This window comes from Ranitomeya variabilis, chromosome 4 (genome assembly GCF_051348905.1).
Source record: "Ranitomeya variabilis isolate aRanVar5 chromosome 4, aRanVar5.hap1, whole genome shotgun sequence".
Taxonomy (NCBI): domain Eukaryota; kingdom Metazoa; phylum Chordata; class Amphibia; order Anura; family Dendrobatidae; genus Ranitomeya; species Ranitomeya variabilis.
The window spans coordinates 292,934,372-293,006,460 of record NC_135235.1 but is presented as its reverse complement, the minus strand read 5'-3'; the positions used below and the strand labels follow the sequence as shown (position 1 = coordinate 293,006,460).

The following is a 72,089-nucleotide window of genomic DNA, read 5'->3' as shown; positions in this document are numbered from 1 at the left end:
TACACTACTTGGAAAAAAAAAAAAGAACAGTATGAGGCAATGAACCACCCTCCCTGAACTGAATACAACCAGCTATGGATGGCCTATGTGGCTGCACTCAGACTAGAGAGTGGGCTGCACTCACACACACACACACAGACCTTGCAGATCGCTGTGAAAACAGCGCTACAAGGCAAAAGCAAGGTGAATAGTAGGTGAACACAGCGGTTGCTAAATTAGCCTTTGGAAAGCACAAAGAAGCAAATCGCTATCTCTAAACTGGCCCTCAGTCAGCAAACAGCGTCCTGTCACTAACTGAATTCACAGCAGAGTGATCGCAAAATGGCGCCAGCGACTTTTAAACTGCATCATGACATCATTTCAGCAGCCAATCACAGCCTTGCCAGTAGTTTCATGCCCTCCATGCTGAACAGGATGTGCCCACACCTGGAATCATTCTCATTGGATGAAATTGGGCATTTTGAATCTGGGAACTTCCGATTCCGGTATCCGATACGCGGCAAGTATCGGAATACCGGTATCGGAATTCCGATACCGCAAGTATCGGCCGATACCCGATACTTGCGGTATCGGAATGCTCAACACTAGTACTGGGTCTTCCCGAGGTTCTCCCCCCGGAAAACACCTGGACAGAGCATCCGCCTTAGTGTTTTTAGACCCCGGTCTGTAAGTGACAACAAAGTTGAACGGCGTGAAAAACAATGCCCAGCGAGCCTGCCTGGGAGACAGACGCTTGGCAGACTCCAAATACAGCAGATTCTTATGGTCGGTAATAACAGTGACCTGATGTACCGACCCCTCCAAGAAGTGTCGCCATTCTTCAAAGGCCAACTTAATAGCCAACAACTCCCTGTTGCCGATATCGTAGTTACATTCAGCGGACGACAGTTTTTTGGAGAAATAGGAGCACGGAGGCAAACCACTCAAGGAGGAGCCTTGAGATAGTACCGCCCCCACACCAACCTCAGACGCATCGACTTCCACGACAAAGGGTTTAGATACGTCTGGCTGCACAAGAATGGGGGCTGAAACAAAACTGTTCTTGAGAAATTCAAATGCGCGAACAGCAGCCTCAGGCCAAACGGAGAAATTGGTACCCCTTTTTAGTCATGTCAGTTAGCGGTTTAGCAATGATAGAAAAATTCTAGATAAATTTCCTATAGTAGTTAGAAAACCCAAGGAACCGCTGAAGTGCTTTCAGGTTATCAGGACGTTCCCAATGCAGCACCGCTTGCACCTTAGCGGCGTCCATTTTAAAACCAGAAGCAGACACAATATAACCCAAGAACGGCAACTCTTGAGCAAAAAATACACATTTCTCAAGTTTAGCATACAGCTTCTTCTCTCTGAGAAGCTGTAACACCTGCCTGACATGCCTGACATGATCTAAATGAGCATCACGGTCGCAAGAATATATGAGGATGTCATCTAGGTACACGATAACGAATTTCCCCAAAACATGCGAGAACACATCATTGATGAAATGTTGAAACATTGCAGGTGCGTTAGTTAACCCAAAAGGCATCACCAAATTTTCAAAATGACCCTCAGGGGTATTAAAAGCCGTCTTCCACTCATCACCTTGACGGACTCTTATGAGGTTGTACGCCCCTCTGAGGTCAAGCTTGGTAAACCACTTAGCACCTGCCACCTGGTTGAACAAGTCAGGTATCAGTGGCATAGGGTATGGATCACGAACCGTAATCTGGTTCAACTCCCTGAAATCCAAACACGGGCGTAATCCGCCATCTTTCTTCTTCACGAAGAAGAACCCTGCTGCCACCGGCGAGGATGACGACCTGATGTGCCCTTTGCTCAAACGTTCAGAAATGTAGTCCTTGAGCGCTTGTCTCTCCGGACCGGAGATGTTGAACATCCTTGCTTTAGGCAACTTGGCCCCTGGTTTAAACCTGATAGAACAGTCATAGGAGCGGTGTGGCGGCAACTCTGAACAACCCTTCTCAGAGAACACATCCGCATAATCCTGAAGTGACTCAGGAACTTTTGAAGTCACAGCGGACACACATGTGGCCAGGCAATTCTCCTGACAGAAATCACTCCACTGGATTATGTCCTGAGTTTTCCAGTCAATCACCGGGTTGTGTGTAGACAACCATGGAAAACCCAGAACCAATTGTGCCGGAAGACTCTTGAGCACCTTACATGTGACCTGCTCGAAATGAAGAACCCCAATGTGGAGTTTAACCTCAGCCACGAACTCAGTAATCTCCCCCTGTGGAAGAGGAGCAGTATTGATGGTGACCACACGGATAGGATGAGGCAGTTTTTCAATCTTAAAACCAGCAGTGCGCGCAAACTCCTCATCAATGAGATTTGTGGCGGAACCACTATCCACAAAAATAGTGACTGGTATCTCTCTGCCAGCGACAACAACTTTGGCAGGGAGCATGCACTGAGAAATCATCATGGAGGATATACATAAGCTCAGATTGGACTCCTCCACACCCTCTGAGCTCAGAAGTTTTCCGCCGTTGTGTTTTTCTTTAACAGTAGAGGACAGATATTAATAAAATGACCAGTTTTACCGCAGAAAAAACAGGCTCCCTGCTTCCTGAGTACAGGGGTACGATTCTTAACATGTGACACCCCTGCGATTTGCATAGATTCCGTGGGCTCACCTGCAGCAACCTCACGTGAACCTAAACCTCCACCCACAGGCGTCGTCTCATGATTCCCCTGACGCAAACGGCGATCAATGCGGACAACAAGACTCATAGCGGAATCGAGTGAAGTAGGAGTCTCGTTCATCAGGAGGGCTTTTTTAACCCTATTAGAAACTCCATGAATAAAGTGACTCCGCAATGCTGGCTCATTCCACTGAGTGTCAACCGCCCAGCGCGCATACAGAAATACAGTTTGCAAGCTTCACAAAAAGAAACAAATTTACTGCGTTCCCCAGCAAATTTTTCAGGCAAAGGAAACTTGGGCTCATTAACTCCTCCTGTTGCTCCAGCTTGTATATTGGATACTGCTAGTCCCTGTTGCTGCACTGCTCCCCTCAACTCAGTGACCTGTGACCTCCCCTCAACACCTGCAACCAGGCACAGCATATCACCGATGTGGTCACACACGGTTTTTTTCCCATGTGCCTCCTGAGGAACCATATCATGGGGGGGAAACGCGTAGAGGCGAGATCTGGGCACAGATAAGGGCAACAGATTTTTAACTGTTATTATTTTGACTTTTTCACCATGTATATATTCTAAAATAACAATAATATTACTATATATATGTGTCTTTAGTACATAGATAAGACTGCATCTCTCTTGGCCTTGTTTGATAAATTCAATAACAGAGCTGACATATAGTATGTTCTGATTCACTGTGCATCTCCTGCTGACATGATGATTTAATGCTTATACTGTAGCCCACCAGCACAGCCCCATAGGCACTTTCCCTCAGCGGGTCTAATTATCTGTAGGGACCTGTTTAGGGCATCCTAGGGACAGCCGCCGAGGAGCGGGGGCGCCATTTTGCGATCAAGAGGGTGCCAACCTCCGCTGTGAGGCAGGGCAGTGTTGGTAGGGACGCATAAGGGTGCGATAGCCAGTGAAGGAGGTTTAGAACAGACGGCTAAGTGTGCCATTTTTATTTGATTGAGCCTTGAGAGGCAGTGAGTCTATCTGTCATTGTGTTATTTGGTGGAAATATCATATCTCGTAACTGTCTGTAATATTTGGGCCCTAGGAGTGGGCAGGTGTTAGGTGTCCACGACGCATTGTGCACTAGGGACCCATAGGGCATTGAGGGTCAGCCGTCGAGGAGCGGGGGCGCCATATTGCGTTCAAGAGGGTGCCAACCTCCGCAGTTAGGTAGGGGGCACCACAGGGACGTGTAGGTTTAGATCTCAGATAGGTACCCCATCCCTCTGCCCATATATATGCAGACCAGATAGTTAACCCTGTCTTATATAGACGGGTCTTTTAAGGGGTTGTGTTGGTATGTTTATCCTAAATACGTTGAAATAAAGATATTGTTTAAAATTAGTTCTTGTTTAGTTCTCCAAGCTTCACGAAAAGAAACAAATTTACTGCGTTCCCCAGCAAATTTTTCAGGCAAAGGAAACTTGGGCTCATTAACTCCTCCTGTTGCTCCAGCTTGTATATTGGATACTGCGAGTCCCTGTTGCTGCACTGCTCCCCTCAACTCAGTGACCTGTGACCTCCCCTCAACACAGTGACCTGTGACCTCCAACTGGCGGGTTATGGAAGTCACGGGATCCATGACAAAACACAGAGAAGAAAAAAAAAAAAAGGAACCCCTTTTTTTTTTTTTTTTTGTTAGGCCGATTATAATGTCACGGGGAGACAATGAGGGCGAGAGCTAATAACCCGGGCCCCTGCAATTTCCCTCAGACTAGGGAAATCCTGCCTGACCCTCTACCTGAAGTTTACACTGAAGGTGTGCATGTTCAGGCCTCCACCCTCACCCTGACTCCTGATTCAGCCCTAGACTGAACACCACCGCCCACCACCCAGTGAATGCAATAGACCAATACCCACAGTAATAACAAACAAGGATAAAGGAAAATATACACCACACCGCAGTCAATCAGGAATACACTATAAATGTGCAGGGCAAAATAAATACAAATATAGGAAGGAGTAAATAAGACAAAGGATAATACACCACCAGCAACGATTCTCCAACATCCAGCTCTCCACTCCGGACCGAGATAACTACGGATAAGACAGAAGCTATAATCGGCGACGCCCAAAGATCAAGAGAACCATTTAAAGGAAATGGGCATGGCCCAGCTTCCAATCCGAGGATCAGATAAATTAACCCCGGAGCAGCCAGACGAAAACTAGCCGACGCCAATGAGCAAACAGTGGTCAAACGCAGAATTACCGCTGTCTGTCAGACGACCTGGTCTGAACAGTGTCCGACATGACACTATGTAAGCAACCACTAAGTTACCACTTACAGTGAAAGCTTTTCTGTAAGAGGAGAAATATAGATTTAGGCCCCAATTTCTTAAAGTCTTTTGTTAAATCAAGGCATTTATCTATGCTAATTATAAGAAATATTCAGAAAATTATTTTTTACTTCTATGCAAGAGGGTAATGAGCATGATCTGATATTAATGAGCAATTTTTCAGCTATTGTCAATGGTGGTTCCCAAAAGCTGGATGACCAATTAGACATAGTAGACATAAATAAAATTGATTTGATATTGAAAGAAATGTACAATCAGTGTGCCCGGCTGACTGAAATTGGAGGCCAAGTGAAGCAATGGAGCTCCAGTGTGAACATTACAAGTGGCAGTGAAATGATCTTTCGGCTATTGTTGGGTATATTCGAGAATTCATGGGTAGTAGAGGAGTGGTATCTATGCAATTGGGTGTGCCAACTGTGTGATTGTCCAGAACGGAGAGTGGCAGTGGAGGAGAGGTAAGTGGCCGCCAGTTCTTGAGAATTCTAAATCACAATAGACGGGTACATAAAAGCCTACAGTCAAGGTCCACGTTAGTTAACTACCTTTACTGGGTTATAATGAAGTTTGATTAACTTAATTTTTGACCTATTTATTAAAATTCAATAGGTGTATTAAAATTGTTGCTAGTAAATTTAAAAATATATATAAAAAATAATTTGCAGGAGGGCTCCAAAATTTCAATTGCAAAGGGAAGCCTACATTGTTTGATCCTGCACTGGTGGCTTCCTCAGGTTTATAAGATAGGTATTACCCTTCATTATAATCCTGATTATAAGTTGAATTCTGATAATCCTTGTATAACCAGCACAAGCTTGAAAGTGATGGGAGGTGTCAGCTGGGTGTGGAACACACTTTGTTGGTGCCAAAGACATAAAGCTTGGCCCCAATAAAATAAAAAAGCCTATAGTCACTTTCCGTGGCAGCGCCATTCCTGCGATGTTGGCACTCATGCTCTTGGGGCTCTTGTGCGGTTGCATGACACGTTGTGCCCGGCGCCCAATCAGAGCTGGCATCACTGTTTCCGACTTCTGTCTTATTGAACATGAAGAGGAAGTCAGAGATCAGCTACAGCCCAGACTTCCTCTTCATGTTCAATTTGTCCGAAGGCAGGAACAACGACACCAGCGCTGATTGGGCGATGTGCACCACATGTCATACAACCACATGAAAGCCGCAGGACCGCAAATGCGACACCACAGGAATGGCGCCAGCATGAGAGGTGAGAATAAGCTTTTTAATTTTATCGGGGCCAAGTGTGGAGAATGAGAAGGGGTTGTCCTAGCTGTGGACAACCCCTTTAAGTTTAAAAACACCCACACTCTTGGTCCATGAACTGGTGATATGTGCACATGACATCTTTTTTAGGTGGGTCCTCTTTGGAACCCATCTGAAAAAGTACCAGCTAAACACTCAAAGGAATAAACATAAGCGTTTCTATGTGAAAATGACTTACTGTTCATATGTTCAGTCTTTCAACAACTTCAAGTTCCCAAAGATGTCAAGCAGTTAAAAAAGTGACCTGACCATTCTTCAGGTTGCTTCCACTCTGAAGACACTCTATAATTCACAATACAAGTCAACGTGAAGGTGAAGGAAAAATGCTGGAAGTCAAAAACATAAAAAAGCATTTAGTAAATTACAAAAAATTGTATAAAAAACAAGCTTTATAAAACAAAATGCTGTTGGTTCCTAAAGCGCCTTCTTCTTGACAGCTCAGTGGGTTTGCCCACCTAAAATAAAAATGTGAGCACATAAAGGAAAAACATGAAACATTTTAAGCTTTTTGGACACATCAGTAAAGTGGTAATGCAAAGACATTTAAAGAAATCAGTTTTGAATTAAAAAAATTGTTGTCCTCACCCCCCAGCCAAAACAAAGTGCTCCTAAGGCCGGGATCACACATACGCGAGATACGCCGAGTCTCGCAGGTGAAATCCCTCCTCTGGTGCCGGCACTCGGGAGCGGAGCGTGCAGCCGCACAGCAACACATGGAGCTGCACGTTCTGCTCCGAAGTGTGGGTGCCAGAGGAGGGATTTCACCTGCGAGACTCGGCCGTATCTCGCGTATGTATGATCTCGGCCTTAGACAGATGAAAGCTGCAATATTCTTCAAAGACTTCATTAAAGAAGGGGTGGAAAATGTTCTTACAACTGTTTCCATTAGAAACTATGGTCCATTTTTATTTTTTAATTTTAAATGGGAAAAGTATCTCCCATGTCGCTCTGAATTCCCAACTTAATATTGAAATCTATCATATTATAAATTATAACCACTATTAGATTGTTTGTGTACTGCTCTGAGCACCAATAATCATTCTAATAAGCAGGAGATTTACCTTCCCCTCATGTGTATAAGGTTAGGCTAATTCCCAATAGATGTTTGCATATTTGCAGGCTATATAAAAACTCATTCTGGCACATTGTGGTTTAGACATTCAGGTCTATCATACACAGCAGCTTTTTAATACTGTTGCCAGCATTTATATATATATATATAAAAAAATAATATTTGTTTGCTTTCATAAAACCTAAAGGTAAGTAAATACCTCCAAAACCAAATCTGATTTCCTATAGTATGAATTTTGAGATTTAAATTTTTTTAAAAAAATACAACGCATGCACATACACACACTTTTACGTTATGAAACTAATATGAAAATATCTAAATTGCATAACTAAAAATTAAATATAAAAAAGGATAATTATTAGTCGAAAAAAGGTCTGCCATGTTAACTTACACATTTTTTAAATTATCCAGCATACATTTTCTATTTTTTTCTAATAATTCTAAAATTAAATAGTAATATGTTGATTGTATTAATAATTATACAGTCATGGCAAAAGAGTTGGCACCCTTGAAATTGTTTCAGAAAATTATTACAATTACACGTTTTGTTATACATGTGTTTATTTCCTTTTTGTCTGTTGGAACAGCACAAAATACAAAGAAAAAAAGGCAAGTTGATCATAATTTCACACAACCCCCAAAGTAGGCAGGACAAAATTATTGACACACTGAACTTAATATTTGGTTGCACGCCCTTTGGAATCAATAACTGCAATTAATCACTGTCTTTAACCATCAACCAGCTTCTTGCTCCTCTCAACTGGAATTTTGGATCACTCTTTTGCAAATTGCTCCAGGTCTCTCCTGTTTGAAGGCGCCTTCTCCCACAGCAATTTTAAGATCTCTCCACAGTTGTTCAATGGGATTTAGATCCAGACTGCTTTGTTTCCCTCCTTTTCTGGGTGCTTCTTGAAGTATGTTTGAGGTTATTGTCCTGCTGGAAGACCCAGCAAATTCAGCCTTATAACACTGGGCACTACATTGCAACTCAAAATCCTTTGGTAATTTTCAGATTTCATGATGCTTTGCACTCAGTCAAGGCACCCAGTGCTAGAGAAAGCAAGACAGCGCCAAAACATCTTTGAACCTCCAGCATATTTGACTGTAGGTATTGTGTTCTTTTCTTCATAGGCTTCATTCCATTTTCAGTAAACAGTAGAATAATGTGCTTCACCAAAATGTTCAATCTTGATCTAATCTGTCCACAAGATGCTTTCCCAGAAGCATTTTGGCATACTCATGTACATTTTGGCAAACTGCAGTCTAGCTTTTTTATGTCTCTGTGTCAGCATTGGGGTCATCCTAGGTCTCCTGCCTTAGTGTTTAATTGAAATTCAAATGTTGACGGATAGTTCATGTTGACACTGATGCACCCTGAGCTTGTAGGACAGCTTGAAGTTCTCTGGATCTTGATTGGGGCTGCTTATCCACCATCCGGACTATCCCACGTTGTAACCGTTCATCAATTTTTCTCTGCCCCCATGTCCAGGGAGATTAGCTACAGTGCCACGGGTTGCAAACTTCTTGCCTATGTTGTGTACCATGGACAAAAGAACATCAAGATCTCTGTAGATGGACTTGCAAACTTGAGTTTGCTGATATTTTTCAACAATTTTGTCTGGCCCATTTTTAGGGTTTTGGGTGAAATTATGACCAATTTACCTTTTTCTCTCAGTTTTTTGTATTGTTCCAATACACACAAAGGAAATAAACATGTGTATAACAAAACTTGTATAATTGCAATAATTTTCTAGGAGAAATACTTCATTTTCTGGAATAATTTTAAGGGTGCCAACACTTTCGTCTATGACTGTATTTATTGTGAATGTAAATTATTATTACTAATAATATTGCTGCATGGAGTTTGTATGTTATCCCCATGTTTGCGTGGGTTTCCTCCGAGTTCTCCAATTTCCTCTCAAACTACAAAGACATACTTATAGGGCTCATACCCATATGTGAGAAAAAAAAGGTCCTATTTCCAGACCGAAAAGGCAGATGAGTGCTATGCGAGTGTCATGTGAGTACAATGCCATTTTTAAATGCAACATCCATATGACATCCAATATGCAATCCGTGTGCAATGTGATTTAAACATGAGCTTTTACATACAGTGCTTCTCTGTCATTTACGCATCGTTTTAAAACGAAATATTCTTCAAAACACACACATATATTATATATACATATATATATATATAAAATAGATAGATAGATAGATAGATAGATAGATAGATAGATAGATAGATAGACAGACAGAGAAGCAGGCAATTCCTGTGCGCATAGAGTAAAATGACACCGACAGGTTAGAATAGAATAGCTAGAATAGAAAAATACACATAGCATATGTAAATATATATATATGTATATATATATATATATATATATATATATATATATATATATATATATATACACTCACCGGCCACTTTATTAGGTACACCATGCTAGTAACGGGTTGGACCTCCTTTTGCCTTCAGAACTGCCTCAATTCTTCGTGGCATAGATTCAACAAGGTGCTGGAAGCATTCCTCAGAGATTTTGGTCCATATTGACATGATGGCATCACACAGTTGCCGCAGATTTGTCGGCTGCACATCCCAAAGATGCTCCATACAAGGCAGGATGGATCCATGCTTTCATGTTGTTTACGCCAAATTCTGACCCTACCATCCGAATGTCGCAGCAGAAATCGAGACTCATCAGACCAAGCAACGTTTTTCCAGTCTTCTACTGTCCAATTTCGATGAGCTTGTACAAATTGTAGCCTCAGTTTCCTGTTCTTAGCTGAAAGGAGTGGTACCCGGTGTGGTCTTCTGCTGCTGTAGCCCATCTGCCTCAAAGTTCGACGCACTGTGCGTTCAGAGATGCTCTTAGGCCTACCTTGGTTGTAACGGGTGGCAATTTGAGTCACTGTTGCCTTTCTATCAGCTCGAACCAGTCTGCCCATTCTCCTCTGACCTCTGGCATCAACAAGGCATTTCCGCCCACAGAACTGCCGCTCACTGGATTTTTTTTCTTTTTCGGACCATTCTCTGTAAACCCTAGAGATGGTTGTGCGTGAAAATCCCAGTAGATCAGCAGTTTCTGAAATACTCAGACCAGCCCTTCTGGCACCAACAACCATGCCACGTTCAAAGGCACTCAAATCACCTTTCTTCCCCATACTGATGCTCGGTTTGAACTGCAGGAGATTGTCTTGACCATGTCTACATGCCTAAATGCACTGAGTTGCCGCCATGTGATTGGCTGATTAGATTAGATTAGTGAGTGTATATACCGTATTTTCTGGTGTATAAGACGACTGGGCGTATAGGACGACCCTCAACTTTTCCACATAAAATATGGAGTTTGGGATATACTCGCCGTATAAGACAGGGTCATCTTATACACCTAGTCATCTTATACGGCGTGTGCGGTGCGGATGGTTCCCAGGGTCTGGAGGAGAGGAGACTCTCCTTCAGGCCCTGGGATCCATATTCATGTAAAAAAAATAATAAAATAAAAAATATGGGATATACTTACCCTCCGACGGCCCGCGGCTCTTAGTGGTGCAAGCGGTGGCCTCCGTTCCTAAGAATGCATTGAGCAAAGGACCTTCGATGACGTCGCGGTCGCTTGACCGGTCGCCTGACCGGGACGTCATCGTAGGTCCTTCGCTCAATGCATCATCAGGAACGGAGGCCACCCTTGCACCGCTGAGAGCCGCGGGCCGTCGGAGGGTAAGTATATCCCATATTTTTTATTTTTATTCTTTTTTTTACATGAATATGGATCCCAGTGCCTCAAGGAGAGTCTTCTCTCCTCCAGATCCTGGGAACCATACAGGACCGCTCCCTGCACACGCCGTACACGGCGTATAAGACGACCCCCGACTTTTGAGATGATTTTCAGGGGTTAAAAAGTCGTCTTATACACCGGAAAATACGGTATATATATAAAAATAAAGAGAACGCTTACACAACAGAATATAACTCCAAGTAAATCAAACTTCTGTGAAATCAAACTGTCCACTTAGGAAGCAACACTGTTTGACAATCAATTTCACATGCTGTTGTGCAAATGGAATAGACAACAGATGGAAATTATTGGCAATTATCAAGACACAGTCAATAAAGGAGTGGTTCTGCAGGTGGCGACCACAGACCACATGTCAGTAACAATGTTTTCTGGCTGATGTTTTGGTCACTTTTGAATGTTGGTTGTATTTTTCACACTTGTGGTAGCATGAGACGGACTCTACAACCCACACAAGTGGCTCAGGTAGTGCAGCTCATCCAGGATGGCACATCAATATGAGCTGTGGCAAGAAGGTTTGCTGTGTCTGTCAGCGTAGTGTCCAGAGGCTGGAGGCGTTATCAGGAGACAGGCCAGTGCACCAGGAGACGTGGAGGGTGCCATAGGAGGGCAACAATCCAGCAGCAGGACCGTTACCTCAGCCTTTGTGCAAGGAGGAACAGAAGGAGCACTGCCAGAGCCCTGCAAAATGACCTCCAGCAGGCCACAAATGTGCATGTGTCTGCACAAACGGTTAGAAACCGACTCGATGAGGATGGTCTGAGTGCCCGATGTCCACAGATGGGGGTTGTGCTCACAGTCCAACACCGTGCAGGATGCTTGGCATTTGCCACAGAACACCAGGATTGACAAATTTGCCACTGGTGCCTTGTGCTCTTCACAGGTGAAAGCAGGTTCGTACAGAGCACATGTGACAGATGTGACAGAGTCTGGAGACGCCGTGGAGAGTGATCTGCTGCCTGCAACATCCTTCAGCATGACCGGTTTGGCACTGGGTCAGTAATGGTGTGGGGTGGCATTTCTTTGGAGGGCCGCGCAGCCCTCCATGTGCTCGCCAGAGGTAGCCTGACTGTCATTAGGTACCGAGATGAGATCCTCAGACCCCTTGTGAGACCATAAGCTGGTGCAGTTGGCCCTGGGTTCCTCCTAATGCAGGACAATACAAGACCTCATATGCCTGGAGTGTGTCAGCAGTTCCTGCAAGACGAAGGCTTTGAAGCTATGGACTGGCCCGCCCATTCCCCAGACCTGAATCGGATTGAACACATCTGGGACATCATGTCTCGCACCATCCACAAACATCACGTTGCACCACAGACTGTCCAGGAGTTGGCGGATGCTTTAGTCCAGGTCTGGGAGGAGATCCCTCAGGAGACCATCCGCCGCCTCATCAGGCGCATGTCCAGGCATTGTAGGGAGGTCATACAGGCACGTGGAGGCCACACACTACTGAGCATCATTTCCTTGTCTTGAGGCCACTGAAGTTGGATCAGCCTTTAACTTCATTTTCCACTTTGATTTGGAGCATCATTCCAATTTCAGACCTCCGTGGGATATTAGTTATGACTTACGTTGATCAATTTTAGGTTTTATTGTTCTCAACACATTCCACTATGTAATGACTAATGATTTACAACTGGAATATATCATTCAGTGATATCTAGGATGTGGGATTTTATTGTTCCCTTTATTTTTTTTGAGCAGTGTATATATATATATCAATCAGTGACACATATATATATATACAGTTAGGTCCATATATATTTGGACAGAGACAACATTTTTCTAATTTTGATTATAGACATTACCACAATGAACTTTAAACAAAACAATTCAGATGCAGTTGAAGCTCAGACTTTCAGCTTTCATTTGAGGGTATCCACATTTAAATTGGATGAAGATTTTAGGAGTTTCAGCTCCTTAACATGTGCCACCCTGTTATTAAAGGGACCAAAAGTAATTGGACAGATTCAATAATTAAAAATAAAATGTTCATTTTTAGTACTTGGTTGAAAACCCTTTGTTGGCAATGACTGCCTGAAGTCTTGAACTCATGGACATCACCAGACGCTGTGTTTCCTCCTTTTTGATGCTCTGCCAGGCCTTCACTGTGGTGATTTTCAGTTGCTGTTTGTTTGTGGGCCTTTCTGTCTGAAGTTTAGTCTTTAACAAGTGAAATGCATGCTCAATTGGGTTGAAATCAGGTGACTGACTTGGCCATTCAAGAATATTCCACTTCTTTGCTTTAATAAACTCCTGGGTTGCTTTGGCTTTATGTTTTGGGTCATTGTCCATCTGTAGTATGAAACGACGACCAATCAGTTTGGCTGCATTTGGCTGGATCTGAGCACACAGTATGTCTTTGAATACCTCAGAATTCATTCGGCTGCTTCTGTCCTGTGTCACATCATCAATAAACACTAGTGACCCAGTGCCACTGGCAGCCATGCATGCCCAAGCCATCACACTGCCTCCGCCGTGTTTTACAGATGATGTGGTATGCTTTGGATCATGAGCTGTACCACGCCTTCGCCATACTTTTCTCTTTCCATCATTCTGGTAGAGGTTGATCTTGGTTTCATCTGTCTAAAGAATGTTCTTCCAGAACTGTGCTGGCTTTTTTAGATGTTTTTTAGCAAAGTCCAGTCTAGCCTTTTTATTCTTGATGCTTATGAGTGGCTTGCACTGTGCAGTGAACCCTCTGTATTTACTTTCATGCAGTCTTCTCTTTATGGTAGATTTGGATATTGATACGCCGACCTCCTGGAGAGTGTTGTTCACTTGGTTGGCTGTTGTGAAGGGGTTTCTCTTCACCATGGAGATTATTCTGCGATCATCCACCAGTGTTGTCTTCCATGGGCACCCAGGACTTTTTGCATTGATGAGTTCACCAGTGCTTTCTTTCTTTCTCAGGATGTACCAAACTGTAGATTTTGGCACTCCTAATATTGTAGCAATTTCTCGGATGGGTTTTTTCTGTTTTCGCAGCTTAAGGATGGCTTGTTTCACCTGCACGGAGAGCTCCTTTGACCGCATGTTTACTTCACAGCAAAACCTTCCAAATGCAAGCACCACACCTCAAATCAACTCCAGGCCTTTTATCTGCTTAATTGAGAATTACATAACAAAGGGATTGCCCACAGCTGTCCATGAAATAGCCTTGGAGTCAATTGTCCAATTACTTTTGGTCCCTTTAAAAACAGGGTGGCACATGTTAAAGAGCTGAAACTCCTAAACCCTTCATCCAATTTTAATGTGGATACCCTCAAATGAAAGCTGAAAGTCTGAACTTCAAATGCATCTGAATTGTTTTGCTTAAATTCACTGTGGTAATGTCTATAACCAAAATTAGAAAAATGTTGTCTCTGTCCAAATATATATGGACCTAACTGTATATATATATATATATATATATATATATATATATATATGTCTTTATATTTCATAGAGAGATAGATAGAATAAAAAGTGGTAATTCATCTGCGGCCTTCTGTAAAATCTATGCCGACAGGATAGAAGACATGGATTACATACAGTAAATAAATATAGAATAGGTAGATATATAGATGTCAGTGACAAATACAATTAGTACAGTGTGTGCAAATTAGGGGACATGTATGTAATTAATAAAAGATTATTTTACGAAAAAAAATGGCGTGGGTTCCAGCGCAATTTTCAAAACCAGCAGAGGGAAAGCCAGTGACTGATGTTTATAGTCCGGGAAGGGGGTAATACCCATAGAGCTTCCTAAGCTATTAATATCAGCTCACAGCTGTATACCTAGCCTTTACTGGCTATTAAAATGGGGACCCCCCAAAACAATGACGTGGGCTTCCCCCATAATTAACAACCAGCAAAGACTATGCAGACAGCTGCGGGCTGATATTAATAGCCTAGGACGGGACCATGGATATTGCCCCCCTGGTTAAAACATCAGCACTCAGCCACCCCTGAAAAGGCGCATCTGTAAGATGCGCCAATTCTGGCACTTAGCCTCGCTCTTCCCACTTGCCCTTTAGTGGTGGCACGTGGGGTAATAGTTGGGGTGTTAATGTCATCTTTGTGACATCAAGCCCCGAGGTTAGTAATGAAGATGCGTCAATTAGACGCCCCCATTACTAACCCCATATAGTGAAATAGTAAATAAAACACAGACACCCATTAAAAAGTCCATTATTTGAAATAAACACACAGACTCCTTTATTGTTCTTAATTAAACCGTACTTACAATGTCTGCTAATTCCCCGAAGCCCTCGATCTCCTGTAATAAATAAAAAATAATAAACCAACAATATACCCATACCTGTCCATCGTTGTATCCCATGCCGTAATCTGTAACACAACTCTTACTCCACTTGCCACAATTACAGGGCAAGTGGAAAGAGCGAGGCATTTCTGGAACGGCTGAGCGCTGATGTTTTTAGCTGGGCGGGTTTTTAGCTGGGCGGGCAATATCCATGGTCCCTTCCTAGGCTATTAAAATCAGCCTGCAGCTGTCTGCATAGCCTTTGCTGGTTATTAATTATGGGGGGAACCCCACGTCATTTTTGTTTGGAGTCCCCCGTTTTAATAGCCAGTAAATGCTAAGTATAAAGCTGTGAGCTGATTTTAATAGCCTGGGAAGCTCCATGGGTATTATCCCCTTCCCAGGCTATAAACATCTGCCCCAGTTGCTGGCTTTCCTTCTGCTGGTTTTGAAAATTGCACAGGAGCCCACGCCATTTTTTTTTCGCAAAATAATCTTTCATTAATTACATACATGTCCCCTAATTTGCACACACACTGTACTAATTGTATTTGTCTCTGATATCTATATATCTACCTATTCTACAGTATATGTATTTACTATATGTAATCCATCTCTTCTATCCTGTTGGCTCCTGCAGTGAATTTACAAAACCCGGCAAATGAACTACCGGCTATTCTTCTATCTATCTCTCCATCTATGTAATATCAATACATATATATATGTGTGTGTTACTGACATGTATATATATGTATTCTATGTGTATATATCTATTCTATCTTTTCTATTATAACCTGTCAGTGTGATTTTTACAGTAGCCGTTGTAGGGATTTGACTCACTCAGGTGCGACGGCTGACACTCAGGAGGCACGTTCCTTTAAAGTTCACAGGGTTTATTACGTCATAAACCACATGGAAGAATAATAGCAAACAAATAGCCTTTAGTTCAGGAAAAGAAAAACAAAGTGTCCAGTCCACCAGGCTCAGTCCTATAGCCTTAACACACTCAGGAGGGTTTCACCTCCACACATATCCCCTGTGTTAGGCATTAGCCTGTCTTATATAGAGCTAACCACACCCAGTAACCCATCACATGATTAGCCATGTGGTCTGACATCACCACAGGTCCTGAACACACATATATACTTGGTTATATACAACAAAGAAATACTCCGGGCTACATTACAGCAACAAGGCACTTATGTGGCACATACCTCCCGTCGACTACACACCCTTTAGCCATGCTACATACCTCCCCCCTCTGCCTAAAGCCGTGGGGCTTGGCACTTTTCCCCACTAAACAAGGGATTCTTGATAGGGCATCCGCATTACCGTGCAGCTTTCCGGCCCTATGTTCCACATGGAAACTGAAGTCCTGCAGGGCTAAGAACCAACGGGTGACCCTAGCATTTCTACCCTTTGTTTCCCTCATCCATCTTAGTGGGGCGTGGTCAGATATCAGTCTGAATTTACGACCCAGCAGATAGTACCGTAACGTGTCCACCGCCCACTTTATGGCCAAACACTCTTTTTCCACGACTGAGTAGTTCTTCTCAGATGAGGACAGCTTTCTACTCAGATAGAGAACAGGATGCTCCTCCCCATGTAGCTCTTGGGAAAGAACTGCTCCTACCCCAACATCTGAGGCATCTGTCTGAAGAATAAATTCTTTATTAAAGTCTGGGGCCATCAGAACGGGCTGCTTACATAGAGCCCCTTTCAACTCTTGGAAGGCTGACTCTGTCTGTTCGGACCATTTAACCATCACCGATTTTGTCCCCTTTAGCAGATCAGTCAGAGGCGCAGCCACTGTGGCGAAGTTCGGGATGAACCTCCTGTAATATCCCACAATTCCCAGAAAGGCTTTAACTTGCTTTTTGGAGAGTGGTTTCGGCCATGTTTGGATTGCCTCCACTTTCCTGATTTGGGGCTTTATTTCTCCACGACTCACTATATAGCCTAGGTATTTAGCTTCTTCCTTACCCAAGGCACACTTCTTCAGGTTTATTGTATACCCCGCCTCTCTTAGAGCATCAAACACCGCTTGGACTTTCTCCAGATGACGAAGTGTCAGGTGTCGAAAAGGCCGTCTTCTCCTTGGTTTCCTGTGCCATGGGGATCTGCCAATACCCCTTTGTCAAATCCAAGGTGGATATATATCTGGCATGCCCAAGCCTTTCGATGAGCTCATCAACGCGGGGCATGAGATAAGCGTCAAACTTGGAGACCTCATTCAACTTCCGATAGTCGTTGCAAAACCTCCACTCTCCATCAGGTTTTGGGACCAGGACAATTGGGCTCGACCAACCGCTCTTGGATTCCTCAATGACTCCAAGCTTCAACATACGCTCCACTTCCTTGGAGATAACTTCTCGACGAGCCTCAGGAATACGATAGGGCTTCACGTTCACCCGCACATGTGGCTCTGTTAGGACCTCGTGCTCTATGACCTTCGTGTGTCCTGGCAACTCTGAAAACAGGTCCCTGTTTTTCTGGAGTAACTCCTGGCACTGCTGTTTCTGGGTCTTCGATAGCGTCTCCGCTATAGTAACCGCTCCAACCTCACCTTCTGGGTTGCTTAACAACGATGGAGTTACTGTCGGCTCTCTATCTTGCCACGGCTTGATGAGGTTGACAAGGTATACTTGGAATGGTTTCCGTCTTCCTGGTTGGTGAATTTTATAATTTACTTCACCAAGTTTCTCGACAACCTCATATGGTCCTTGCCATTTGGCCAAGAACTTGCTCTCCATCGTCGGAACTAACACAAGAACTCGGTCTCCCGGATTGAACTGCCTCACTCTTGCAGACCGGTTGTAGACTCTGGCCTTTGCTTCTTGTGCCTGGAGGAGGTGTTCTCTCACAAAAGGCATCACCTTTGCAATCCTCTGCTGCATCAGGGCCACATGCTCAGTGACGCTTCTGTGGGGCGTGACTTCGGCTTCCCAGGTTTCCTTGGCTATATCCAGGAGTCCTCGCGGATGTCGGCCATATAGAAGCTCAAATGGTGAGAACCCTGTGGAGGCCTGTGGAACTTCACAAATGGAAAACATCAGGTAGGGTAAGAGACAATCCCAGTCTCTACCATCTTTCTCTATAACTTTTCTCAGCATGCTCTTCAGTGTCTTGTTAAATCTCTCAACAAGGCCATCTGACTGGGGATGGTACACCGAGGTCCTCAACTGGGAGATTTTCAGGGCTTTGCATAACTCCCTCATCACCTTGCTCATGAAAGGTGTCCCCTGGTCAGTCAGGATCTCCTTTGGCAGACCTGTCCGGGAAAAGACATGGACCAACTCGCGGGCTATACTCTTCGAGGAAGAGTTTCTCAGAGGAATTGCCTCAGGATAGCGTGTGGCATAGTCCAGGATGACTAATATATACTGATGGCCCCGGGCTGATTTAACTAAGGGACCGACCAAGTCCATGGCAATTCTCTCGAATGGCAGCTCAATAATGGGCAGGGGCACAAGAGGGTTCCAGAAATGAGGAGTGGGAGCAGTTAGCTGACATGTAGGGCAGGACCTGCAATAGTTCACTATTTCCCGGTGACACCCAGGCCAATAGAACCTCTGCACAACCCGTTCCTGCGTTTTTTCCAACCCTAGGTGTCCACCCAAGATGTGTGAATGGGCCATGTCCAACACCTTCCGTCTATATGGACCCGGCACTAACAACTGCTCTACCAACTCCTCCCTTATTTTCGTGATCCGGTACAACAATTCCCACCTCATCAGAAAATGGGGAAATCTTGTGTCTGCCCCTGGCTCCTGTACCACCCCGTCAATAACTGTGACATTATTAAAGGCTTCCCTCAGAGTGGGGTCCCTATGTTGGGCAGTCCCAAAATTTTCACCGGTTACCTCTAACTCCAGAATGTCAGATGCAGGGGACACTTCCTCTTCATCCCCAACCAGAACACAAAAAGGAAACCTGTCTGTCTCTGGGTGTGGCAATACCTTTTTAGGGTTCATTGGTTCCCTACTCTTGCTAGCGACCTCAGAACCTTTTCCCCACAAATCCCAAAACAAACAGAAATCCCGGCCAATAATTATAGGGTGCAACAAGTCCTGCACGACGCCGACTATGTGGGACTCAGTGCCACATGCAGTTTCAATGTCCACCCGGGCCAAAGGGTAGTCCTTTGCATCACCATGTATGCACCGCACTCCGACCTTCCTTCCCGGGAGCAGGTGGAGTGGAAAAGTGGCCCTCACCAGGGTCACTAGGCTCCCTGAGTCTAACAGTGCTGTTACTGCTTGACCGTTCACCTTTACGGGACACGCTTGAGGTCCCTCGTTGGGCGGAGAGTTCACACTGCAGGCTGGATACGCATAGTATGAACAACGGCGTCCCATGCTGCAGTCCATCTGCTCAGTGGTCTGGGAACAACGGGAAGCTATATGTCCTGGCCCGTGGCACCTCCAGCAAATAATATCACCCGTAGGGACCTTGGGCACCACCTCCCCCGCCCTTTGTGACCTTGGACGCGCCACCCCTTTTTGGGACTCAGCAGCTTTCTGGGACCCCCAGTACGGCATGGGCTGCCTCCCAAAGGAGCCTTCCATCCCTTGGTATCTCTCGACCAGTCCGATCAGTTCGTCGGCATTCTGGGGATCACCCTGAGCAACTCAAGTCTGTATGGACCTCGGGAGGGAATGCACAAACCGATCCATCATCACTCGTTCCACCATCTGTGCAGGTGTACATGACTCTGGCTGCAGCCATTTCTGGACCAGGTGCAACAGATCAAACATTTGAGAGCGAGGCGGTTTGTCACGGTGATAGGCCCAGCTGTGAACTTGCTGTGCCCTGACAGTCAATGTCACCCCCAAACATGCGAGAATCTCGACTATCAATTTGTGATACTCTTTGGCATCCTGCAAGGTCTAATCATAGTATGCCTTCTGGGGTTCTCCCGTCAGGTATGGCGCCAGTACCTCTGCCCACTGCTCTGGCGGGAGTTTTTCCCTCTCAGCGACCCTCTCAAACACCGTCAGGAAGGCCTCAACATCATCCCCGGGGGTCATTTTCTGCAATACGCGTCTTACCGTCTTCCGGACGTGGGTGTCATCAGCCAAACCTGGGGTTGGGGCGCTCATCTTGCCCTGGATGGCGATTGCCAGAAGCTGCATCTGCTGCCGTAGCTCCTGCTGGCTCTGTTGCATCTGCTGCTGTTGCTCCTGCTGGCTCTGCCGTTGCTCCTGCTGACTCTGTTGTATTTGCTGCATCAACAGCTTGTTGGTCTCTTGCTGCTGTGACTGCGACTGGACCAAGTGTTTCAACAGTTCCTCCATTTTCCCCGGCTGGCTTACAACAGACTTGACCCAGGACATTCAATAACAGACTTTTCGTCTCCGCTGGGAACGCTGCCCGCACGTCTACCACCAATTGTAGGGATTTGACTCACTCAGGTGCGATGGCTGACACTCAGGAGGCACGTTCCTTTAAAGTTCACAGGGTTTATTACGTCATAAACCACATGGAAGAATAATAGCAAACAAATAGCCTTTAGTTCAGGAAAAGAAAAACAAAGTGTCCAGTCCACCAGGCTCAGTCCTATAGCCTTAACACACTCAGGAGGGTTTCACCTCCACACATATCCCCTGTGTTAGGCATTAGCCTGTCTTATATAGAGCTAACCACACCCAGTAACCCATCACATGATTAGCCATGTAGTCTGACATCACCACAGGTCCTGAACACACATATATACATGGTTATATACAACAAAGAAATACTCCGGGCTACATTACAGCAACAAGGCACTTATGTGGCACATACCTCCCGTCGACTACACACCCTTTAGCCATGCTACATACCTCCCCCCTCTGCCTAAAGCCGTGGGGCTTGGCACTTTTCCCCACTAAACAAGGGATTCTTGATAGGGCATCCGCATTACCGTGCAGCTTTCCGGCCCTATGTTCCACATGGAAACTGAAGTCCTGCAGGGCTAAGAACCAACGGGTGACCCTAGCATTTCTACCCTTTGTTTCCCTCATCCATCTTAGTGGGGCGTGGTCAGATATCAGTCTGAATTTACGACCCAGCAGATAGTACCGTAACGTGTCCACCGCCCACTTTATGGCCAAACACTCTTTTTCCACGACTGAGTAGTTCTTCTCAGATGAGGACAGCTTTCTACTCAGATAGAGAACAGGATGCTCCTCCCCATGTAGCTCTTGGGAAAGAACTGCTCCTACCCCAACATCTGAGGCATCTGTCTGAAGAATAAATTCTTTATTAAAGTCTGGGGCCATCAGAACGGGCTGCTTACATAGAGCCCCTTTCAACTCTTGGAAGGCTGACTCTGTCTGTTCGGACCATTTAACCATCACCGATTTTGTCCCCTTTAGCAGATCAGTCAGAGGCGCAGCCACTGTGGCGAAGTTCGGGATGAACCTCCTGTAATATCCCACAATTCCCAGAAAGGCTTTAACTTGCTTTTTGGAGAGTGGTTTCGGCCATGTTTGGATTGCCTCCACTTTCCTGATTTGGGGCTTTATTTCTCCACGACTCACTATATAGCCTAGGTATTTAGCTTCTTCCTTACCCAAGGCACACTTCTTCAGGTTTATTGTATACCCCGCCTCTCTTAGAGCATCAAACACCGCTTGGACTTTCTCCAGATGACGAAGGAAGTGTCAGGTGTCGAAAAGGCCGTCTTCTCCTTGGTTTCCTGTGCCATGGGGATCTGCCAATACCCCTTTGTCAAATCCAAGGTGGATATATATCTGGCATGCCCAAGCCTTTCGATGAGCTCATCAACGCGGGGCATGAGATAAGCGTCAAACTTGGAGACCTCATTCAACTTCCGATAGTCGTTGCAAAACCTCCACTCTCCATCAGGTTTTAGGACCAGGACAATTGGGCTCGACCAACCGCTCTTGGATTCCTCAATGACTCCAAGCTTCAACATACGCTCCACTTCCTTGGAGATAACTTCTCGACGAGCCTCAGGAATACGATAGGGCTTCACGTTCACCCGCACATGTGGCTCTGTTAGGACCTCGTGCTCTATGACCTTCGTGTGTCCTGGCAACTCTGAAAACAGGTCCCTGTTTTTCTGGAGTAACTCCTGGCACTGCTGTTTCTGGGTCTTCGATAGCGTCTCCGCTATAGTAACCGCTCCAACCTCACCTTCTGGGTTGCTTAACAACGATGGAGTTACTGTCGGCTCTCTATCTTGCCACGGCTTGATGAGGTTGACAAGGTATACTTGGAATGGTTTCCGTCTTCCTGGTTGGTGAATTTTATAATTTACTTCACCAAGTTTCTCGACAACCTCATATGGTCCTTGCCATTTGGCCAAGAACTTGCTCTCCATCGTCGGAACTAACACAAGAACTCGGTCTCCCGGATTGAACTGCCTCACTCTTGCAGACCGGTTGTAGACTCTGGCCTTTGCTTCTTGTGCCTGGAGGAGGTGTTCTCTCACAAAAGGCATCACCTTTGCAATCCTCTGCTGCATCAGGGCCACATGCTCAATGACGCTTCTGTGGGGCGTGACTTCGGCTTCCCAGGTTTCCTTGGCTATATCCAGGAGTCCTCGTGGATGTCGGCCATATAGAAGCTCAAATGGTGAGAACCCTGTGGAGGCCTGTGGAACTTCACAAATGGAAAACATCAGGTAGGGTAAGAGACAATCCCAGTCTCTACCATCTTTCTCTATAACTTTTCTCAGCATGCTCTTCAGTGTCTTGTTAAATCTCTCAACAAGGCCATCTGACTGGGGATGGTACACCGAGGTCCTCAACTGGGAGATTTTCAGGGCTTTGCATAACTCCCTCATCACCTTGCTCATGAAAGGTGTCCCCTGGTCAGTCAGGATCTCCTTTGGCAGACCTGTCCGGGAAAAGACATGGACCAACTCGCGGGCTATACTCTTCGAGGAAGAGTTTCTCAGAGGAATTGCCTCAGGATAGCGTGTGGCATAGTCCAGGATGACTAATATATACTGATGGCCCCGGGCTGATTTAACTAAGGGACCGACCAAGTCCATGGCAATTCTCTCGAATGGCAGCTCAATAATGGGCAGGGGCACAAGAGGGTTCCGGAAATGAGGAGTGGGAGCAGTTAGCTGACATGTAGGGCAGGACCTGCAATAGTTCACTATTTCCCGGTGACACCCAGGCCAATAGAACCTCTGCACAACCCGTTCCTGCGTTTTTTCCAACCCTAGGTGTCCACCCAAGATGTGTGAATGGGCCATGTCCAACACCTTCCGTCTATATGGACCCGGCACTAACAACTGCTCTATCAACTCCTCCCTTATTTTCGTAACCCGGTACAACAATTCCCACCTCATCAGAAAATGGGGAAATCTTGTGTCTGCCCCTGGCTCCTGTACCACCCCGTCAATAACTGTGACATTATTAAAGGCTTCCCTCAGAGTGGGGTCCCTATGTTGGGCAGTCCCAAAATTTTCACCGGTTACCTCTAACTCCAAAATGTCAGATGCAGGGGACACTTCCTCTTCATCCCCAACCAGAACACAAAAAGGAAACCTGTCTGTCTCTGGGTGTGGCAATACCTTTTTAGGGTTCATTGGTTCCCTACTCTTGCTAGCAACCTCAGAACCTTTTCCCCACAAATCCCAAAACAAACAGAAATCCCGGCCAATAATTATAGGGTGCAACAAGTCCTGCACGACGCCGACTATGTGGGACTCAGTGCCACATGCAGTTTCAATGTCCACCCGGGCCAAAGGGTAGTCCTTTGCATCACCATGTATGCACCGCACTCCGACCTTCCTTCCCGGGAGCAGGTGGAGTGGAAAAGTGGCCCTCACCAGGGTCACTAGGCTCCCTGAGTCTAACAGTGCTGTTACTGCTTGACCGTTCACCTTTACGGGACACGCTTGAGGTCCCTCGTTGGGCGGAGAGTTCACACTGCAGGCTGGATACGCATAGTATGAACAACGGCGTCCCATGCTGCAGTCCATCTGCTCAGTGGTCTGGGAACAACGGGAAGCTATATGTCCTGGCCCGTGGCACCTCCAGCAAATAATATCACCCGTAGGGACCTTGGGCACCACCTCCCCCGCCCTTTGTGACCTTGGACGCGCCACCCCTTTTTGGGACTCAGCAGCTTTCTGGGACCCCCAGTACGGCATGGGCTGCCTCCCAAAGGAGCCTTCCATCCCTTGGTATCTCTCGACCAGTCCGATCAGTTCGTCGGCATTCTGGGGATCACCCTGAGCAACTCAAGTCTGTATGGACCTCGGGAGAGAATGCACAAACCGATCCATCATCACTCGTTCCACCATCTGTGCAGGTGTACATGACTCTGGCTGCAGCCATTTCTGGACCAGGTGCAACAGATCAAACATTTGAGAGCGAGGCGGTTTGTCACGGTGATAGGCCCAGCTGTGAACTTGCTGTGCCCTGACAGTCAATGTCACCCCCAAACGTGCGAGAATCTCGACTTTCAATTTGTGATACTCTTTGGCATCCTGCAAGGTCTAATCATAGTATGCCTTCTGGGGTTCTCCCGTCAGGTATGGCGCCAGTACCTCTGCCCACTGCTCTGGCGGGAGTTTTTCCCTCTCAGCGACCCTCTCAAACACCGTCAGGAAGGCCTCAACATCATCCCCGGGGGTCATTTTCTGCAATACGCGTCTTACCGTCTTCCGGACGTGGGTGTCATCAGCCAAACCTGGGGTTGGGGCGCTCATCTTGCCCTGGATGGCGATTGCCAGAAGCTGCATCTGCTGCCGTAGCTCCTGCTGGCTCTGTTGCATCTGCTGCTGTTGCTCCTGCTGGCTCTGCCGTTGCTCCTGCTGACTCTGTTGTATTTGCTGCATCAACAGCTTGTTGGTCTCTTGCTGCTGTGACTGCGACTGGACCAAGTGTTTCAACAGTTCCTCCATTTTCCCCGGCTGGCTTACAACAGACTTGACCCAGGACATTCAATAACAGACTTTTCGTCTCCGCTGGGAACGCTGCCCGCACGTCTACCACCAATTGTAGGGATTTGACTCACTCAGGTGCGACGGCTGACACTCAGGAGGCACGTTCCTTTAAAGTTCACAGGGTTTATTACGTCATAAACCACATGGAAGAATAATAGCAAACAAATAGCCTTTAGTTCAGGAAAAGAAAAACAAAGTGTCCAGTCCACCAGGCTCAGTCCTATAGCCTTAACACACTCAGGAGGGTTTCACCTCCACACATATCCCCTGTGTTAGGCATTAGCCTGTCTTATATAGAGCTAACCACACCCAGTAACCCATCACATGATTAGCCATGTAGTCTGACATCACCACAGGTCCTGAACACACATATATACATGGTTATATACAACAAAGAAATACTCCGGGCTACATTACAGCAACAAGGCACTTATGTGGCACATACCTCCCGTCGACTACAACCCTTTAGCCATGCTACACCATATATGAATTGCTGGCTTTTCAAAGGGCACCAGTGCATAAAAATGGACAGCACTTGCATGGTAAGAGTGCTGTGCATTTTTTCTCGCATCCATTGACTTGCATTGGCGAGTCTCATCCGAGATACCATGCTGCGGTTTTTTCTCAGTCCGATTTCCCCTGAGAAAAAAAATCGCAGATGAGATATCACCCACTGAATAACATTGGTCTGAGTGCAATCTGATTTTTTATCGGATTGCACTCGTCCGTTTTTCTCGCAAATGAGTATAAGCCATAGGGAAATTAGATTGTGAGCCCCAATGGAGTCAGTGATAACAATGTCTCTAAAGTGCTTTGGAATGGTGCTATATGCAGTATGTGAGTAAAGTACAATAAACACAAATATTATATTATTAATTTTGGAGGACAAAGAGTCAAAAACTGGCCCAAAAAGTAACATCAAAACATGTTTATTGATAATTCAACTTTGCATAAAAGCACATACATAGCACATATGGAAAAAACTTCATATAGTGAAATAGTAAATTGTGACTGTGTCCATTGGTGCAACCAGTACACCAGGTTCACAGATCAGGGCACGATTGTAATCATAGTATAAACTATATGTTGCAGCAATAAATAACTAACAATAAACTCCATATAGGTGAGGAGAATTAGATCTGATGCATGGCAGCCAAAACAAATAGTAGCAGCTAGTAATGGTGCTGACCGTATTACCATACATACATATATGCCTTGCAACATATAGGGCATAAGAGTGTAAAAGCTAGTTACCCATCAGTATTCAGGTGAGCCCGTCTGGATCCTGGATGTGTACCCCAACGCGCGTTTCGCGTCTATGTGTAACCGCTTCCTCAGGGGCCCCCTGAGGAAGCGGTTACACATAGACGCGAAACGCGCGTTGGGGTACACATCCAGGATCCAGACGGGCTCACCTGAATACTGATGGGTAACTAGCTTTTACACTCTTATGCCCTATATGTTGCAAGGCATATATGTATGTATGGTAATACGGTCAGCACCATTACTAGCTGCTACTATTTGTTTTGGCTGCCATGCATCAGATCTAATTCTCCTCACCTATATGGAGTTTATTGTTAGTTATTTATTGCTGCAACATATAGTTTATACTATGATTACAATCGTGCCCTGATCTGTGAACCTGGTGTACTGGTTGCACCAATGGACACAGTCACAATTTACTATTTCACTATATGAAGTTTTTTCCATATGTGCTATGTATGTGCTTTTATGCAAAGTTGAATTATCAATAAACATGTTTTGATGTTACTTTTTGGGCCAGTTTTTGACTCTTTGTCCTCCAAAATTAATAATATGATTTTGAGTCGCCTTATGTTTATATATTTACTGACGATTGTGTTAACAAATATTATATTATAGTATTAAAATAGTTAAAGAATTAGATATAGAATTTTTTTTTTTTTACAATTTTAGGTCTTTGTTTTAAAGGGCTTATGGCTTCCAATTTACAACTGTTTTATTCTGTTAGAATACGATTCCCTTCAGATAAATCGCCAATTATTGTAATAACCAATTGTGATGGTGTGATATGCTATGTGGGTATCATTTTTGTGTATATTTTTATTTTACTTATTTTCATGGTGTTCTCTTGTAGAAGGAGTTATTTGCTAATTGATGAATGGCTCTGGTTGCCATTTGATATCAGTACTGTATTGTTGTCTTCTCAGAGGGTCAGTGAATAAACCTGTTTGCTAATATGCTAATGACATATTGCACTAGCTTGTTGAAACAATTACCCCCTGTAGTGCCTTATTCCCCGGGGCACTTTTGTCAGGTCTGGGAGGCCTGAAAACCACTCCAACCTGTCTGACTACGCCTGGACATAAGGAGGGGGCAAGGGAAGACATAAGCTGAGAAATCAGTCCTGTGTGGAGTGATGATGCGGACATAGCATATCAGAGAGAAGGAAGAGTATATGGACTATGCCATCCTCTGCTGGATTGTTGGACTTTTATCCTGTTACTGAACTGCATTCATGTTCTGGACTATTTTATCCTTTGTGTGGTGGATCGTATATGGACCTTTCGTATTTTTGCCTAAATAAAGGTCTTGGAATTGTTTACTATACTCTAGCTCTGTTGATTGTGTGATATCGGAGAAGGACCCCGTGATACCAATTATTTTATCCTCCAATTGGTACTATAGTAACTTGTAATTTCACCAATGCCTTTTTATAAAATTAAGATGTTATGTAAGTTATTAATGCTAGAGCTTTAAATCAGCATTTTTAAAATCTCAATTGGTCCATAATTCTATACTGATCAATACCAAACTATATCTTTGTAGTGGTTGGGACTTTTTTTTTAAGTCTTTAGCTCCAATTTCTGTGTATAGGCATAGAGATAGATAATACAATTTTTGTCTGCCTTCATCTGTGTTATGTTTCTTATGAGACAATAGGAGCACACACTATTAAACTCTTCTCTGTTTACTACAGATTAAAAGGATCTTGTCAGGTGATCCAGGCTGCCCAAACATTGGGTAACATCAATCAGTGCCAGACTACATGATTACAGACACTTATAGATTTAATTGCAATGCTCACATATTTCAGAAGAGATATAGTTTAAAGATTCAGCTGGATTTTCCAACTCCATTTTATCTAACACACCAAAGAAACTTCAGAAAAGTGGATTCCTGGTTGCAATCCTGCAGCCTGGCACTGATTGATATTGCCCGTGGTTTGGGCAGCCTGGATCACCTGACAAGTTCCCTTTACTAACTGGCAGATCCAACACAAATAATAATTACAGCAGTATACACAGTCTCTGAACAGGTTAACACTGAAAATTTCTTCTTGAATTACTCAGGGTCAGTGCCTTACTGATAGCTACAGTGATCCAACTCTCTGTGAGTCTTGACTCTCGGAATTAAATGTGCACAATTTTAAGAAATCACAGTTGCACGACATGGTAGCCTTAACGAACAATCGTTCAGTGACTGATCTGGAAATTGATTTTTTTGACTCTGTCTTGAGTGAAATTGGCTTTGGCCAAGTAATTTTATACCAGACTCTGGAGATCCTTACACAAAATACTGTGCTCAATCAGAACACTGTCTCTAATGTCTAAGGGAATCGTAAAATCAGTGTTAACCACTGTCTCCTGTGCAGATTTGTGTCTCCTGCATTTCACGCTGTAGCTGACCTGCCATCTCTAGTTATCTGTGCTGCTTTAGGGGCTGAACTATGGTGGTTGTAGTCAAACCTGGATCCTGGAGCCTAAGGAGTCCCAAAAAATACTTTGACCCCATATGAGAAGGCCAATACTATTAAATACCATTGGTTGTTGGAGGCCCTTAGAGATTTTGAATTAGGCCATTGAGCTTCCAGTAGACTGTGACTCCTTGCCCTGCTGCAAGGGCAGATATATAATTGCTGCAACAGGGGCCCAAGAGCTAAGGTTCCCATTTCCACCTCCAAAACAGGTGATATTATGAATTATGATGAGCTATTGGACTGCAAAGGGTCCATTTACTTTTCTTGCACAGGGGCCCTCTTTTGTCTATGTACAGTGCCCTACAGTACATGGCACAATTATTGCAAGGCTTAGTTTAAAAAAAAAAAAATCTCAGCATTTCTTGGGAAGTCAGTCATGCGCATGGAGTCAAGCCAACACATGCGTTGTGATAACCTCTAGCTGAAACGTGCCAAAAAGAAGAATGGTTTTTAAATGGTGCAAACTGTGTCAGCCCTGGTGATCACATGCTTTATGATTATGATGCATCATCACTAACGGAGATGAGCAAATTAGTCAATGTGTCATAAGTAGAAGAAACCTTTCTGGCTTCAAGTAATTGGGTTTTCGATCTGTGATTCAGGGCTGAATTGAAAATGATGGTGTGTTATTGGGTGAGCAATTTTCATATATTATTATTATTATTAATAATAATAGTTACAAATTGTGGACTCCTGATACACCCATTAACTCTATCCATGGAGTTTGATGCACTGTAAGAGAAACATAAAAAGATCTAAAGACAATTATAGAACTAGAAATTATTCTAAATTAATTTTGTGCTAAAAAGTAAGTCTCATGTCAAACATGTTAAAACTACAGTCTAAATGTAACAGTTATAGTGAAAACATCATAGGTAAATTAATGTAAATCACTAATAAAACCCCACCAAGGACAACATCTTCAAGACGTTTGTATATTCTTCCCATGTTTGTGTGGGTTTCCTCCGGGTTCCCCATTTTCCCTCTACACTCCAAAGACATACTGATAGGGAATTTAGATTGGGAGACACAATGGGGACAGTAATATCCATAAAGCAGTGCGGAATATGATGGTGCTATATAAGTGAGTAAAATAAATGAATAAATGAGAAAACAGAACAGAATCCTGCTGTTCGAGATTTGGACAGAGAAGGATATTAGGTAACAGAAATGAAAAAAAGAACGCTGAAAATATTCGAGGTACTTACAGAACTGCTAGTGGGTAAGACTTATGAGAAGCAATCTAATGTTAGTTCATAATTAATTTTTCCATTCAAGGTCCCATGATGGAAGGATGGAACACAAGCACCACTGTGACAGAATTCATTCTTATAGGATTCCCGACGCTCTACAGATATGGGACTTTCCTTTTTATCTGTCTTCTTCTCGTTTACGTTCTTACCATTGCCGGTAATGTGATTGTATTCATTCTTATAAGGATGGACAAACGTCTCCATACACCCATGTACTTTTTTATAAGTATTTTGTCCTTCTTAGAAATTTGGTATACAGCGGTCACCATTCCAAAGATGTTAACAAACCTTCTGGCTGAAAGAAAGAGTATACATTTTAATGGCTGCCTTGTGCAGACGTATTTCTTTCATTCTCTTGGAGCCAGTGAGTGTTATCTTCTCACCACCATGGCCTACGACCGTTATTTGGCAATTTGTCACCCACTGCGTTACCCTTCTATTATGACCTCCAAAATGACTATAAAGCTAGTAGCTGCCTGCTTTACTTTGGGTTTTCTGTGTCCCATAACAGAAGTCATCCTCATATCCAGACTGCCCTTCTGCGGGAGTAATGAAATTCAGCATATCTTTTGTGACTTCCCACCCTTGCTCAGTTTGGCTTGCACCGACACATCCGTTAATGTTCTCGCTGATTTTGTCATCAATAGCTTTATTATCCTAGTGACATTCACCTTTATCATAATTTCCTATGTTAAAATAATTCTAGCTATTCTTAAAATAAGGACCTCTGTTGGGCGAATTAAGGCATTTTCCACCTGTGTTGCCCACCTGACTGTGGTACTCTTGTTTTTTACCTGTATTGTCTTTATGTATGTGCGTCTTACTAAGAGCTACTCTTTGTATTACGACCGTGTTCTAGCTGTTATTTATTCGGTCCTTACCCCTATATTGAATCCTTTTATTTACAGCCTGAGGAACAAGGAGATCCGGTTGGCTTTTAAGCGTTCTATGAGTATCAAACGTTTTTACAACAAAGCAGAAATATAAGGTTTTGGCCTGATAATAAAATTTCTATGGCGACTTTTCACGTATGGATGTTCCAGACATTAGGCGAAGGGCAAGAAAAAGTTGGATTACTCTATACATGACAAAAAAAAAGGTGTATAGTGGTTGGAGAATGAGCCAAAAACCTTCCTGTCTGATTTAGGCTAGTTTCACACTAGCGTTTACCTGATCTGCGGCAGGCTGCGGACTTCCTCCGTGAAGCCCCGCCGTCGGCCGCACCGCCGCCTCTAGCTCCGCCTACTTCTGCATGCGGCCGGCTTGCAGCCTGTGTACCTATCTTTAACATTTGGTACGCAGGTCGTGCCGCAGTATGCGGATGCTTCCGCATGCGTCGTTTTGACGATGCGGCGACCAGCGTAAACGCAGCTTGTAGCAATTTCATTTTTTTGCCGCATCGTCAAAATGACGCATGCGGCAGCATCCACATACAGCCGCACGACCTGCGTACCTAATGTTAAAGATGAGTAAGGCGGCATGACCGTTGAAACGCGTATGATTTTAATGCACTTTAAGCCTGTGACTGTCACTGGTATGAATCACCCGTTTTGTGTCTATGAATATGAAGATGGACTTTGGATTTATGTGCTTTTAACAAAAATGGAATAAAAGGTATTTTTTATGGACATCACCCACGCTGGACTTCTGCTTTTCCTAATGTTAAAGATAGGTACAGAGGTCGCATGCGGGCTGCATGCAGAAGTAGGCGGAGCTAGCGGCGGAGGTGCGGCCGAGGGCGGGGCTTCACGGAGGAAGTCCGCAGCCTGCCGCAGATCAGGTAAACGCTAGTGTGAGACAAGAGTCAGACGGCACTAGAAGCGTGCAAAATTTCTCAGTCTTGAGTAGATTAACCACTGTTGTGCAGGGAACACGGGCTGATTGGGTATATGGTGCTCAGCATGGAATAATAGACTAGATATTCATATGAAGTAAAAGAAAAATGCGGCACTCACCCTTTAGTTGCTATGCTTGCGTGTTCTGTTGTGAAATTGGATTTTGGGCTCCCCCGGTGGCCACTGGTGGAATTGAACTGGTGTGCATCATCCTCTCTGTTCACCTGTTTCCATCAGGATGTGGGAGTCGCTATTTAGCCTTGCTCCTCTGTCACTTCCATGCCGGTCAACATTGTAATCAGAAGCCTTTCTGTGCATGTTCCTGCTGCTAGACAACTCCCAGCTAAGTTGGACTTTAGTCCTTGTTTGTTGTTGCATTTTGTTCCAGTTCACAGCTGTAGTTTCGTTTCTGTGTCTGGAAAGCTCTTGTGATCTGAAATTGCCACTCTGATGTTATGAGTTAATGCTAGAGTCTTAAAGTAATTTCAGGATGGTGTTTTGATAGGGTTTTCAGCTGACCATGAAAGTGCCCTTTCTATCTTCCTGCTATCTAGTAAGCGGACCTCAATTTTGCTAAACCTATTTTTATACTACGTTTGTCATTTCATCTAAAATCACCGCCAATATTTGTGGGGGCCTCTGTCTGCCTTTCGGGGAAATTTCTCTAGAGGTGAGCCAGGACTATATTTTCCTCTGCCAGGATTAGTTAGTCCTCCGGCCGGCGCTGGGCGTCTAGGGATAAAACGCAGGCTACGCTACCCGGCTACTGTTAGTTGTGCGGCAGGTTTAGTTCATGGTCAGTTTAGTTTCCATCCTTCCAAGAGCTAGTTCTTATGTTTGCTGGGCTATGTTCTCTTGCCATTGAGAACCATAACAGTGTTCTTTATTGGATAAGAAAAAGTTAATCACAAACGTCCATTAGGACTACAGATGAGCGAGAGGGTGCGGGAGTCTCCCGCACCCTCTCGCTCATCTGTAGTCCTAATGGACGTTTGTGATTAACTTTTTCTTATCCAATAAAGAACACGCAAGCATAGCAACTAAAGGGTGAGTGCCGCATTTTTCTTTTACTTCATATGAAACGCTAGTGTGAAACTAGCCTAATGGTGAATGAATCATAGACATCAAAAATCTATGCTGGCCATACACTTGCTGACTAGCTGTCAGCTGAACTCCCTCATACACACAATCATTCGCTTGGCCAAGAGCTTATGTGCGTTCATTGGGAAGAGAGGAGAAAGTCTTCCTTCTTGTATTCTCTGATACTACAACCACAGTTATGTTTAGGCCGTCTATCTGGTACTGCCCAAAGAAAACTGTTGCAGCAAGAATTAATGTGCCCATATCTCTTCAATAACCATTGACCAAACACTTGTTTGTCCACCAGATATCTTTCTCAATTGCCCCCTACACATACATATAAGCCTTTTATGGCATAACCTTGGAGAATAAAAGGATGAGGTGTTGAAATTCAAGGGGCCCAATAATTCTTTTCCCCCACATTGTTTGTCAGAGAGAGTCAGAAGGCCACATTCATGTCAGATGGTTGTCTGGTCCAGCTGAATACAACAGAACCGGCTAACTCTGATGTGTACTAGGACCCTTAGAAATGCACACTGTGGATCAATTGCAGAATAAATTCAACTTTACTAATAAAACAGGTTTTTTAGCTTTCTGATTACAAAGGTCAATCATAATCATGGCAGTAATATTTGATATTTTGTGTACCACAAAGTGGTTGCACAAACCAAATTCCTGATGGATATTCTACTGAGGTGGTCACAATGCTGCAACTAACAATTAGGGCTCATACCCATATGATTAAAAAAAGTTCCGATATCAGGACCGAAAAAAAGGACGAGTGACATGTGAGTGTCATGCGAGTACAATCCTAGCATCCAATTTACATCCGAAAGCAGTGCGACTGCTATCCCACTGCAATGCAATTTTAACATGAGCTTTTACATAGAGAAATTCTCTATGTCATTTACACATTGTTTTCAAAGGAAATATTCTTCGAAACACACATATATGTTAGATAGATAGATAGATAGATAGATAGATAGATAGATAGATAGATAGATAGATAGATAGATAGAATAAAAGCCGGCAATTCACCTTCCGTGTGCAGTAAAATCACAGCAAGAGCCGACAGAATAGAAGAGATGGATTACATACAGTAAATACACATAGCATAGATAAATATATAGATGCCAGTGATATATACAATTAGTACAGAGTGTGTGCAGCTTACTGTACATTTAATTATTAAAAGATCATTTTTCTGAAAAAACTGGTGTGGGCTCCCGCCTATTTTTCTTAACCAGCAGAGGAAAAGCCGATGGCTGGGAGCAGATGTTAATAGCCTAAGAAGGGGCCATGGATACTGGCACCCCCAGGCTAAAAACATCAGCTCTCAGCCACCCCAGAAAAGGCGCATCTCTAAGATGTGCCAATTCTGACACTTAGCCTTCCACTTCCCACTTGCCCTGTAGCAGTGGCAAGTGGGGTGATATTTGGTGGGAGTTGATGTCAACTTTTTATTGTCAGGTGACATCAAGCCCCGAGGATAGTAATGGAGAGGCAACAATAAGATGCCCCCATTACTAACCCCATAGTCACATTGTATGAAAACACAGACACCCAGAATAAAGTTCTTTAATTGAAAGAATAACACAAATGCCGTTAATAAATATTAATTAAACCATACTTACAACATCACCCATTCCACCCATGCCCTTGTCTTCTGCAAAAGAGTTGAAATAAAAAAGAACAACATTCCTCACCTTTCCACAGAGAATATGATAATCCATTTGTACCACAATAGGTCCAGCTCTGCTACATCTAGATGGCAGGCTGCATGATTGGGTTAGTAATGGGGGCATCTTATTGATGCCTCTCCATTACAAACCTATGTTATTAGTATTATGCGTGTCAGAGGGCATGCTCGCTCTGCCGTCACCATTACAGTCTATGGTGCTGTCATCACATACATCCCAATCCCATTTTGCGGAGGTACAGATGTATGGCCCAAAGAGGCCATCAAGCGTGTCCCTCCTTCAAGGTATCAAATGTCTCCCTGGCTGGACTGGACCAATCGGGAAAGGCTGTTCCTTTCCTGGTCATATCCGTCAGAGGTTTGGCCACTACCCAAAAGTTTTTGATGAACTTACCGTAGTAGCTGGAGAAACCCAAAAACCTTTGCAACACCTTCAAAGCCTCAGGATGATCCCAGTCTAGTACCACCCAGACTTTCACTGCATCCATGTGAAAACTGGTTGACGATAAAACATATCCTATAAAAGGGATCTCCTCAACCGAGAACATACATTTCTCTGATTTGACATTTATTGCCACTGAGTAAGACCTGCCTTACATGTACCTGATGTGATTCAAGGTCAGGTGAATAAATTAATGTCATCAAGATAGATTACAACATATCTACCAAGTGACTAAAAATATAATTTACAAAGTACTGAAAGACGGTGCGAGCATTAGTCAACCCAAATGGCATCACACGGTTTTCATAGTGTCCCTCAGGTGTATTGAAAGCTATTTTCCACTCATCCCCCTCTTTAATTCAAATGAGATTATATGCCCCTGAGTTCCAGTTTTGAAAACCATTTTGCTCCTACAATCTGATTAAAGATGTCTGGGATGAGAGGGCGCTGATATAGATCCCGGATCGTAATCTGATTAAGTTTGCTGAAATTTAGGCAGGGGCATAACCTCCGTCATTCTTCTTTACAAGGCAATGGGAAATGAGGATGGTCTGACATAACCCTTTGCCAAACTTTCCACGATATAGTCCTTCATGGCCTGTCTCTCTGAACCAGAGATATTATAAAGCACCATATATTGCTCCATACAGTAGCAGCTGCTTCCACTGATCGTCTCTCCTGGCTCTGCTATTTAGCCTGGCTCTGGTCTTCAGCCAGTGCCAGCTGTCAATGTTTCTTGGTTGGATTCAGATCTCTCCTTGGATTTCTCTGATAGCCTGCCATTTCAGCAAAAGATAAGTCCTTGCTTGTTCTTTTGGTTGTCCACTTGCTGTGGACTTAATCGCTCAGCTCATGTTATGTTTTTTCTTGTCCAGCTTGTCAGTATGATATATTCAGCTTAGCTGGAAGCTCTGGGGAAGCAGATTTGCCCTCCACACCGTGAGTCGGTGTGAAGATTATTTTTGTAAACTCTGTGTGGATTTTTAGCTTTTAATACTGACAGTATCCTTTCCTGTTCTGTCTATCTAGTTAGAATTGGCCTCCTTTGCTAAATTCTGTTTTCATTCTGTGTATGTCATTTCCCTCACCACTCACAGTCAATATTTGTGGGGGGCTATCTTTCCTTTGGGGATTTTCTCTGAGGCAAGATAGCTTTCTGTTTCCATGTTTAGGGGTAGTTAGTTCTCAGACTGTGACGAGGTGTCTAGGGAGTGACAGGAACATCCCACGGCTACTTCTAGTGTTGGTGTTAGGATCAGGAACAGCGGTCAGTACAGATACCACCTCCTCAGAGCTCGTCTCATGTTGCTCCTTAACCACCAGGTCATAACAGTACAGCTGGCCAGCAATGTGTTGAATGCATCTCAAAAGAGGGAAAAGAAAAGTTCTGAGCCATTTTTTTTTTTTCTGCAGCCTGTTTTGTCTTTTTTTTCCCCTTAATCTCTGGGTGGTTCAGGATTTTGGCGCTGACATGGATGTTCAGGGTTTGTTTTCTCGTGTGGATCAACTCGCTGCAAGGGTACAGAGTATCCAAGATTATGTTGTTCAGACTCCGGCTTTAGAGCCTAGAATTCCTACTCCTGATTTGTTTTTTGGGGATAGATCCAAATTTTTGAACTTTAAAAATAACTGCAGATTGTTTTTTGCTTTGAGACCCCGTTCCTCTGGTGACACCCATTCAGCAGGTGAAGATTGTCATTTCTCTGCTGCGTGGAGACCCTCAGGACTGGGCATTCTCCCTTGCATCAGGGGATCCGGCATTGCTTAATGTAGACGCATTTTTTCAAGCGCTCGGATTGCTGTATGACGAACCTAATTCTGTGGATCAGGCAGAAAAAACCTTGCTGGCTCTGTGTCATGGTCAGGAAGCGGCAGAAGTATACTGCCAGAAATTTAGAAAGTGGTCTGTGCTCACTAAATGGAGCAATTTTCAGAAAGGGTCTTTCTGAAGCCCTTAAAGATGTTATGGTGGGGTTCCCCACGCCTGCTGGTTTGAACGAATCAATGTCTCTGGCCATTCAGATTGATCGGCGCCTGCGTGAGCGCAAGGTTGTGCACCATATGGCAGTGTCCTCTGAGCAGAGTCCTGAGCCTATGCAGTGTGATAGGATTTTGGCTAGAGCAGAACGGCAGGAATTCAGATGTCAGAATAGGCTGTGTTTTTACTGTGGTGATTCTGCTCATGTTATTTCTGATTGCCCTAGGTGTACTAAGAGGGTCGCTAGGTCTGTCATCATTAGTACTGTACAGCCTAAATTTCTTTTGTCTGTTACCCTGATTTGCTCATTATTGTCCTTTTCTGTTATGGCATTTGTGGATTCAGGCGCTGCCCTGAACTTAATGGACTTAGAGTTCGCCAGACGCTGTGGTTTTTCCTTGCAGCCTTTGCAAAGCCCTATTCCCTTAACCCCTTCCCGACATGTGACGGTATAGTACGTCACATGTCGGGACCCCCGCTTTGATGTGCGCTCCGGCGGTGAGCGCACATCAAAGTCGCGACATGTCAGCTGTTTTTTACAGCTGACATGTGCGCGCAATAGCGGCGGGTGAAATCGCGATCACCCGCCGCTATTAACTAGTTAAATGCCGCTGTCAAACGCAGACAGCGGCATTTAACTACCGCATCCGGCCGTGCGGCCGGATATGAGCGCATCGCCGACCCCCGTCACATGATCGGGGGTCAGCGATGCTCCTCCATTGTAACCATAGAGGTCCTTGAGACCTCTATGGTTACTGATTGCCGGTGGCTGTGAGCGCCCCCCTGTGGTCGGCGCTCACAGCACACCGGCAAATCTGCTGTGTAGCAGCGATCTTATGATCACTGCTGCATAGCAGAGCCGATCGGGCTGTGCCTGCTTCTAGCCTCCCATGGAGGCTATAGAAGCATGGCAAAAGTAAAAAAAAAAAGTTTTTAAAAATGTGAAAAAAATAAAAAAAATATAAAAGTTTAAATCACCCCCCTTTCGCCCCAATCAAAATAAATCAATAAAAAAAACCCCAACCTACACATATTTGGTATCGCCGCGTTCAGAATCGCCCGATCTATCAATAAAAAAAAAGCATTAACCTGATCGCTAAATGGCGTAATGAGAAAAAAATTTGAAACGCCAGATTTACGTTTTTTTGGTCGCCACGACATTGCATTAAAATGCAATAACGGGCGATCAAAAGATTGTATCTACACCAAAATGCTATCATTAAAAACGCCAGCTCGGCACGCAAAAAATAAGCCCTCACCTGACCCCAGATCACGAAAAATGGAGACGCTACGAGTATCGGAAAATGGCGCAATTTTGTTTTGTTTTGTTTTTTGCAAAGTTTGGAATTTTTTTTCACCACTTAGGTGAAAAATAACCTAGTCATGTTAGGTGTATATGAACTCGTAGTGACCTGGAGAATCATAATGGCAGGTCAGTTTTAGCATTTAGTGAACCTAGCAAAATAGGCAAGCAAAAAACAAGTGTGGGATTGCACTTTTTTTGCAATTTCACTGCACTTGGAATTTTTTTCCCGTTTTCTAGTACACGACATGCTAAAACCAATGATGTCGTTCAAAAGTACAACTCGTCCCGCAAAAAATAAGCCCTCACATGGCCAAATTGACAGAAAAATAAAAAAGTTATGGCTCTGGGAAGGAGGGGAGCGAAAAACGAAAACGGAAAAACGGAAAAAGCTCCGGGGGTGAAGGGGTTAAGGGGGATTGATGCTACACCATTGGCCAAGAATAAACCTCAGTATTGGACACAGTTGACTATGTACATGGCTCCAGCACATCAGGAAGATTGTCGTTTTCTGATGTTGCATAATTTGCATGATGTTGTTGTGCTGGGTTTTCCATGGTTACAGGTACATAATCCGGTGCTGGATTGGAAATCTATGTCTGTGACTAGTTGGGGTTGTCAAGGGATACATAGTGATGTTCCTTTAATGTCAATTTCTTCTTCCCCTTCTTCTGAAGTTCCTGAGTTTTTGTCAGATTTCCAGGATGTATTTGATGAGCCCAAGTCCAGTTCCCTTCCTCCTCATAGGGACTGCGATTGTGCTATTAACTTGATTCCTGGCTGTAAGTTCCCTAAGAGCCGACTTTTCAATCTGTCTGTGCCAGAGCATGCCGCCATGCGGAGTTATGTTAAGGAGTCTTTGGAGAAGGGGCATATTCGCCCGTCTTCGTCACCGTTGGGAGCAGGATTCTTTTTTGTTGCCAAGAAGGATGGCTCCTTGAGACCCTGTATTGATTATCGCCTTCTCAATAAGATCACGGTCAAATTCCAATACCCTTTGCCTTTGGTTTCTGATTTATTTGCTCAGATTAATGGGGCTAGTTGGTTTACTAAGATTGACCATCGAGGGGCGTATAATCTTGTTCGTATTAAACAGGGTGACGAATGGAAAACAGCATTTAATACGCCCGAAGGCCATTTTGAATACCTTGTGATGCCATTCGGGCTCTCTAATGCTTCATCTGTGTTTCAGTCCTTTATGCATGATATCTTCCGGAATTATCTTGATAAATTCATGATTGTATATTTGGATGATATTTTGATTTTTTCCGATGATTGGGAGTCTCATGTGAAACAGGTCAGGATGGTATTTCAGATCCTTCGTGCTAATGCTTTGTTTGTGAAGGGGTCTAAGTGCCTTTTTGGAGTTCAGAAGGTTTCTTTTTTGGGTTTCATTTTTTCTCCCTCGGCTATAGAAATGGATCCTGTTAAGGTCCAGGCCATTCATGATTGGATTCAACCCACATCTGTGAAGAGCCTTCAGAAATTTTTGGGCTTTGCTAATTTTTATCGCCGTTTCATTGCTAACTTTTCCAGTGTGGTTAAGCCCCTGACCGGTTTGACGAAGAAAGGCGCTGATGTGATGAATTGGTCCTCTGTGGCTATTGAGGCCTTTCAGGAACTTAAACGTCAATTTACTTCTGCCCCTGTGTTGCGTCAGCCGGATGTTTCTCTTCCTTTTCAGGTTGAGGTTGACGCATCTCAGATTGGGGCAGGGGCCGTTTTGTCTCAGAGAAGTTCTGATGGTTCTTTGATGAAACCGTGTGCCTCCTTCTCCAGAAAGTTTTCGCCTGCGGAGCGTAATTATGATGTCAGCAATCGGGAGTTGTTGGCTATGAAGTGGGCATTCGAGGAGTGGCGACATTGGCTTGAGGGAGCCAAGCATCGCGTTGTGGTCTTGACCGATCATAAGAATCTGATTTACCTCGAGTCTGCCAAGCGGTTGAATCCTAGACAAGCTCGATGGTCCCTGTTTTTCTCCCGTTTTGATTTTGTGGTCTCGTATCTTCCGGGATCTAAGAATGTGAAGGCTGATGCCCTCTCTAGGAGTTTTTTGCCAGATACTCCGGGAGTCCTTGAGCCGGTTGGTATTCTCAAGGAGGGGGTGATTCTTTCTGCCATCTCCCCTGATTTACGGCGGGTGCTTCGGGAATTTCAGGCTGATAAACCTGACCGCTGTCCAGTGGGGAAACTGTTTGTTCCTGATAGATGGACTAGTAAGGTGATTTCTGAGGTTCATTGTTCGTTGTTGGCTGGTCATCCTGGGATTTTTGGTACCAGAGATTTGGTTGCTAGGTCCTTTTGGTGGCCTTCCTTGTCGCGGGATGTGCGTTCTTTTGTTCAGTCCTGTGGGACTTGTGCCCGGGCCAAGCCTTGCTGTTCCCGTGCTAGTGGGTTGCTTTTGCCTTTGCCGGTCCCTGAGAGGCCCTGGACGCATATTTCCATGGATTTTATTTCAGATCTTCCTGTTTCCCAGAAGATGTCTGTTATCTGGGTGGTTTGTGACCGGTTTTCTAAGATGGTCCATTTGGTACCTTTGCCTAAGTTGCCTTCCTCCTCTGATTTGGTTCCATTGTTTTTTCAGCATGTGGTTCGTTTGCATGGCATTCCGGAGAATATTGTGTCTGACAGAGGTTCCCAGTTTGTTTCTAGGTTTTGGCGGGCCTTTTGTGCTAGAATGGGCATTGATTTGTCTTTTTCTTCAGCATTTCATCCTCAGACAAATGGCCAAACTGAGCGAACCAATCAGACCTTGGAAACCTATTTGAGATGCTTTGTGTCTGCTGATCAGAATGATTGGGTGACCTTCTGAGGGTATGTGCACACGTCCGGATTTCTTGCAGAAATTTCCTGAAGAAAACCGGAAATTTTCTGCAAGAAATCCGCATTTTTTTTTGCGTTTTTTTTCCGTTTTTTTCGCGTTTTTTTTTAGCATTCTGCAAGCGTAATTAGCTTGCAGAATGCTAAAGTTTTCCAAGCGATCTGTAGCATCGCTTGGAAAACTGACTGACAGGTTGGTCACACTTGTCAAACATAGCGTTTGACAAGTGTGACCAACTTTTTACTATAGATGCTGCTTTTGCAGCATCTATAGTAAAAGATAGAATGTTTAAAAATAATAAAAAAATAAAAAAATGCTTATACTCACCCGCAGACAGCTGATCTCCTCACCGGCGTCCGTTCCGTATAGCTGGTGTGTGCACGCAGGACCTTCCATGACGTCGCGGTCACGTGAGCGGTCACATGACCGGTCTCGACCAATCACAAGACAGTGACGTCATCGGCAGGTCCTTCACCGCACACCAGCTACAGGAACCGAAGCGGCAGCATGCAGCTGAGAGGCGGGAAGACATCGAGGGTGAGTATATGACTATTTTTTATTTTAATTCTTATTTTTTGACCACTTATATGGTGCCCAGTCCGTGGAGGAGAGTCTCCTCTCCTCCACCCTGGGTACCAACCGCACATAATCTGCTTACTTCCCGCATGGTGTGCACAGCCCCGTGCGGGAAGTAAGCAGATCAATGGACTCCTAGCTGTGCGGAATCCCCTGCAATTCCGCATTTTAATGAACATGTTGCTTTTTTTTCCGCGATGCGATTTTTTTGCGGAAAAAAAGGCTACATTTGCACAAAAAATGCGGAATACACTGAAAATAATGGGAGGCATATGTCAGCGTTTTTTTCGCGTTTTTTTCGCGTTTTTATCACATTTTTATAGCGAAAAAACGCGAAAAAAACGCGAAAAATACTGAACGTGTGCACATGGCCTTACCGTTAGCCGAGTTTGCCCTTAATAATTGGGCTAGTTCGGCTACTTTGGTTTCGCCTTTTTTTTGTAATTTTGGTTTTCATCCTCGTTTTTCTTCAGGGCAGGTTGAGCCTTCTGACTGTCCTGGTGTGGATTCTGTGGTGGACAGGTTACAGCAGATTTGGACTCATGTGGTGGACAATTTGACGTTGTCAGGAAAAGGCTCAACGTTTTGCTAACCGTCGTCGGTGTGTTGGTCCCCGGCTTCGTGTTGGGGATTTAGTCTGGTTATCTTCTCGTCATGTTCCTATGAAGGTTTCTTCCCCTAAGTTCAAGCCTCGCTTTATTGGTCCTTATAAGATTTCTGAGATTATCAATCCGGTATCTTTTCGTTTGGCCCTTCCAGCTTCTTTTTCCATCCATAATGTTTTCCATGGATCTTTGTTGCGGAGATATGTGTGCCCGTGGTTCCCTCTGTTGATCCTCCTGCTCCGGTGTTGGTTGAGGGGGAGTTGGAATATGTGGTGGAGAAAATTTTGGATTCTCGTTTTTCGAGGCGAAAGCTTCAGTATCTGGTCAAGTGGAAGGGTTATGGCCAGGAGGATAATTCTTGGGTTGTTGCCTCCGATGTCCACGCTGCCGATTTGGTTTGTGCTTTTCACTTGGCTCATCCTGATCGGCCTGGGGGCTCTGGTGAGGGTTCGGTGACCCCTCCTCAAGGGGGGGGGGGGGTACTGTTGTGAATTCCGTTCTTGGGCTCCCTCCGGTGGTTGTAAATGGCACTTTTGTGAATTCTTCCCTTGGGCTCACTCCGGTGGTTTTAAGTGGAACTGCTGCTCCTTGGGTTTAGCATTAGCAGCTGCTTCCACTGGTCGTCTCTCCTGGCTCTGCTATTTAGCCTGGCTCTGGTCTTCAGCCAGTGCCAGCTGTCAATGTTTCGTGGTTGGATTCAGATCTCTCGTTGGATTTCTCTGATAGCCTGCCATTTCAGCAAAAGATAAGTCCTTGCTTGTTCTTTTGGTTGTCCACTTGCTGTGGACTTAATCGCTCAGCTCATGTTATGTTTTTTTCTTGTCCAGCTTGTCAGTATGATATATTCAGCTTAGCTGGAAGCTCTGGGGAAGCAGATTTGCCCTCCACACCGTGAGTCGGTGTGGAGATTATTTTTGTAAACTCTGTGTGGATTTTTAGCTTTTAATACTGACCACACAGTATCCTTTCCTGTTCTGTCTATCTAGTTAGAATTGGCCTCCTTTGCTAAATTCTGTTTTCATTCTGTGTATGTCATTTCCCTCTCCACTCACAGTCAATATTTGTGGGGGCTATCTTTCCTTTGGGGATTTTCTCTGAGGCAAGATAGCTTTCTGTTTCCATCTTTAGGGGTAGTTAGTTCTCAGGCTGTGACGAGGTGTCTAGGGAGTGACAGGAACATCCCACGGCTACTTTTAGTGTTGGTGTTAAGATCAGGAACTGCGGTCAGTACAGATACCACCTCCTCAGAGCTCGTCCCATGTTGCTCCTTAACCACCAGGTCATAACAGGGCCCCATATAATGTTCCAAACTCGTGTGTGCTGGGTGCTGACGAAGGCCCTGCATGCAATATAAATAGGCTTTATTTACATTTTTAACATGGCTTCTGTTGCGATATTTCATGCAGATTACAACTGACTGGGACAGGCCCTGCTGACTTGTAATTGGGTACATTGACAATCTATTATTGAGCTCATAGCTTTGCTGAGAACACTTTCTGACAGAATACAAACCATTATTTTTATCATTAATCAAACCAGATACCAGAGATGAGCAAATTGATTCTCAGGTTCAGAGGCCACGTCAGTATTAAGTGGCCGGAGCTCTACGAGTTGCCTTCTCCTTGCCATCATGCCTCGCACCCCGTTTGATTAGTACACCTGCCAAATGCAACATCATGTGTGTATCACGCCACAACAATGTCTTTATGCTGAGCCTACAAACCGGAAGAGACCCTCGTGGATGCTCGCAGGTAGAAGGAGGTTCATGGAGATCTCGGTGGCCGCGGAACATTGATGCGGCCACTAGACCAGTTTCCTGCAAGTATATTCACTAATCTCTAAAACATATAGTAAACTAAAAATATGTCTGAGATAAATTAGGAATGATCCTTTTCTCCTTCATAGTGTCTGTCTATTAGGGTTGAACAATTAATATAATGTTCAATTCTCTAGTTGCCTACTCCTGGCCTAATGGATATTGATCATGTGCACTAAAGAAATACACCAGACACAGTCAGCTGTAACTCTCCTTGATCAATGTGTGGCTCAGCTCCAAGAAGGGAAGTTTATTAGTCAAACACAATGTTATATATCTCCTGTAAGGGGGCTCGGTTAGCTCTAAAATGGGAGTGATCGGATGTATTTCATTGGTTAGTGGGTTGGGCATGAGCAAGTCCATGGGCGGATCCATGAGGTCATCAGGGTGGGTTGGTCCGTGAGGTCATCAGGGTGGGAGTCACTGTGGGTGGATCCATGAGGTCATCAGGGTGGGCGTCATCTTGGATACCAGAGCACACGGCATGCTGATACAGGAAATGGCGGCCATCTTTAGTGTCTTCATTGTTCATCTTGGATACCTGAGCACATGGATCTGATACAGGAGATGGCGGCCATCTTCAGTGTCTCACTTTGATCTGAGGAAAACTTATGTAAAGTTAAACAATACATGTTATGGGTTGCTTCTCTCAATTACCTTATGTCTTGTGGTTAATTAAGTATTTGATCTTATGGCTCTCCTCAACAGTCCCCCCTAAATACTTTATTAACCACCTTTTTTTTTATCTTGATCCCATCGTGGTTCCCTAACCCACCGATGTTAAGTGTCACTATGACATCAGAGGCTTCATGAAAATATGGATGCTATAGACACCAGAGAATGTGTGACTAATTATGGGTATACTGAGGAGGTATATCGGAGCGCATTACCCATGTCCTCGGGACTTTACTACCTGCGAGATCTATTAGTCTCCAATCTTCCATCTCCATGGTTACATAAAATACACGTGTGCGACTAACCCTGATGTACACATCCTAGATCTGACCGTCTTGCCCGGGAGGGGGAATTGGAGTTTTCACCAGTTTGAGACAAGTTTTCCCTTGTGGAAAACCTCCCTTTGTAGCTGGACTTTGACAAGCAGGTCAGATCCTACTCTGTCCCTAACTGTCTAACAACTTTATAATGTGAGAGATGGATCCAGGAGGCGCTCAGCAACCCTGACCAAAGTAGGAGTAGTCAGGAGCACTTAGTAGAACCCTCAAATCTCGACTCCAGAGATGTCTTTCTGATGCACTTCTTTACAAGCACGTAGTCACCAGGTTGGAGAGCATGGGTACCTTCACTGGAATCTGGACCTGGAATGGATGATAAAACTCGTAAATGTGTTACTGACAGTTCTTTAGTAACAACAATTACATATTTTACCAGAGTATCACTTCCTAAGGCTAGCTGTTGTGGAAAATATTGACCCAATCTTGGAGGTCCCCCCCAAAAGAATCTCAAATGGTGTAAGTTTTTTAGTGGGACCCTTTGGAGTGTTTCTGACTGAGTATAAGGCAACGGGCAAAATGTCTGTCCAAGTCTGACCTCCTAACTGGCTTTCAGTAATTTATTTTTGAAGGTGCCATTCAGTGTTTCTACTTTCCCACTGCTCTGTGGGTGATATGGAGTATGTAAACCCAAACCAGCTCCCACCAATGTCCATAGTTTCTTAGTCAGTGCTGCAGTGAATGCGGGTACTTGGTCACTCTCAATTACCTCTGGGACCCCATATCTGCATACTACTTCAGTCATCAGTCTCTTAACAGTCACTCTGGCGGTCATGTTGGTTACTGGATAGGCTTCGGGCCATCCTGAGAACATGTCAGTCACTACCAGTACATTCTCGCACTTCCCTACTTTTGGCATTTGAATACGATCGATCTGAATCCTCTGAAAGGGATAAAGTGGTTTAGCCAAATGTTTCTGAGTAACTTTCTGAGGCGGTGCTGGATTGCATGCTGCACACACAAGGCAGGACTTGCAATATTTTTGGGTAACAGTAGAGATTCCAGGTGCCATATAAGTCTTCCAAATTAGGTCATTCATCTGATTCTTGCCTCTGTGGGTGATACCGTGTGCCCATTCTGTCACTGAGGGGTACAGATTACGGGGTAGACCTTTGTGTTCACCCTCCAGACTCCATCTTCATCCTTTTTTAGCTCCTCCTTCTTGCCATGACTTCTTTTCATCATCTGATGTCTTGTCTTGATGTAGATGGATAATCCTCATAAGAGAGGCTTTAGTCCCTTCTTCAGTGTCTTGTGACACGTACACCGCTGCTTTCTCTTTCCTAAATGGATCCACAGCATAGGTCTTTGCTGTTTTGTCAGCAAAGAAGTTCCCCCTTGCTTCTGGAGAATCCAGTCTCCTGTGAGCTTTGATCTTGATCACTGCAACCTTTGAAGGTAGATCCAGAGTGACCACAAGTTCTTGCATGGTAGCAGCATGTTTTAGAGGAGTTCCACTGGACGTTGGGTATCCTCTGGTTGCCCAGATACTGCCAAAGTCACGAGCCACTCCGAAAGAGTATCTTGAATCCGTGTAGATGTTGACCACCTTCTCTGTCGCTTCCTGACAAGCCAACGTCAAAGCCTTAAGTTCCGCTTCTTGTGCAGACGTGCGGTGGTAGGGATCCGGCTGAGATGACCTGGTCATGTGTAACCATGGCATATCCCATATGGAACCTTCCTGTTTCATCTGCAAATCTGGAACCATCAGTGAAGAACATCAGGTCAGCATGTGGGAATGGGTCTTCAGACACGTTTTTCTTGGAGGCTACTTCTTCCTGCATTTGTTCAAGACAGTCATGATCCTCCTTTGAGTGTGTAGAGGCATCTTCTCCGAGAGCATCAGTATCATCATCCACATCCCCCCTGGAAAAAGGAAGCAGCATGGACGGGTTGAGGATGGTGCAGCGGACAAGAGTGACATTATCCGGAACCAAGAGCGAACATTGGAGTCTCATATAACGCTGCACCAACAGTTTAGGTTCCAAGAATAGCCATTATGTCGTGTGGAGCCATTAAGAGAACTGGATGTCCTCAGATGATATCAGGATTTGGGATTCCAAGAGCTGGTGCAAACTGTATGGCCTGTTTAAGAGCGTAGAAAGCTTCCACGGATTTGGTACATAGTGGAAACGGTGACGTCTTGAGGTCATCGTACAATGGCTGCATCAGCTTTGAGGCATCTGGAAACCTTTGGCGACAATAAGTGATAGGTCAGCCAACTCATCCGAGGCCTATGTCTTAGGTTCTTGGCAGAACTCAACACCTGAGTCCCATGTCTTGTCACCGGCAAGTGAGGCATCACCGAATACGATATCCATAACAGGCCAATATGCATCGCCTGCTTTAAGATTTGGCAAGGAAATGAGATCTTGCCACGTGGCTGAGTGATTCCTTTGGATTTGAAGCATGCTCCTGTAGAAAGGCATCGTCTGTTTTTCTGGATCTGGAAGTTGGTTCAACAGAGTAGCAGCTTGCTGGGGTGTAAACTTGACATAGAGGGTGGGCTCCTCAGACATGAGCCTTGGCACTGTTGGTGGTGACACCTGAGGCGGGAGTAGAGATGGCACCGGGAGTGCAGATGTAGTCCCTTGTATATGAGGAGCAGGAGGAGGTAACAGTCCTGGAATGAGGGGCTCTATTTGGGCAGCTCCAGTATCATGGTGTGGGGTGTTATGATCTCAATGGCAAGGGATCACAGAGATTAAGCAAAGTCTGCAAACATAAATACCAGCTCATAGGGAAGTGGTAACTAGGCTGACCATATAGCTGATCCTAGCACAAACACTAACAGTAGCCGGGGAACGTGCCTACGTTGATCCTAGACGTCTCGCGCCAGCCGGAGAACTAACTAACCCTATCAGGGAAAATAAGACCTCTTTTGCCTCCAGAGAAAAGACCCCAAAGAAATACAAGCCCCCAACAAATAATAACGGTGAGGCAAGAAGAAAAGACAAACGTAAGAATGAACTAGATTTTAGCAAAGAGAGGCCCACTGACTAAATAGCAGAAGATAGTAAGATGACTTATATGGTCAGCAAAAAACCCTGCAAAATATCCACGCTGAATATCCAAGAACCCCCAAACCGACTAACGGTGAGGGGGGAGAATATCAGCCCCCTAGAGCTTCCAGCGATATCAGGAATCACATTTTGTACAAGCTGGACAAAAATAAGAACAATGCAAATAAACAAAAGTAAGAAAGCAGGACTTAGCTTATCTTGCAAAGAACCAGGACCTGAAGACAGGAGCAAACAGAAATGAACTGATTACAACGATGCCAGGCACTGGACTGAGAATCCAGGAAGTTTAAATAGCAACACCCCAGGCCTAACGAAGCAGGTGAGTACAAACCTGGTAAAAGACAATCCAAGTGCCAAATCACTAGTGACCACAAGAGGGAGCCAAGAAGTATAGTTCACAACAGTGGGGTCCAGGTGATGCAGGCAGTCTTAAAAGCTTTAACAGTCCTGTCCTCATTACTAATTAACCTGACTTCAGAATAGGGTCATAAGTAGGGGTCACAGCGTGTATGATCATTCTACACAGAGGATTGCCAGCTTTAGTCACCGCTATGTCCCCAACCGCTATCTGACCACATGACTCAACAACGATTTGACTGTCAGCTTGAATAGTCGCCCCTCCTGCTTCCACTATAGCTCTAGGTACACCTCCACTGTGCTCTAACCGAGAATTGGCAGCATTAACAATAGCGTCTGTCTCCACTGTTGTAATGTCACCCTTTCCCACCACTAACAAGGGTCCCTCAGGAAGTTCTTTTTCAAAAATAGGTTGCCAACATTCCCTCCCCTTTGTGCTTCCTGGGCTATTGGTATCCCCCTCCCAGATTGAGCCCCCCCTTGTTACAGTTGCCACCGTCCCATACAGGTGTGCGCTTGGCTGCGAGACAGCCTGTGAGGTACCGGGTATAGGGTTAGGTAGACTGCGTGAGAGTGCTGTTATAGCGGAAGCATTGGGAGGAGAGGCCGCTGCTTGGAGCATCTCACGTGGGTGTGCGGCTAAATTGGCATTGGAAGTGAGAGTAGAAAGGGTTGGTGCCTCATTGGAAACCACTGAGATAGGAAACATGGGCAAAGCCTGTTCACTTCCCAAAGGAATATAGTATTGGCCGTTAGTGGTCATTACTGGGTAACAAGGATTTGGTGATGTGGTGTGTAGCCTTAGTCTGAGATGTTCACCACCAGGAGCAGCACATTTGCCATCCACAACATGGCCGCCGTCAGAATTACATTTGCCATCCACAAAATGGCCGCTATTAGATTTACATTTGCCATCCACAACATAGCCGCCATCAGAATTACATTTGCCATCCACAAAATGGCCGCTGTCAGAATTAAATTTGCCATCCACAAAATGGCCGCTCTTAGAATTACATTTGCCATCCACAAAATGGCCGCTATCAGAATTACACTTGGCATCCACAAAATGGCTGCTATTAGAATTAACACCTTTTGCCATCACAAAAATGGCTGCCGTTAGAATTACATTTGCCATCCACAAAATGGCCGCTATTAGATTTACATTTGCCATCCACAAAATGGCTGCTATCAGAATTAACACCTTTTGCCATCACCAAAATGGCTGCCGTTTGAATTACATTTGCCATCCACAACATGGTCGCCATCAGATTTAGCACATGGCTCTGGGCCACCATTATGGCTGCTATTACATTTAACACAATTGCCACCAACAAAATGGCCGCTATTACATTTAGCACATGGCTCTGGGCCACCATTATGGCTGCTATTACATTTAACACATTTGCCACCAACAAAATGGCCGCTATTACATTTAGCACATGGCTCTGGGCCACCATTTTGGCTGCTATTACATTTAACACATGGCTCTGGGCCACCATTATACGGTCGTGGCCGCTCACAGGATATATTTTTGTAATACACAACTCAAAACTCTATTCTTTCTATTCCTTTTCTCTTCTACCCAATTTCCAATTTTTATTTTTATTTTTATTTTTTTTACAGACTTTCAGAGACTCTTTCTCCTGCCCTAGCAATAGACAACAATCCATTATCTTCTAGGATACTGTTATGACCCCAGTGGACAGGGTCTCAGAGGAACGTGTAAGTCTGCGAGATTCAAAAATCCAGCTCATAGGGCTGTGGTAACTGGGTTGACCAAATAGCTACTCCTAACGCCAACACTAGAAGTAGCCGGGGATCATGCCTACGGTGATCGCTAGATGACTCGCGCCAGCCGGAGAATCTAACTACCCCTAGGAGAAGAAAACAAAGACCTCTCTTGCCTCCAGAGAAAGGAACCCCAAAGCAAGATACAAGCCCCCCACAAATAATAACGGTGAGGTAAGAGGAAATGACAAACACAGAAATGAACCAGGTTCAGCAAAGAGAGGCCAGCTTACTAATAGCAGAATATAGCAAGATAACTTATCTGGTCAACAAAAACCCTATAAAAATCCACGCTGGAGATTCAAGAACCCCCGAACCGTCTAACGGTCCGGGGGGAGAACACCAGCCCCCTAGAGCTTCCAGCAAAGGTCAGGATACAGATTGGAACAAGCTGGACAAAAATACCAAACAAAACAAAAGCAAAAAGCAAGGAAGCAGACTTAGCTTGAAATACAGGAACCCGGATCATAGGACAAGAGCACAACAGATTAGCTCTGATTTCAACGATGCCAGGCATTGAACTGAAGGTCCAGGGAGCTTATATAGCAACGCCCCTGAACTAACGGCCCAGGTGAGGATATAGGAAAAGACAGAAGCTCCAGAGTCAAATCACTAATGACCACTAGAGGGAGCAAAAAGCAAAATCACAACAGTACCCCCCCCCTTAGTGAGGGGTCACCGAACCCTCACCACGACCACCAGGGCGATCAGGACGAGCGGCGTGAAAGGCACGAACTAAATCGGCCGCATGAACATCAGAGGCGACCACCCAGGAATTATCTTCCTGACCATAGCCCTTCCACTTGACCAGGTACTGAAGCCTCCGCCTGGAGAGACGAGAATCCAAGATCTTCTCCACCACGTACTCCAACTCGCCCTCAACCAACACCGGAGCAGGAGGCTCAGCAGAAGGAACCACAGGCACAACGTACCGCCGCAACAAGGACCTATGAAACACGTTGTGGATAGCAAACGACACAGGAAGATCCAGGCGAAAGGATACAGGATTAAGGATTTCCAATATCTTGTAAGGACCAATAAAACGAGGTTTAAATTTGGGAGAGGAAACCTTCATAGGAACAAAGCGGGAAGAAAGCCACACCAAATCCCCAACACGTAGTCGGGGACCCACACCGCGGCGGCGGTTGGCAAAGCGCTGAGCCCTCTCCTGTGACAACTTCAAGTTGTCCACCACAAGATTCCAGATCCGCTGCAACCTATCCACCACAGAATCCACCCCAGGGCAGTCAGAAGGTTCCACATGACCCGAAGAAAAACGAGGGTGGAAACCAGAGTTGCAGAAAAACGGCGAAACCAAGGTGGCGGAACTAGCCCGATTATTAAGGGCAAACTCAGCCAACGGCAAGAAGGTCACCCAATCGTCCTGATCAGCAGAGACAAAACACCTCAAATAAGCCTCCAAAGTCTGATTAGTTCGCTCCGTCTGTCCATTAGTCTGAGGATGGAAAGCAGACGAAAACGACAAGTCAATGCCCATCCTACTACAAAAGGATCGCCAGAATCTGGAAACGAACTGGGATCCTCTGTCTGACACAATATTCTCAGGGATGCCGTGCAAACGAACCACGTTCTGGAAAAACACAGGAACCAGATCGGAAGAGGAAGGCAGCTTAGGCAAAGGAACCAAATGGACCATCTTGGAGAAGCGATCACATATCACCCAGATAACAGACATGCCTTGAGACACCGGAAGATCAGAAATGAAATCCATGGAGATATGTGTCCAAGGTCTCTTAGGGACAGGCAAGGGCAAGAGCAACCCGCTGGCACGAGAACAGCAAGGCTTAGCTCGAGCACAAGTCCCACAGGACTGTACAAATGACCGCACATCCCTAGACAAGGAAGGCCACCAAAAGGATCTGGCCACCAGATCTCTGGTGCCAAAAATTCCTGGGTGACCTGCCAACACCGAGGAATGAACCTCGGAAATGACTCTGCTGGTCCACTCTTGTAATCAAGGTCTGGACATTCATGTCTGCAGCAAGCTTAAGCCACTCTGAGGTAAAGGGGAAAAGAAAAAAAAAAAAAAAAAAAAAAATGAGAGAGGGAAAAAAAAAACTCAAAATTTTCTTTCTTATAATCCCACTTCTGCAATGCATTAAACATTTAATACTGGCCTGGCATACTGTTATGACCCCAGTGGACAGGGTCTCAGAGGAACGTGTAAGTCTGCGAGATTCAAAAATCCAGCTCATAGGGCTGTGGTAACTGGGTTGACCAAATAGCTACTCCTAACGCCAACACTAGAAGTAGCCGGGGATCATGCCTACGGTGATCGCTAGATGACTCGCGCCAGCCGGAGAATCTAACTACCCCTAGGAGAAGAAAACAAAGACCTCTCTTGCCTCCAGAGAAAGGAACCCCAAAGCAAGATACAAGCCCCCCACAAATAATAACGGTGAGGTAAGAGGAAATGACAAACACAGAAATGAACCAGGTTCAGCAAAGAGAGGCCAGCTTACTAATAGCAGAATATAGCAAGATAACTTATCGGGTCAACAAAAACCCTATAAAAATCCACGCTGGAGATTCAAGAACCCCCGAACCGTCTAACGGTCCGGGGGGAGAACACCAGCCCCCTAGAGCTTCCAGCAAAGGTCAGGATACAGATTGGAACAAGCTGGACAAAAATACCAAACAAAACAAAAGCAAAAAGCAAGGAAGCAGACTTAGCTTGAAATACAGGAACCCGGATCATAGGACAAGAGCACAACAGATTAGCTCTGATTTCAACGATGCCAGGCATTGAACTGTAGGTCCAGGGAGCTTATATAGCAACGCCCCTGAGCTAACGGCCCAGGTGAGGATATAGGAAAAGACAGAAGCTCCAGAGTCAAATCACTAATGACCACTAGAGGGAGCAAAAAGCAAAATCACAACAGGATACCTTTTCTTTCTTTCAAGACAAGCTTCTACTCCAGGGGCTGTAACCATCCCCCTTCTGGCATTCCACACAACTTCCACTAATTTACACGAGTCTAACTTGCCATCTGAATTTGACTTAGTGCCCATACGGCAGAACTGCATTAATTTCTCCATCTTTCTATAGATATACAGTATATATATCTATCAAGATAACAAACACCAAACAAACAATAAGACGGGGGAGATGACTCAAACCTGAGATTCTAAAGGGAACTGAGTCTGCAGTACTCAGTTCCTATTGCTTCTTGTCACGTGGTCCCTGTCTGACTTCCGTGCCCCGTACTTTACAAACCAATTATTCCCTACTTTATCAAATTGCTCCCTAACTTACCGGTCCCCGTGCAGAGTCACTCACTCGATGTCACGGGGCAAAAACTATAAATTTAATTATTTGGCTCAAACTGAGTCAATCACTCCAAGTTTTTAATGAGCCGCTACACAATTTATTATGCCCGAACTGAGTAAATCACTCCAAGCTTTATCGGGCCCCCCTAGGCCGAGTCAATCACTCCAGGTCCTAGTATCTCTTATACAGAACTGAAAATCTTATCACAGGCGACAACCGTATACCACAGACAAAAATTATTATTTTTTTTTCTCCCTAACGCTTGCTCTCCTTCTCTAAAAAAACATGTTTTTCCCGTTCTACCACATGCTTTTCCTTCTGTAAACACTTGCTTCTTTTCTTTCCTAAAAACCTGCTCTTCCTGTTCCAAACACAATGCTTCTCTTAACTACCAGTCATCTCCTTCTGTAAAAAAAAACAAACAAACTTGCTCTTCCTGTTTTCTCACTTGCCTCTCCCTCTGTAGAAAAAAAAAACTTGCTTCTCTTAACTACTAGTCATCTCCCCTCTTCACAACATGTAACAGGCAGCAGGCAACTAAAATGTGACGGTTCTTGCAATTAAATGACCAGCAGCGGAGATACCCTTTCTGCCGTCTTACAGATACCAAGAAAACCGGACACGGTCAGGCAATCTGCACAGGATACCCCGAAGGACACAAGGTAAAGACTACAGATTATAAAAATCAGCAAACTTACCGTGTTCTGTTAAGGAGGTGATCAGTCTCCAGGTTCGGGGTACTCAGTGCATCCAGCCGTTCCACTCGCCGATCCTCAGGGTTCAGGGCTCTGCTCTGCTGGCCCCAGGTTGGGCGGCCAAATATTAGGGTTGAACAATTAATATAATGTTCAATTCTCTAGTTGCCTACTCCTGGCCTAATGGATATTGATCATGTGCACTAAAGAAATACACCAGACACAGTCAGCTGTAACTCTCCTTGATCAATGTGTGGCTCAGCTCCAAGAAGGGAAGTTTATTAGTCAAACACAATGTTATATATCTCCTGTAAGGGGGCTCGGTTAGCTCTAAAATGGGAGTGATCGGATGTATTTCATTGGTTAGTGGGTTGGGCATGAGCAAGTCCATGGGCGGATCCATGAGGTCATCAGGGTGGGTTGGTCCGTGAGGTCATCAGGGTGGGAGTCACTGTGGGTGGATCCATGAGGTCATCAGGGTGGGCGTCATCTTGGATACCAGAGCGCACGACATGCTGATACAGGAAATGGCGGCCATCTTTAGTGTCTTCATTGTTCATCTTGGATACCTGAGCACATGGATCTGATACAGGAGATGGCGGCCATCTTTAGTGTCTCACTTTGATCTGAGGAAAACTTAGGTAAAGTTAAACAATACATGTTATGGGTTGCTTCTCTCAATTACCTTATGTCTTGTGGTTAATTAAGTATTTGATCTTATGGCTCTCCTCAACATGTCTATGCTATAACATCCACTTAAGATAAAAATATCTGATTATCACATATTCACGGCAGACAGAAACAATTTTGTACATCAATTAATTGTTTCCTTTAGGGAATAAATTCCCAGAACATCCGGATCTATTTAAACAGCATCTCACATAATCCAGGAGTGAAACAGAATTCAGGTATGGGGATACTTTTTCTTTTTTTCCGTTGGGCTACATGTTATGACATATAAAGTTTCAACTAATATATTTTTTTTTTCAAGAATATTCGAGCCGTAGAAAAAATACTCCCACTTACTAAACATCTGTAAGTAATTACTATGTGAGGATTTTTAATCTTTTAGAGATATTCTCATCTTAGACATTTATGGCATATCCACTTCTAAGTCCTATGTCCATCCAGAGATATGTCTGCTCTCCACGGCTGCAGCAACACACTGACAGGAGCCATAGTTCCTGTCGGTGTGTCACTGCGCATGCGCGAGCGAGTTTACCGGCGGTCATTGACCCCGGCACTCTCGCTTAACGGCAGTGCTACGTGGGAAAGTTCAACGCAGCTGTACTGCCGTTAACTGAGACGCCGGAGCCATTGAACTCTGGAACAGTACGCGATACACTGCTAGGAGCTTCGCTCCTGGCAGTGTATCGCCGGAGAGCAGGGGATCAGCGTGGGACACTCGTTTTATGGATTCTGCGGACAGGGAGTATGAATTTGATTTTTTATTTTGGGATTTTTTCTAGGGGATCGAGGGCTTCGCCTACCAGTGTGCTGTTGGTGAGTATATACTCTGTGTTATATGTTGTATGTACTGTGTGTCATGTATGTGTATTGTGTGTGTTTTGTGTAACTTTACAACTGTGCTAAGTCGCCGGACACAGGGACAACTCTCCCATCCTAATACCGGATGGGAGTAGTAGTCCCATACAGCGACTTAGCACAATGGTGGCACTAGCGTCGCATGGGGACACACACACACACACACACACACATACACACACACACACACACATACACACACACACACACACACACATACACACACATACCAAATCTATCAAACGGCCGACATCGATCCCCATGCGACGGTATGCCTCCATGTCTCTTCGGAACACACTCCGCCCAAGCACTTCCGCCCACGCACTTCCGCCCGCTTCCCCGCACTTCCTGCTGCAGCGGTTTCTCCACCCATAACCGCAATAAAACCAGATATATTTTTGTTCTGCGGGTTTTACTGCGGGTTTGACCTCACAATGGAGGTCTATGGGTGCAGAACCGCTGCAGTTCCGCACAAAGAAGTGACATGGTCCTTCTTTTTTACCGCAGCTATTCAGCGCGGCTTTTTTAGTGAATTTCTGCATCATGTGCACAGCGTTTCCTGTTTTCCATAGGGTTACATTGTACTGTACCCTGCATGGAAAACAGCTGCGGACCCGCAGCGGCAAAATCGCTGCGGTTCCGCGGTAAAAAACGCATTGTGTGAACATGGCCTAACAAGTGAAAAAAAAACTTTAAAACTGCTGAAAGAATTGGACATGTTACATTATTTTTTATAAATACAAAGCAAAACTACAGACAAAAAAAATGCACCTCATGAATAGAATTTTAGAAATCTGATTTATTTTGCTGTTACTGTAAAATGCAGCGTTTTTAGGATATGCTTATACATAGGGTTTTGCTGCGTTTCTTCTCAGTGCGTCTTCTCATGTGGAAAAAAAGAGCGATCTAAAATTGCATTACAATAAATGAGATGTCTAAAGTCTAATTTACACAATACATTTTTTATTACATTTTTCGAGCTGCAGTCTTTTTTACCTATTCAAATGAAGGATGGAAAAAACAAGTAAAATCACATAAAAAATGCAACATAAACGTATGTATTTTACTGAGTGTTTTTCCTGCCAACACTCTGATTTTTTTGCAGATTATTCTGCAGCTCTTTCACTCTTTAGCTGGACTCATAAAAATGGTCATTTTATTATCAGGACTGTACAACCATTTTGATATATAGCGGGTGAAGTAAGTATTGAACACATCATCAATTTTTGAAGTAAATATATTTCTAAAGGTGCTATTGACATGAAATTCTCGCCAGATGTCGGTAACAACCCATCTCATCCACACAGTCAAAGAAACTAAACCATAGATGTCCATAAATTATTATGTGTAATAATGAGAAATAACACAAGGAAAATGTATTGAGCACTCTTACTGAAATGTATTTAATAATTCTCTGAAACGCCTTTGTTAGTAATGACAGCTTCTAGATGCCTCCTGTATGATGAAATTAGTCGCACACATTGCTCAGGTGTGATTTTGCCCCATTCTTCCACACAATCACTCTTCACATCCTTAAGGTTCCGTGGGCTCCTTCTATGGACTCTGAGCTTTAGTTCCTTCAATACCTTTTCTCTTTGATTCAAGTCTGGCGTTTGGCTGAGCCATTCTAGCAGCTTTATTTTCTTTCTCCGAAATCAAGAGATAGTTTCCTTGGCTGTGTGTTTTGAATCATTGTCTTGCTGAAATGTCCACCCTTGTTTCATCTTCATCATCCTCGTAGATGGCAGCAGATTTGTATCAGGAATGCCTCTGTACATTTGTCCATTTAGCCTTCTTTCAATTACATGAAGCTTGCCAGTGCCGTATGCTGAAAAACAGCTCCACACCATGACTTTCCCACCTCCAAACTTCACTGTTGGTATGGTGTTTTTGGAGCGATCTGCATTGCCTTTTGGCCTCCAAACATGGTGTATATTATGGCATCCAAAGAGTTAAATTTTGGTCTCATCTGACCAGACTATATTAACCCAGTATTTAAAAGACTTGTCTAAATGTTGTTGAGCAAACTTTAAACGCACTTGAACACGCGTTTTGCTCAGCAAAAATGCATAGTGAGCGTGCATACATGCTATGAAGGTTGAATGCATTACCTATAGTTTTCTTTGAAACACTTGTATTTGTTGATTCTAGGTCTTTCTTCACCTCGCCACATGTGATCCTTGACTCTTGGGCAACTCTTTTGATAATTCTTTTCATTCCTCTGTCTGAAATCTTGCAGGGAGCACCTGTTTGTGACAGGTTTCTGGTAAATTATGTTCTTTCCACTTCTGGATTATGGCTCCAACAGTGCTCACTGGAACCATCACTTGTTTAGAAATTCTTATGTAACTAATGTTATCAGTATGTTTTGCAACAATAAGGTTGCAAAGGTCCTGAGACAGCTCACTGTTTTTACCCATCATGAGAAGTTTCTTGTGTGGCACCTTGGTTATAGGCCATCAATTGAAACTGCTGGCAGAATTGCTTTCTAATTACTGATAGATTTCAAATTGTGTCATGACTTCTCATGGCTTTTTGCAACTCTCTTTGTTCATGTGTTCAATACGTTTTCCTTGTGCTTTTTCTCACTATTACACAACTTAATTTATGGACATCTATGGTTTGCTTTCTTTGCCTGTGTGGATTGGATGGGTTGTTACTGATATCTGATGAGAATTTCATGGCAATAGCACCTTTAGAAATATATTTGCTTAGAAAATTGGTGACGTGTTCAATACTTATTTCACCCACTGTAGATTTTTCAATTACACATGCCTCATCAGGTCCAAGATAACTATGTAATAACATATGCAACTTACACTGTGAAATTTAGTGACAGGTCTTTTTTCAGTAGCAAGTGAGCATTTTATTAAATATCAACTGTTGAAAAATGTATAATATTACATTGTTTTTTTTTTATTGGGCATCAATGTTAAAGATGGTCCAGGTGCAATCAAAATTATTCACCCACCATTTTAAATTCTGTTTATTAGAAAACTTTACAGAGTTGTTGCTGTTTGCTATAAAATAATTAAACAAGAACAATGAAAGAACGCTAAACCAAAATAATATAACAAGTGTTTTCTCCAAATTCAGCACAAAATACAACTTTTCAGAAATGAGGAGGTTCAGAATTGTTCAAGTCAATGGTTTCTTTGTTTTAAAGTTGAAGATACAATTCCACAGAGTTCACCCTATAAACTAACGTAGACTAGAATCCCTCACAGGAACACTCATTTGTAAATCAGGTGTTTTCTCAAGCCTTCCTGATGTATTAATCAAGTGATTCATTAATTGCATCAGATGAGATAAAACGCATCAAATACCTGGACTGGCTGTGGTTTTCTTCATTTGTAATGTTTGATTGCCTGTTAGAAATAAAGCCAAAAAAATGGTCAAAAATGTTTAGAACTCATGGTCTAGAATGAACAAGAAAAAGGATACAAAGGCATTGAACTAGAGATGCAGATGGAAGCAGAGTTCTCAAATTCAAAGATATAGGAACACTGGCTACACTACCTGGATTGTGCAGAAAGAGGAGGTTATCACTAGCTGCCTTGAGATTTTTAAAATCCATTGAATGATTGCAAATGACCTGCACCAAGATTTCGTGGCAGCAGGCGCTGAGGTTTCAATTTTCACAATAAGGTGCATACCTAACGCTGCAGGTCTACATACCCAAATTCCAACATGTCAATACTACTGACCAAAAAACACAAACAAAATTAATATCCAATATACTCAACACCATGTAACTAATCCACAGGCACTTTTGGATTCTTTTCTATGAAGTAAGTAAACAAAACTGGAACTTTTCGAGCCTATTGACCATTGGCATGTCTGGAGGAGGAAGAATGAAACATATGCTGAAACTAAACTCACTGCATCAAATGAAGCATAGCGGTGGCTTGGTGATGTCTCAAGTGAGGCATGGTCATGGTGCAGAGTGAGGCTGCTTTGCTACCGCTATCACGTGAAACCTGCAGTGTGTCAAAGACAAGATGGATTCAACCAATTACCAGAAAATCCTAAGAGAAAACTTCATAGCTTCTGTGAGGAAGCTGGAGATTGAGTGTCATTGGACCTTCCAGTGCGACAGTGACCTCAAGCATAACTCACAGTCCATCAAGGCTTGGCTTTCAAAGATGTCTTGGAAGATTCTGGAGTGGTCATCATACTGTAGTCTCCTGACTTAAACCCTATAGAATACTTTAGCTGGGATTTGAAGGAAGCGGTTGCAGAACAAAAAAAATAAAATATATAAAAAAAATAAAAATAATAGTGACCTGCAGGCCATTGCCCATGAGAAATACTCAGTACCACTGCCAGAAGCTTGTGTCTGGCTAAGCATCACATTTGCAGCAGGTCATAACAGCCAGAGGTGCTCTACTAAGTAGAGGAGGTGAGCAAGGAAATGAATTATTCTAAGACTACAGTAGTGTAATTTTGTGTTAAATTTGGAGAAGCCATTTGTTATATTCATTTATTCTAAGCATCAGAAAGGTTGTCTATTTTGCTAATAAACCAAATTTGCATTGGGGGGATGAATAATTTTAATGGAAACTAAGAATAGTACTACAAAGGCCTACAGTAACTAAATAGGGGTTGTTTTAGTGTGTAACCATGGAGTCATACATCTCTTTCTAATTTTGCTTCACTTTCATTGTAGATGCTACAAAAACATAAAATGCCAATCTGCTGGTCTCATAAATCCATATTACAGAGGAAAAGGAGATGGAAAGAGACTTCAATAATAGCAAAGTTTATGAAATTATTTTACATGGATTTCCAAATCTCCAACGCTTCCATGTTTTTCTTTTTGTCCTTCTCCTTATAATCTACCTGTTCATCATTTCTGGCAATGCTGTGATATTGTTTTTGATCTGCAGAGAGTCCGCCCTACAATTCCCCATGTACTTCTTCATTGCAGCCTTATCCTGTTTGGAAATCGGCTACACGGCTGTCACAATTCCAAAAATGTTGGTTGATCTCTTGGATGACGAGAAGAAGATGTCTTTCAATGGATGCCTTGTGCAGGCTTATTTCCTACATGCTCTGGGAGCAGCTGAGTGCTATGTCCTCACCATTATGGCGTATGACCGATATTTGGCCATCTGTAAGCCACTAAGATACTCGGCTATTATGACTACTAGCCTAAATGTGAATTTGATCTTCAGTTGTTTGATAGGAGGGATTATTAGCCCAGTGATTGAAATTATTTTTATTTCTCTCCTTCCATTTTGTGGTCCAAACCGAATTGAGAATGTGTTCTGTGATTTCCCCCCGTTGATCTCGTTAGCATGCACAGATACAAGGTTATATATAATGGTGGAATTCATCGTCAGCACCTTTATCATCCTCTTGAGTTCTGCTTTTGTTCTTTTCTCTTACACCAGGATAATACATGTAATCATAAAAATTAAGTCGAAAACTGGGCGCCAGAAAGCCTTCTCCACCTGCGGAGCGCATCTAATTATTGTAACCCTTTTTTTTGGCAGCATTGGATTTATGTATATTCGTGTCACAAAAAGTTACTCTGTAGACTATGACAGGGTTGTGGGTCTCATCTATGCCGTCTTTACTCCACTTGCCAACCCCATCATCTACGGTCTGAGAAATCAGGAAATCAAAAGATTCCTATATAAGCATTTAAGTTGTAAGAACAAATTTTAGCCTCATTTTGTCTGCATAGATTTTTAGTAAAAATACAAAAACAATAAAACAATGACAAGTACATTGTTGTTAAGACTGTTCCCCATTCTGAATGATTATACTTTAGTGTCATATGTGACTTTGGAGCTTATTAGGTGATTACAAGAGATAGATAGTCTGGGCAGCATGAATTTATTGACAGCTTCATTTTAATAGATAATATTTGCAGGTATGTGTAATAATTGTACATAATCTGTACATAACCCCTTTCTCATGTACAGCACCATGGAATTAATGGTGCTATATAAATAAATAATAATAATAATTGTCTAGACCCCTTTAATGCAATGTCATTCATACCAAAAAAACTACAATGGTACTTGAAAGTTTTTGAACCTTTCTAAATTTTTCATATTTGTTCTCCATAAATTTGACCTAAAACTATATATCTAGGTTTCACCCAAAACCTAAAATTAGATAGAGAACCAAATAAAACAAAATTAGACTTTTTTTTACTTTGTTTAAATGAGAAAAATCTAATATCACATCTGTGAGTGGCAACAGTACGTGAATCTTTAGGATTAGTAGATATCTTGAAGTTGAAATTAGAATCTACTGTTTTTAATCAATGGGATGACAAATTTCATACAAATCTATAAGACACGACATCTTTAGCATAAGAACTGTAAATATATGGAACACTCGACTTCAGGAGCTGGCCACAGAACATCGGTAGTTTAAAAAAAGGCTTAGATAAATTATTTTCTTCTAAAAAAGAAAGTACAAATACATATGTTTGCTAAAGGGGTGAATTCATATGCACATGTAAATTTTTAGTTATTTGTTCCCATAAATGTCATTTATGCCTATATTTTTCTCACTTCACCAACTTGGACTACTAAGTGCTGATGTGCAGCGCCCCAGAGTCCTGGTCATTGCAGTACTGATGCTCCGCCGCTAAGGGGAGTGATGGTACGTCTGATGGCACTGAAGGAGTTCACCTGACCAGGTATCACAGACACCAATACACTTCATAGTCTGGCCAGCAGGGGGAGCTAAGGGCGCTATGTATTAGGCCACTCCTCACAGTCTGGTAAAACTGGGGGTTAGATGGAAAGTAAGACAGAAGCTCACTGGGTTGGAACCAGGCAACATCCTGTGGCAGAGGGTGTTGCGGGGGAAGATTCAGGGGGGTCCCTGTCAGGGGTGGGATCCTGACAGAGGCCTAGCAACAGGAAAGAGCGTTAAGGAACCGCGCCTGCACTACATCGCGGCGGTATCTCAAGAAAGGACAAGAAGCGAGGTTTATTGTGGAGAGTGAGAAACGAGATCAAAGCAAAAAAGGAGATAAAAGCCAGTAGGAGTCGTGCTGTAAGATCGAGGCAACATTCTACTGAGGCGCGTAGCCGGTGGCCGGAACACCGAGGAAGTATTGGGCTCCAAGCAATACTTCAAACCAATGGCAGGACAGTTAATTATAGGTTGGCTGTCTCACCTAAATCACCTAAGCAGACATAGGGGCAACTGTGGGAGAGGGGCGTCACTAGGGTCCCGGAAGAACTCCAGGCCTACCCGTCATACGGGTGCGTCCTATCCAAATCATCTGGGGGACGGAGAAGAACATCAGAACAGACATAAGTTGTGAGAAATAACATCAGAAACAGACACAACAGTTGTGAGGACTATCCCGTGGTGCTCAGCAGGGAAGTACTACAACACACAGGCGCTAGAAGGTAGGCACAGATTTCCACCTGCAAAGGGAACTCTGGAGGTGCCATCTGACCGGCCGGTCTCAGACAGCCCTGTTAACCGTACTCTGGATTGAGGATCTTGAAGCCTTCAGTAAAGAGGTAAAGAGACTGCAACCCTGTGTCCTCGTTATTCATTGCGACCTGCACCACACAGCACTATCTACAACTTCCACTGGGTGCCTCCTTTTGCAGAGCCACAGACCGGGTCTAGCCACCGTGACATCCCCAGCACCGAGACAGAGAGGCCCGGTACCGGGTACCCCACGGCCCTGCGACTGGGGGCCGCTGCAGATGCATCACACACAAAGTGAATTACAAAAATATTTAAACACATGTTTTAAAATAGGTAAAAAGACAAGGGGTGTGGTGCGGGGGTTTAATACTTTTGCAAGCCACTGTAGATTCAGTCTACCAACACATGTGATTGGGAAGGATAACCTTGTTCAAAACATGTCATTTTTTATGTCATGCCAATAAAAAAGCTTCATTCACATTTGTAGCATGACTTTTGTTGAAGAGATATTTCATGCAGATTATAACTGGCCATGATGGACCCCATTGACTTATGATTGGGTACATTGATAATCTATTATGGAGTTCATAATTTTGACAGGAAGAATTTCTGGCAGAATCTGAACTTTTTTTTATCATTAACCAAAGATGAGCAAATAGATTCGCAGGTCCATTGGCCACGTAAGTTCAATATATAAATACAAGATAAGAACATAAACACAGAACCAGAACTAAACTCAGTACATACATACAAGAACAAAACTAAGTTAATTAAATACACGGCTTTTTCAACATCACAACACCAGGCCGCATGTTGCTGGTGCTACAGTGGGCAACCTGTGTGGCCTAAATGTGCTGCCATGGCTTTCAGCATATCCGGACTTGTCTCCCATTGAGCACATCTGGGATGACATTGGTCAACAGTGACAGAGGTAGCTTTCAGCAGCAGATATTAATGACTTGCCGAGTTTAATCAGTGCAGCAGAACATTCCGCAGACAACCACTAATAACCTCATTGATAGCAGCCGAGTTGTTTAAGTGTGAAGATTTCTCTGTGTGGCGCTCATACCTAATACTCAATAAAGAAATCATTTGAAAAGGTTGTTTCCATTTTTTTATAATTTGCATATCATTAACATGTCTATCCATGCTGTGATTTCAATATTTCCACAATTTTTTCTTCTCTGTGTTGCAATTTCAGTGTTGAGGAGTGTTTAAATGGTATCAGAACCAAACCTCTTTGTTCTTTACATAGAGGATAAGAACATAAACACAGTACCAAGCTCAAGATCAGTACATGCAACACCAGAACTAAGTTACTTGCATAGAGGATAAAAACATGAACACAGTAACAAAACCAAGCTTAGTACATACAACACCATTAAGTATAAACAGTACAAGAATCAAGCTCAGTATGAATATACATTTACACACCAGGCTAGCCCCTGGTATACATGTCTGTACCATGCAAACTTACAGCCAAACTATATTAAGGGTTTGCTTGGAGTTACTTAACAAACAAAAATTATAATTTGGCTATAGAGTGGTTAGATTAACAAGATGACACAGTTACAGGCAAAATAAACTATTAAATTCAGTGTCACATACAAGCCACTCACATTGTAACCCAGCATATTGTCTCTTATAGTGCCATTGCATGGAGCCCCTTTAAAATTCTCTCACTTAGAGTACTGCTCTTCCAGTAAATTAATATTCCCCTGTTCCTTTTGTGCACCATCATCTATATGAAATATGTATTGGTAGGTGGAGGTGGGAAGGAAATTTATACTTGCTCTACTGCTACATAAAGTATACAGAACATGTGGCATTATATGAAATAGCAGCCTGCATGAAATGCACATGGGTTCACATAAAATTACGATGATCGATATATTTTACAACACTTATGTTATTTTATTAAAATTTACTACTATCCATTTCTTTATTGAGGGGTAGTGAGGGTGACTTGGTTGGAACTTATCATCACTTGGGTATACTTGGTATGAAAAAGTTGACACACCTAGCATTAACATATTAAAATAATACATTTCTTTATAATTAAGTAAAAGTAAAAAAAAGGTTTGGTCCCGTGCTAGCCAGTTGAAAAAAAAGATTACTCTCAGTGGGAAAACAAGATAATAACCTTCCAATTATGGTACATTTTAATGGCTAACAAAAATAAAATTAATGATTTTACAGAGCAGGCTTTTGAGACTTCTTAGGTCTCTTCCTCAAGCATGGTGTAACAAAGTATCTGAAGAAACACAAATATATGCCGTCGGTCCATGCACTCAAGGTGCTGTGATTGGTCAGTCAATCTGACTGACAGATCACAGCATGATCGTTCAGGAGGTGCTGAAATATCAGTACATCCTGCTTGATTAGAGCAGGAGCTCCTCGCTGCTAGTATTAGAGTTCCTGTACTAACAGCCAGGGATGGTACCAGCAGCGCCCCCAGCTGTTTAACCCTCTAAATGCAATGATCGCAACATTTAGAAGGCAGGCAGAGGGACAGAAGCTCCCTTCAGGTCAGAGCCCCCGTGACATCATCGAGGGGGTTTGATTGCTGCAATGGTGACCAGTGGTCATCATGACGACCCTCGGGTCACCAAGTATGGTCTGAAAAGCTTTCTGTATAGGTATAATGCATTGCAATGGTAGACATGTTCGGAACGTCCCAATCTATATTTAGCGCAATCAGAAGATATTGCACTGAGAGGTCCATTTTTTTCTATTAGCCCTTATAAAAATAAAATGGTGAGGCTAAAACAACATTTTAATGGTAAAAATGTAATTATTCTTTCTTCACTGCTCAATGGTATAAATGTCTGTGAGGCACATGTGGTGTCAAAATGCTCACTGCACCCCTAGATGAATTAATTGGGGGGTGTATTTTGCAAAATTAGGTCACTTATGGGGGATCTCTGCTGTTCTGGCACCTCAAGGGCTCTGCCAATATGACATGGCATCCTCAAACCATTCTAGCAAAATCTGAACTTCAATATGGAGCTTCTTCCCTTCTGAGCTTTGCACTGTGCCTCAAAAGTAGTTTTTGACCACATATGGGGTACTGGTGCACTCAGGAGAAATTGAGCAACAAAGTTTAGGGTCCGTTTTCTCCTGTTTCCCTTGTGAAAATAAAAAATTGGGGGCTAAAAGAAAATGTAGTTGGCTCAACTCAACGTTATACACTTCTGAGAAGCACCTGAAGGTTTAAGGTGCTCACTACACATCTAAATACATTCCTTAAGGGGTCTGCTTTCCAAATTGGGGTCACTCGTGGTGGGTTTCCACTGTTTACGCATGTCATAGGCTTTCCAAATGCAACATGGCATCCGCTCTCAATTCCAGCCATTTTTGTGTTCAAAAAGTCAAATGGTGCTCCTTCCCTTCCGAGTCCTGCCATGCGCTCAAACAGTAGTTTTCACCCACACATGGGAGATCAGTGTACTCAGCAGCACGCAACAAATTTTGGGGTCCATTTTCTACTGATACCCTTGTAAAAATAAAAAAAGGGCTAAAAGAAAATTTTTGTGGAAAAAAATTTGATTTTTTTTATTTTCATGACTCCACATTATAAATTTAGTTGAAGCACATGTGGGTTTAAGGTTCTCATCACACATCGAGATACATTCCCTAAGGGGTCTAGTTTCCAAAATGGGGTCATTTGTGGGGAGTTTCCACCGTTTAGGCACATTAGGAGCTCTCCAAACTTGACATGACGTCCGCTCTCAATTCCAGACATTTTTGCATTCAAAAGTCAAACGGTGCTCCTTCCCTTCCAAGTCCTGCCGTACGCCCAGTGATTTTCCCCCACATATTGCTATTGGTGTTATCTGAAGAAATTGATCAACAAATGTTGGTGTCCATTTTCTCCTGTTAAATGTTATTTTTTTCCTTCCTCATTCCATTAATTCCTGTGAAGCAGCTGAACGGTGAATACATTTCTTGAATGTGGTTTTGAGCACCTTGAGGGGTGAAGTTTTCAGAATGGTGTCATTTTGTGTATTTTCTGTCATATAGGCCCCTCAAAGTCACTTCAAATGTGAGGTGGTCCCTTAAAAAAAATGGTTTTGCAAATTTTGTTGTAAAAACGAGAAATCGCTGGTCAACTTTTAAATATTCTAACTTCCTAACAAAATAAATTTGCTTAAAAAATTGTTCTAATGTAAAGTAAACATGTGATAAATTTTATTAACTATTTTGTGTAGCATAACTCTCTAAGGGGCATAAGTGTTAAAATTTTGAGAATTGAGACATTTTCTAAATTTTCACCAAATTTCCGATATTTTCACAAATAAACGCAAGTCATATCAAACAAATTTTACCGCAATTATGAAGTACAATATGTCACGGAAAAACATTCTCAGAATAAGTGGAATCGGTTGAAGCTTTCCAGAGTTGATACCACATAAAGTGACGCTGGTCAGATTTAAAAAAAGAGGCTCAATCATAAACTTACAAAGTGGCTCAGTCCTTAATGGGTTAAATATCCATTTATTATATCATGCCTCTGCTATTTTTTGTGTATATACAGTATTTGTGTTTCTTCAGATACTTTGTTATACCATGCCTAGGAAGAGACCTAAGAAGTCTTAAACGCTTGTTTTTGTAGCATCATTTATTTTATTTTTGTTAGCTAATAAAAGATACCGCAAACAAGATTCTTATCTTGTTTTTCCCACTGAGAGCAATTAGAATTAATATCAGATAATAAAGACATAACTGAATATCCATTTTAAGTGACAATTAATAGTGTCCTGTGCAGAATAAATTATAAATTCCCAGAACATCCAGCTCTATTTAAGCAGCATAGAAAACAGCTCACGTAATCTATGATTTTCATCCTTTATGGGATAAAGAGTTTATTTTTATGTTTCTCTGCATTATATTTGTTACAGGTAAAATACTTTGTTAAAAATATGTATTTTAATTATATTTCCTTTTTTTTAGCATACTAAAAGTAAAACTTTTGGAATTAAGAAATAAACCACAATATTTTTTCATATTCTTATTTTTAAAGATTAATTGAGACACATTAAAAACATACATGTGGATATGAATACTATCCCAAAAAGTGGAAAATGCACTAATTTGCTGTACGTTTATGACGGCATATGACATGAACAGTGGAAAAGCCTCTACACACATACAAGGCTCCATTTGAAGAACATTGGTTGAATCTTCAGAGGATTTAAAGCTTCTTTGGTACAATCTTTTTACTGCCATTTTTCTTTTTCAACTGGTTTACTGATAGGTCTGAAACTATAAAGTAGACACTTGGAGCGTGTTCTCACTGAGTACTGTAATTTTGCTAACTTTTTGAAGAATTAACTGAACGGAAACGTCAAGTCCTAATTCAGCACAGAGGATCTCAAAATAACGGTAGTTTTGGAGATGGTTCCAATGAGTTAAGATTGAAGCTTTCACTAAAAATTGTTCATTTTGTTTTTGAAATATGTGGTCAAGTCCTTAACTGAGAAAAAAAGATATGACAAGGAGCTCAAGAATACAAAATGAGGAGTCAAATGTGTTGAATGAGTTTTCGGTGTTGTGGGACATAGAAGATACGAAGGTAATGAAGTAGTGAAGTAGTTATGCTTAGAAGAAGTGAGTGCACACATACAGAGCCTTCTTCACAAAATGAAGTTATGGTAAAATAGTGTGTCTTAATGTCAAAGTGTGTAAGTTTCCAAAAGTATTGACTACTTTATGAAGTGGGGAGGTCATCAAAGAAGAAGAAGGCAAAGGAAATGCCTATAGGCAGTGGTCAGATAAGATGTGAGGAGAGTTGGAAAGGTAAGAGAGAGAACAAAGTCTTGTAAAGATAAGGTCTAGTGTGCATTAGTGTAAGTGGCTGGGTATGACACTACTAGAGGCTGAAAGAGCAAGAATGTGGTAGGAGTTTGGAAGCAGCTGAGTGGCTTGTGTCAATGGCATTTTGAATTCACCCACGATGATGGTTGTGATGTCAGTTTAAGAAAGTGTAGAAGTGAGATAGTAAATTAGTGGATAAAAGTGGTGGCAGAGCCTGGCTGTTGGTTGAGGATGGCCATCAGGGTTGCCAACCATCCAGAAATTCCAGGACAGGATGTAAAAATAGGGCACTTTTTGGCCGGTCCGTAAAAAAACTTGAAGGCGTTTGTGATTTTTTTTTCAAGCTTAAGAAGCTTACACAAAAGTGACTTCCTGTTAGTGGTCACCTGGTATCCGCATCAATCTGATCTGCCCACAGGCGATAACACAGGTGCAGATCCACTACATCCATTACATCAGAAGTCCAAGGGCTATTTGGACTTACGATGTGATGGACGTAATAGGTCCGCGCCTCTGTTACCGAATTGGAGAGATCAGATTGAAACGGATACCATGAGACTGGCAACTGAAAGTCACTTTTGATCAGACCGAAGCACAGTAAGCATGCGCCATCTTAACCTATGGGCACACTGACATCACATCCACCCTAACCCATTGGCCTCCTGGCATATTTACCGTGTGATGCTCCCCTGCTCTGACACACCCCAGATGGAGTTAGAAGAAACGCGCGTCAGGGCAGAGATACGCATCTCTGCATCTACACTCCCTATTAGTGGCATATTTGACAGGTAAACAGGGTCTTTGACTTTTTCATTTATGGCACTATTACACTTTAGCGATGTTGGGACTGGCTGTCCTGACTCAAACTCAACAACCTCAGAAGGATGTTGATCTGAGGTCAGTAGACAGCAACCTATCTGGAAATTGAGGTCCATATTTGGACCATGAATGTTCACGTGTGAAACTGGTCTTATTCTGAGTAAAATATCAAGTCAACTGTCACGATATGGTATGAAATATCATATAAGTTTAGTTTCTCTTGTCAGCCCAGGATGTGGGCTAAGAAACCCCCCTTCTCTTTTACTTCAGAGTTGAGCTTGCCTTGCCAATGTACATGGGGGAAGAGCGTTTTATTGCCTAAAGGAATGTTTACGACCAGGTAGAAGCTTCCTCCAGCAAGAACTGTATTCTAAGTCTCTAGAACCATGCGGTCCTTTGTTCCATTTTTGTAAGATATTAGGCAAACGATTTAAAATACGAACACAAAAATATATCGTCATAATCACACTCGGAGGATCTACCCATCACTCTAAGCATCAGCGTCTAACTCCATCGGGTGAAGAATGTTGTGAAATTGGATTCTGGGCTCCCCCGGTGGCCACTTGTGGAATTTAACTTGTGTGCATCATCCCCTCTGTTCACCTGCTCCTATCAGGATGTGGGAGTCGCTATATAACCTTGCTCCTCTGTCAGTTTCATGCCGGTCAACAATGTAATCAGTAGCCTTTCTGTGCATGTTCCTGCTACTAGACAACTCCCAGCTAAGTTGGACTTTTGTCCTTGTGTGTTTTTGCATTTTGTTCCTGTTCACAGCTGCTGTTTCGTTACTGTGTCTGGAAAGCTCTTGTGAGCGGAAATTGCCACTCTGGTGTTATGAGTTAATGCTAGAGTCTTAAAGTAATTTCTGGATGGTGTTTTGATAGGGTTTTCTGCTGACCATGAAAGTGCCCTTTCTGTCTTCATGCTATCTAGTAAGCGGACCTCGATTTTGCTAAACCTATTTTCATACTACGTTTGTCATTTCATCTAAAATCACCGCCAATATATGTGGGGGCCTCTGTCTGCCTTTTGGGAAAATTTCTCTAGAGGTGAGCCAGGACTGTCTTTTCCTCTGCTAGGATTAGGTAGTTCTCCGGCTGGCGCTGGGCATCTAGGGATAAAAAAATGTAGGCATGCTACCCGGCCACTTCTAGTTGTGCGGCAGGTTTAGTTCATGGTCAGTATAGTTTCCATCTTCCAAGAGCTAGTTCTCATATATGCTGGGCTATGTTCTCTCGCCATTGAGAATCATGACAGTTTGACCGGCCCAAAAAAAAGGGTTAAATTACTGGCTGAGAAAGGAGAGAAAAAAGAAGTCTGCTACAATTTTTTTTTTTTTTTTTTCCCTCTAGTTTTGGGTGTGCTCTTGATTGAATCGCTTGCTGGTCTGCCTATGCTGCAGCCTTCCTCTCTTCCTCTCCTTCTAATCCTTGAATGGCTCTGTGTTCACCTGTTTCAAATGGATCTTCAGAGTGTAGCTACAGGTTTGAATAATCTCGCCACAAAGGTACAAAATTTGCAAGATTTTGTTGTTCATGCACCTATGTCTGAGCCTAGAATTCCTTTGCCTGAATTCTTCTCGGGGAATAGATCTCACTTTCAAAATTTTAAAAATAATTGCAAATTGTTTTTGTCCCTGAAGTCTCGCTCTGCCGGAGACCCTGCACAGCAGGTCAGGATTGTAATTTCCTTGCTCCGGGGCGACCCTCAAGACTGGGCTTTTGCATTGGCACCAGGGGATCCTGCGTTGCTCAATGTGGATGCGTTTTTTCTGGCCTTGGGGTTGCTTTATGAGGAACCTCATTTAGAGCTTCAGGCGGAAAAGGCCTTGATGTCCTTGTCTCAGGGGCAAGATGAAGCTGAAATATACTGCCAAAAATTCCGCAAATGGTCTGTGCTTACTCAGTGGAATGAGTG

General features: G+C 43.5%; 2 protein-coding genes across 2 annotated transcripts; both read left to right on the top strand.

Moving 5' to 3' along the window:
* The first annotated feature begins 30,288 nt into the window (after positions 1-30,288).
* On the top strand, positions 30,289-31,343 carry LOC143766992 (olfactory receptor 6N2-like). The gene is made up of 2 exons (XM_077255011.1): positions 30,289-31,207; positions 31,318-31,343. The coding sequence occupies exons 1-2, from the start codon at positions 30,289-30,291 to the stop codon at positions 31,341-31,343; spliced, it is 945 nt and encodes a 314-aa protein (XP_077111126.1).
* A 29,511-nt stretch (positions 31,344-60,854) lies between these two features.
* Positions 60,855-61,826, top strand: LOC143768850 (olfactory receptor 6N1-like). The gene has a single exon (XM_077257473.1). The coding sequence runs from the start codon at positions 60,855-60,857 to the stop codon at positions 61,791-61,793; it is 939 nt and encodes a 312-aa protein (XP_077113588.1). The 3' UTR covers positions 61,794-61,826.
* Positions 61,827-72,089: the final 10,263 nt, after the last annotated feature.

Bases quoted from the DNA above. Each gene is read 5' to 3' on its own strand.
- LOC143768850 (XM_077257473.1), top strand. From the start codon at position 60,855: ATGGAAAGAGACTTCAATAATAGCAAAGTTTATGAAATTATTTTACAT.
- LOC143766992 (XM_077255011.1), top strand. From the start codon at position 30,289: ATGGAAGGATGGAACACAAGCACCACTGTGACAGAATTCATTCTTATA. The intron at 31,208-31,317 runs GTATCAAACGTT...GCGAAGGGCAAG, and splicing joins GGCTTTTAAGCGTTCTATGA to AAAAAGTTGGATTACTCTAT.